The 72,089-nt window shown below is 35.5% G+C and overlaps 1 protein-coding gene, 1 long non-coding RNA gene and 1 pseudogene across 2 annotated transcripts; all 3 read left to right on the top strand.

The window, feature by feature from the left end:
* The first annotated feature begins 23,665 nt into the window (after window positions 1-23,665).
* On the top strand, window positions 23,666-26,886 carry LOC122278199 (annotated as a pseudogene).
* Window positions 26,887-53,460: 26,574 nt separating this feature from the next.
* LOC122278552 (probable cytokinin riboside 5'-monophosphate phosphoribohydrolase LOGL1) lies at window positions 53,461-54,560 on the top strand. The gene is made up of 5 exons (XM_043088732.1): window positions 53,461-53,604; window positions 53,722-53,819; window positions 54,081-54,111; window positions 54,222-54,321; window positions 54,481-54,560. Exons 1-5 carry the CDS (start codon window positions 53,461-53,463, stop codon window positions 54,558-54,560), a joined length of 453 nt encoding a protein of 150 aa, XP_042944666.1.
* A 317-nt stretch (window positions 54,561-54,877) lies between these two features.
* On the top strand, window positions 54,878-55,472 carry LOC122279730. Its single transcript, XR_006229659.1, has 2 exons — window positions 54,878-55,011; window positions 55,115-55,472. It is a non-coding gene; the product is annotated as an uncharacterized LOC122279730 (long non-coding RNA).
* The last annotated feature ends 16,617 nt before the right edge of the window (window positions 55,473-72,089 follow it).

Genomic DNA, 72,089 nt, shown 5'->3' with positions numbered 1-72,089 from the left:
AACACTGGCAACCAAAAATTCGCAATTTTTTGTAATTAGGTAGACGACCAAATAAGCACTCAAATGGACTCTTGTTGTTTAAAATAGTAGTCGGCATATGGTTTATTAAATAAATGGCTGCCTGAAATGCATAAGACCAATAAGAGGGAGGAAGAGTTGCTTGACTCAATAGAGTTAAGCCGGTTTCGACAATGTGACGATGGCGTCGTTCACTTGTACCATTCTGTTGAGGTGTATGAGGAGCGGTGGTTAGCCAACTGATGGAATTAGAGGAAAGATATTGTCGAAGACCATGATATTCCCCTCCATTATCCGAGTATAAGTGCTTGATTTTAAAGTCAAATTGTTTTTCAAGTAACCCTTTTAACTGACTAAAAATGGAAGGGACATCACTTTTTCGACGGATTGGAAACAACCAAGAATATTTGGTAAAATGATCAACAAACAATGCATAAAACCGAAACCCATCAAGCGACGTGGAAGCCGTAGGTCCCCAAAGATCTGTATAGATGTATTCAAGAGGATGAGTACTAATAAGAGAGGTGGAAGAAAAAGTAATTTATGACTTTTATTGCATTGACAAGCGGTACAAAGAGAGGATAAAGAATTACGAGTCTTCACAACGGGAAGAGAAAATTGATGAATAACCAGATCAACCATTTTATTCGACGGATGCCCAAGTCGTTTATGCCAAATATCAGTCGTTGTTCTTTCACCAACCAGTGCTAAAACAGAGGACTTGGTAGCGGGAGAAGCCATTGGCATTGGATAAACACCGTCCTGACATTTACCGCGAAGAAGAGTGGCCCCCGTGCTCCGATCCTTCACAAAGAAATGAAATGGGTAAAACTCTAGAAAAACATTATTAGAGCGAGTGAAATTGTGAACCGAAATCAAATTCTTGTGGATATTAGGAACACAAAGAGTATTAGTTAAGGTAAACGTGTTTGAGGAGGAGGGAAAAGTCATAGAGCCAACATGTGTGACTCTCAAACCTGAACCATCGCCGATGACGACCTCATCCGTGCCATTATACTCCGAGTGAACAGATAAATTTGCAAGATCAGAGGTAATATTATGAGACGCAGCTGAATCCACGAGCCATTTCTTGTCATTGGACCCGCTGGTAGTGGCACAGTTTACAGTTTTCTCACTGGAAATTGAGCGACAGGTCTTTGCCGAGTGTCCCACTTTGTCACATAATTGGCAAACAATGTGAGGCTTACCAGACCGCTCTCTACGACCATAACGACCAGAGTTGTTGCGTTGCTGACCAGAGAAACCAGTGGTGTAGCATTGATTGCGGTTGGTCTTGGAAACAGCAGGGCGACGCTGAGTTGAGTTTGCAATAGCAACGAAAGTTGAGTGGGAGGCTTCAATACGTTTCAAATAGTTTTCATGACCCACTAGCATGTCGTGAAGTTCTTCAAATGTAAGAGAAGTTTCACGTGCCCGAATAGGTGCTACAATATCACGGAATTCAGGACCTAGGCCATTGAGGACATAAAGTGTAATGTCATCTGCTGAGACGGGAGAGTCAATCACAGCAAGCTCATCAACGAGAACCTTAATTGCATAAAGATACTCCGAGACCGAGCGAGACTCTCGTTGAATGAGAGTCAATTCCTCCTTAAGCTGCATGACACGGGTACGTGAACGATTTGCATACAATCGTTGCAATTTAGACCATGCATCACGAGAAGTGGATGAGGCAGCGATGAGTGGCATTACTGGTTCAGAAACAGAGGCAAGAATAGCGTGAAGGAGCAGCTTATCTTGCCTGAACCAACACCAGAAAGCTGGATTAGGAACACCTGGAGAAGATGATCCAGCAGAGGAGGTGCTGGGAAGCATCGATGACGGACAAACAATTGTGCCGTCAAGATAGCCTTGGAGATCGTAACCAATGAGCAAGGACATCAGTTGGGCACGCCATGAAGGAAAGTTGGAAGGGGTGAGCTTTAGAGGAAGCTGGGAGCCGGCATTGATGGCAACAAGGTGAGTGTCACCATTGCCAGCAGACTCAACGTGATTGACAGTTACAGACTCAGGAGCAGACTCAGGCGATGTGGCCATGGAAAAAAAAATCTCGTTAGAGGACTGTGGCTGTGATACCATATAGAAGATGCGGAAAATCTTATATTCATTGATATGAGAACGTCCTGTATATATAAGGACTTTACATGATATTGCAGTTACAAGTTTAAATAATGAAAAGCATTCAAATAGCGTAAGCGGTTCCTAAAATATTGGATAGCATATTTACAGAGGATAAATTGCATTTGATTTAGTCAAAGGAAATCAAGTTGGTTATAGCTACATGATTTCCTTTATAACTAGCACAAAATGTTTATTTTTGAATTTAAACCTCCGTGAGGCTAATTTGGATTTTCCGGGGACAGCCGAGAAATGCAGCACGTTACTAAAATATAAACTTGGAAGAGTCCATTTTTCTACCGGTTGACTAGAATGCTACTAAACGCCACCTGCTGCAACTTGGCGCCATGTCGGCTTCTTATTTTGACAAGGTCACGTTCTAAATAAGGCCAAATCAACATCCTTTTCTCCAATTCATATTCTATTGGAAGATATAAGCTTATGATTTGCCCAAGATCATATCTTCGTTGTCCAAGATAATAATTACATTGAACATTTAATAAGCCAACGTAAATTTCCTTTTACCAATTAGACAACCATCCAACATTCCAACTACCCAAAATAGTAATTGCATGCATATAAATTTAACAGAATTACGATTTCCATTTGACGTTAAGGAATTAATGCTTGTTTGGATATACAGTTTAAATAAGATGAAATGAGATATGTTAAATATTCATGAAATTTTTGAGTTAAGAGAAGATGAAACAATTTGCAAAAAAAAAAAGTGTTTAGATAGTAAAATGAGATTAACTAGTTTTTAATTTTTGTAATTTGTAAAATGTGTGGGTCCTACTATTTAAATTTTTAGTCGAATTGTGTACTGCTTACATACTGTTCACTATCAGATTTCAATATTCATGCACTGTTTATTTAAGTGGATATTTTTAAAATTTAGAGATAAAATATAGTGTACGGTACCGTGTATCCAAACCAAGCCTAAATTCCTTATATTTTAGATAAAGTGGCGACAGCTATCAACATAATTTGCTCTTTCCTTTTTAACCGCTCATTTTCAGCCTTCTTCTCAACTTTAAACTTTGCAAATTGAATCCTTTGCCTTTATAACCTAATTCTCTCGTCCCTCTTGGCATATTATATGCTCTTCACTTGTTTGTTAAAATTTTAGTTTTGTTCCTTAAGAAGAATTCTCTCTCTTGGCGATGTGATTCCTCAATATGAATATATTTCATCTTCGAGATCTTGACAATATCTTCAGCTACTTCGAGTCTTGCTTTCGCTTGGCCTTCTTCGCTTTCCTACACATTGGCCTCTCTAAGTCAAGAGCATTATCTTCCAAGACAATGACCCAATTAGCTTCATTTATTGAATTAGGAGCACAAGATGTTCGAGCTGAAGACACAGACATTGATTTTCTTCTCTATATGTTTTCCTTCGAACAATGATGGTTAACCCGTTTTGTTGGTCCTTTAGAAAGTGCCAATAATGCTCAATTGGAAATTGGGTCTTCTCTAATGAATGATAGTCTTTGCTTTGTCAACTTGCATAATCAAAACAAGCATAAAGAATACTTAGTTTGCATTTAAGTGAGAAAAACATTAAAAAAATTTGTTTTAACAAAATAATATTATAGATGAACTTTATACCTTGTTTTGCTTGGTTAAGGCATTTTGATTGAATCCTTCAACTTGGGCTAGATTGGTACAAGATTTATTGGTCACTTGTTAAATGGTTGACCACCGACACATTAATGTGATGCCCACAACGTTTACTTGAGATGAAACAGAGACTTGGAGCATTGGGACATTCAACATAAGATTACATACCCCTGTTCATGACATTTAGTATATAATGCATCCTAATATGCAACTATTAGTATATAATAATTGTATTGAAAAATAAGGTGACTTATAAAAATTTATGTCAGAAGGAACTAAACATCCCAATAATATTAATAACCATAAGTTTAAACTTACGGTTAACATGTCCTTAATACAAAATACTTAATTCAAGTTCCATGGTTAGATCAACTCTTTCATATGCTCTGAAGTATGAAGAGTCAATGCTTATGATCATCAAAATTATATCTAGTCTTTACTCAAGGTTCGGCTTCTCTTTAACCATTTGTATCCAGTGGTCCATCATGTTCATCCTCTATCGGTCCTGATACAATTTCTATCATTCCAAGGGGAATGATAGTGGGTCCATAAGGGTGAAATTTACTTTAAATCTCAGTAAGTTAAACATTCAACTTGCATAGAGATAATATATGCAAGATTAATGATATGCAGAAAAAAAATCTGTATTTGTCTCCCATCCAGGTTCCTTGACATTTCTCAGAAAAACTTTAATGTACATTTTGTTTCAGAGAATATTTTTCACTTTCTCGTTTAAAAAATATGATATTTTGAAAGAGAACATTTCATACCTCATTACTTTAAAAAATATAACATTTCATCGTTATTAAAGCCATCATTAACATAATATATGGTAGCAACACAGATCCTCATATGCACTGTGAGCACCTGCCGGTAACCATAACACAACTCATGTTGACACTACATCATTGTTTGTAGACATCATTCTCAATGCATTGGTATCATAACATTTTATCATAACCTATGCATCCATTAGCATTATGTGTCATTACGACTTCACTCAAGCATTCTTTAAAAAATGTTATTCGTCAACCCAGAGGTTACTGCTCCATTTTTACTTACTTCACAGTGGACAGAGGAGTTCTACTAGAATAATTTCCCATCCAAGCCTTTCGGGTCATAACAAAATTCATTTTCATGTTATGTTTAAAAAATGTATTTCATGATATGTTCATATGTAGTGGCAAGCTTTATGCGAAAACGACATTTATATGAAAATGACACCCCCAGATTTTCACTTGGGATCCGATGGACATCTGGAGCATCGGGATATACAATACAAGGTTACCTGCCCTCGTTCATGAGATATAAGATGCAATATTCCTAATATGCATATAGTATTATGCAATATTCACAACTTTATCTTCTTTAACAATACTATGCACCAAAATGAAAATATTCTAAATACCTAAAACATACTTCGTACATAATGACATACTACACAACTGAGATCACAACGCTAGTCCAAAACGACTGTGATCAAAAGAGTATTGGAGATTCAATTCCATAATACAAGTACTAATTTAAGTTAACTACTATATTATCATCGACGTCGCACCGTCGCTTAGTCAACTGTGTCCAGTTGGTCAATTCTCGATTCTCTTTCGGGTCCTATAATAAGATCTATCATTTTGGGGTGGGGCAGGGGGGGGGGAGGAACGGTAGTTGAAACTGCCATGGTAAGATTTAATTACAAATCTTAGTAAGTGAATAAAAAACCTCCACACAGGTTAATGATGCATGCATAGCAGTAAAAGTACGAATGCATAATCATAGTCATAAGTAAGCCTAATATAACTTCACATAAAGCATAACATAAATTCACATATGACATGACATAACTTTACATATGACATAGCATAACTGACATAAAACATAACATAACTTGACATAAAGCATAGCAAAACTTCATATATGACATAGCATAACTAACATAACTTAAACTGAAATGTAAATTGAACTTAACTTGCTTAAATTGAACTGGACTTAAACTGAGACTTGACTTGACATGAACTTGATCTGAAACTTGATATAACATGAACTTGATCTGAGACTTGACTTGACATGAACTTGATCTGAAACTTGACATAAAATGAACTTGATCTGAGACTTAACTTAACATGAATTTGATATGAGTTCTGACAATCAAAATAATTTTGCCAGTGGTTTCATCAGGAATAGTGAATAATCAGAATGATTTTGCCCAACATATTCCGTCGGAGATACTCTGACAATCAAAATGATACATCACGAGTATTTTAAATCACATACCTTAGTAATCAAAATGATTACACCAAGAGTACCTAGTAATACTTTGACAATCATAATGATTACATCACGAATATTTTAAATGACATACCCTAACAATTAGAATGATTACGCTAGGAGTATTTGAGTGTAGGCATTCTAGCAATCAAAATGATTATGTCGGAAGTATATCGCGTGATTTATACATGGAAATACTCAAACAATTATAGTGATTATATCATGAGTATCCTAGACATAACTAATCTAAAGGTTGTTCCTGATATACACAAATTGTACTCAAGACAAAACGTAATTGAAATATGAAAGGATAAAAGTCCTGACATAACAAACATGACTTGAATGTAATTTGAAATACATCACTTACTTGAGATAGAAACATATCATAATATGACATAACATGTAATAGACAATATTTCATAACTGGCATAATATGTAACAAACAATATACTTAACATGACATGCTTGCAACAATGAATATTACATGATATGACATATACGTAATAGATGACGTACTTAACATGAAATACTTACAATGTATAGTAATACGTGATAGAATATGTTGCATAACAAATGAATAGCTCATGATAGAATGAATTCTGCGTAACGTATGAATATGTAATGAATTTTAATGGCACATATTATAACATACATACATACAATGTAGTTTTTTTACTAATCACACATACACACTAAACATATAGTAAGTTAAAAGCTAACTTACCTCGATCTTCAGGTTTTCTAAACAAACTCAAGCGCGATCACGAGAAATTGAAAATAGCGATTTCTAAAAATTAGAAATTAATCACTAACAATTAGAAATATGGAGAAATACTAACTTAGAGCAAAATTACCATTTTACCTTCTGCATCTGAAAAAATGACCATTCTACTCCTAACTTAAGGATCTTGTATCCTAACTCTAAAAATACCAAAATTTACATACCTCATGTAAAGTTTGTCCTAAACTCAAATATCTGATCATAAAAACTTAAAACTAAACACAACCATGAAAACTCTATAGGGGAGGAAACATGCATAGGCTTTTTTCCTTGATTTTTTGTTGCAATTCTTCCAATTTTAAAACTCATGATCAAACCAAATTTTGGCAATAAAGATCTTCCTATCCTAAGTTTAAAAGCATACTTAAAACATCCACTAAAATTATGCTAGTCATCAACACCAAACTTTTTAGAAAAATGATCCAAACTATTTAACTAAAAAGGCAAACCCTTGAATCATATGTTTTGATCTATTTCAAAACATCTCCAAGAACTTCAAAAAATCAAAATCTTACTTCTAACATATTCATAACATATTACTAAGAACAACTATGCTTTGAATCATCAAACAAAAGTCATTAGAACCACCAAAACAACACTTGAAGTCTTATGTTTATTTCTAAGTTTAAAAACAGATTTTTGTTTCACTTGTTTTGATCAACTACTTGATCCATGACTTATAAATATGTGATCTTCAAATCAAAATATCAAATGACCTAAAAAATGTTTTCAAATAGATCTAAACTTCAAACTAAAGATCACATGGTTAAAAATCAAGCAAAACATAAATTTAGCTAAGAACATTAACACTTTGGCCTATCCTAACACCTCTTTGCATAAAATTTCATATATTTGAAACTAAAATCAAATATCTTCAAAATAACATTCTAAAATGTATATAAGAGGTTTAGGATCCTCCAATAAAACTATCAAAGTCATTGGATTAGGTTTAAACCACAAAAGATCTAAACTTTCTCAAAACAAAATTGTTTTTCCTCTTTCAGTTTCTAAGTTTCTAGATCTAAGAAAATATTTCATCAAAACTTTTAATTATGCAACAAATTCTCAACTAATAACCATATACACATGTTAACAATACTTCATAAAACTTTCAGACCAAAACTTATTCGTTAGCTTGCTCAAAAACTTCAAAATATAACATACCCTCCAGTTTATCACCTAGAACCACTTTTCTGGAGTTTAAACAACATTTGACCGATCCAAAGATCTTCAAATGGAACAAATAAGTATCCACGTAAGCTAGACTCAAAAAGAAAAACTTTCATATAGGAAACTTTGTGAGAAAATACTTAAAAAAGTTTCGAATCAGGCATGCAAAAGAGTTCAAAAAAGTTGATTGGAAGTGTCTTTTGTGTTCATTCAAAGGAAAGTGTAAAGAAGAATAAGGTTGAAGTGAAACTTGAGGTTGGCCTTTCTTACCCAATACAATACACAAAAATCAACTTGAGACATTTTCTCTTTGTGGAGTGTATAATTAAAAGAGTGAGGTGGCCTTTAGCTTTTTAGTTCAAGTACCCTCTAGGCCGACCCTCTTGAACAAATCTGGTTAGCCATGTGGGGGTGCAAAACTTAGCCAATAAGTAATGCTAAGGTGGGTAAATTTGTGAGCCTTAATGGACCTGAATCAAATGGGCCTAAATTTTGGGTTTTAAGAGGGTTTGGGTTGCTATCAAGCCCAAATCTAATATCTCTTCGCGCAATTAATTTTTCAAAGTTAATAAACTTGGATAATGATGTTCTAACATAGATTTGAAGGATTAATAGCATATGGAAGTAATTTAATCAATCAATTAAACATAATACCAAAAACTAATTCAGTTAGCTTTTGGAAGTCAACTTTATGATTTGGATAAAACCGTTTAAGATTTTGGTTTCAACCATGCTTTTGGGTTCTCAGTTGGATTCCAACCATATAGGGTTTACAAGGGTGAAAATCCTCTTTGATTTGGCATAATTTGATTGGTCGAATAGAATAGGGTTTTGCTTAGGTGACATGATCTCACATATTGATTCATTCAAATCCATCAAATGCTCCTCATGGTGCCAAGTATCTAATACTATTCATCATGTGTGGCTAAGATCTTATCAAGTGTCCGAATAAAACTTTTCTAACCTAATTTGATCATTTCACACTGTGATTTTGAAAACACTGCACTTGGTACGCTTATCAATTTTACTATTCACTCCGAAAAAGAGCATGATAAACTTAGTACTGAAAAATTATAAATATTCATATGAACCTACAGTAAAAAATTTTTTCCGAAATTCAACCCCAAAGTACCTCTAAAAATAATTTTACAATTTTAAATAGGCGTTTCGTCTAAAAATATGAAAATTGGTTATTACGCCATAAAATCATAAATAATCAATTGAGTCTAACAATGTAGATCATAATGCATTTTGATATTTCTAACTATCTCAAATAATTAAAATTACATTTTTAATACCATAGTGAGTGATAACACTAACTATGTTGATAGACTAAAACCCATGCGATTGGTCGATTCTTAAAAACTTATGGTGTTTTCATGAGATTTCTAAAGCGAATAGAAATTCTACCATTGAATTTCTAGCGGGTTGTTACACATGATATTTTCTATGTTCTAAATCCATATATGATCTTAGAATTTCAAAAATTAAATCACAACTATGCCAAAACTCATCAACCCGTGGCATGCATCAATGTGAGTTTATTTGTGATTTCAAGCCTATAGCTTCTATGCATGCATGTGTACTCAAATTCATCAAGTGCCAGTAGTAATTATAACCTTAGGGATAATTAAAACTTAGGCATCAAGTCATACAAGTTCATCCTAATACTTATACATGGCTTCAAGATCTTAATTCTCACTAAACCATCAATTACACATATGCATGATGTTTCTAGCCTTCCTTACCTAAATATTTTTCAAAACTTAGTTAAGTCATGCATTTACATTTACATTTAAGCTTAGGTAAAATAATAAAAAATCCATAAGTATAAACTAATCAAAATTGATGCATGCTAGATGATCAACACAAGATAGATTTAAATCTTATTGTGGCAGGCTTCCAACCTTGAGATTAAACCTTCAAAATTCATTCCAATACATTAGTGAATCATATAAAATCTTATCAAGTAATGCCATGACTAAAAATTTGACTTAAAGTAATTAATTTCATCAAAACATCAAATCTGACATGGTTTCACATTAGTATTCTAAAAATTAATTAAAATCACATAAAACCTCATTCCCATGCCATAAATTAAAACCTAATATGTCATTCTAACACTTACAAAAGATAGGGCAAGATTACTTGCATAAATTGTGGCCCTTAAAGCTCCCAAAACAACTTACTCAAGAACACTTGAGAACTCTCAAGAATTTCACTCGGTTTTACTCTATTGCTCACTAAGGGGGAGCAATGCACTCAATACTATTTACCAAGTGTGGTTAAGATGTTACCAAGTGTCCAAACGAAACATCTTTAACCTAATTTGAACATTCAATATTGTAATTTTGAAAACACTACACTTGGTGCACTTATCGAGGTTACTATTTATTCCTAAAAAGTGAACAATAAATATTGTACTGTAAAATCTTAAATATTCATATAAACCTAATTGTGTAATTTTTTTGTTTATCAAAATTCAACCTTGAAGTGCCCATCAAAATAAAAACACAATTTCGAACAAGAATTTCGTCCGAAATTATGAAAATGAGATTATTGCACCATAAAATTCTAAATAATCAACTGAGTCTAATGGTCAAACTATAATACATTTTGACACTTCTAACTATCTCAAATAAATAAAATCACGCTTCTGACACTATAGTGAGTTATAACACTAACTATGCTTACAGATTAAAACCTACATGATTGGTCGAACTGTAAATTTATCGAATTTACACAAGATTTCTAAAGCCTATAGAAATTTCACAATTGATTTTCTAGTGGGCTATTACATCTGCATTACTTATGAAATCTGTTAAAAGAGAAAAATATTTTCTGTCTTGACTGGTGTAGAAATGAGTAAATTTTGACATTTTGTTCCCGGTGGTATAAAAAGGGTGAATATGAAATTTGAAAATGTGTAAATAGTTATATGAAGGTGCTTTAAGTCTATTTTGAATATGTGAAAATAATCTCAATCTGTTCAGTACTTTGATATGATATGTTGTGGAATATGAAAACTTTTGGCATGACATTCTAATTCTGCTCTGATATGATATAATGATGATACCCAGTTATGTTATGCCAAAAGACTTTGGAATATAAATATTTCAAATCATCGCTCTGATAACTTTGATAACATGTTTTGTTCAATATGCTGGAATTAAAAATGTTTTGTTTTGCATTTTATACTCTGTAAATGTTTATATTTACACACAAGTATATGTTCTGTACTTACTGAATTTTTGATAACTCACCTCTTCATCTTCATAATATTTTCAGATGATTTAGACGGTTCAGCTGGTGATCAAGAATATAAAGCATGGGTAAGATTAGTTGGGGATAGGGAGTTGATTACCTAAGGGTAATTTCGCTATTAGAGAATTTTCATTTGGTTGATTGGATTTTAGTATGTGTAATTGGTTTATGGAGATGGATGAAATTTGTCGTTATTATGTTGAGTTTAATGGGAGTTCATGGAATAGATGATTTACTTTATTAGATTATTGTATTGATGACCTTGTAAAAGAACTTATGTAGTTGGTCTAAATTAATAAACTTATGTTTTGTTTTAAAGCTTTTAGAAATTTTATTTGTATTATGAGAGATGATTTTAGGTGATAGGAACTAATTCTTTGGACTTCAGGGAATGGGGGGTTACACGGAATCTCAAAAAATTTTGATTTAGGCATCAATCTCGATATTTTGTTATGTACGAAAGCGAGAGCAAGAGAGACAGAGAATGACACACACAGAGAGTACCAAAGGTGGAGAAGATTATCGAAGAAGATGAACGGAGGGCTTCTATCAATGGATAAGAAGGCACTAGAGAGTTAGGCGTAGAGCAGGTAGGATGCGAGAAAGAATAAAGAATCTCGAGAAGGTGGTCTAACAAATGAAATGAAAATGTGTTTGTAATGTTTTGGAGATCTATAGTAGAGCCTTATCTATGAGGATCTACTCTAGGAACACCAAAAAGCTTCTCCATTTTCTTTTATGGAAAAAATTTCTCCAATTTGATCCTTCATATGTAGTGCTAAAACTCACAAAATGATAGAAGTATTAGGTTTGGAGGGTGGGGTTTGAAATCTCTGATTTAGGTAGAGTGTTGTCTCTTAGAAAGTTTGTTTGTAGAGAGTTATGAAACTTAAGACCATACCAGTCACAAAAAAATTTGTGTACTAGTAAAGCCTCAACAGTGAGAAGTTGGCTTATAATTTGAAATTTTTCTGTATATATCAGGTCACAGCTATAACTTCGTTTTCATAAATGAATGGAGTCTATTTCTCATATATATATATATATATATAACCTCACAAAATTATACAAATTTCACCATATTTTAGTCTATGAATAACTCTGACTAGTCGGATGCCAATTGCTATAAGGATAAATTGTTTCAGTACTCTTAAGGATACAATACTAATAAACAGTGCATGCCTGTGTGAACTAATCAATGTTTGATCATTCATCATTTAATCAAGTGACATGCCACACCAGCTCGTGCACAATTTCCGTGCATGGACAGTTCACAGAGTATTATTCAACTTACAATAATGCTAAAGCCATGATGAATTCTTTTGAGAGAGTTTATATTTTTTTATTTAGTGATTAAGTGATTTTAAACGATGTTTTGAAAATTATTTTAAAATATTTAAGATGATTAAATAAATATATGAAAAAAAAGTTCGAAAAAGAAGAAAAGAGAAATGGCTTTTATTGGTGGGCAGTGTTGAAACCCACTCTCAGTGGCCCCAACACTGCCCTTGACTCTTTTAATTTAATAATGATTAGTACTTGTCTCAAATATATAATTTTCATTTTTTATAAAAAAAAAAAAAGATTCTACTCATAAAAAGAAAAAAAGTGTAAAAAAATATCTTGTTTTGTTCATTTTTTTTTTTTTAATTGAAAGATAGACCATTCATTCATTATATCAAATGCTGAATACAAGGAGGATAATCTTCAATCAAAATACTTTCATCCAAGCATGATAGAGCATGCTTGGCCAAACAGTGGGCAATACTATTGCCATTCCTAGAAATATGTCTAACAGACCAGCTGCTTGTCTTTGAGAGAAGGAGCTTGATATCCCTGATTATGAGACCAGCTGAGGTCCAACTTTCCTCTGACTGTTTAACTGCCTTGACTATCGCTAGGGAATCACCTTCAAGCATGACTTGGTTTAAACCCAGCTCAGCACAAAGGGATGTAGTTCAGAGGGCTGCAACTGCTTCCCCAAGAATGGGATTTGGGGTCATTACTTTGCTTGTCATTTTGTTTACTTGTCCTGATCTAAGGACAGATAGCTCTGTCTGAATCTTGTTGGAGAGTTGGGTTGGTGAAGTGAAGGAGTTCTCAAATACATAGAAGTTCCTTCTGTGCCATAAGAGCTTTGTAGTTATAGCCACTTCACATATTTCCTCTGGAGATAATTGGGCCCAACATAAGTTCAAGAAGTTCTTTGAACGACCCTTCTATGACACTCAGTTTTTGTAGTCTCCTCGAGTTTAAATATCACACATCTTGAGCTGCCCTGCAGACCATAGAGCATGGGAAACTGATTCAGGAACATTAAAATAATGAGGGCACATGGAGGATTCCACCACTTTCTTTTTTTTCCAAATTGAGGTTCTTAGCGTGGGACTCCTGAGTTGCTCTCCAAAGGAAGGATTTTGTTCCATTAGGGATCTTGAGGCTCCATAGTTTGTCCCAGAATTTCGAGCTAGGGTTCTGCCTAGAGGACTATCCCAACCTTTCCTCCCTCATTGTACCCTCATTGAACTAAATGGCCTTTTGTTTATTCCTTCCAACATAAGATGGTAAGTCAAGATATTTGTCAAAGGCTCCAGATGCTTTGATTCCTGCTAGCTCTAAAATAGACAGTTGTGTGTCTTGCTTGGTATTGCTACTGAAGAAGATGGACGTCTTCTCAAGGTTAAGGCACTACCCAGATGCCAGTTCATAAGAGCTCAGGATATGATGCAATCTACTCCACTCCTCTGGGTTGGATTTGCAAAATACTATATTGTTGTCTGTAAAAAATAGGTGAGTAACTCTCATGGCACCTCTTGCGACTGGAATTCCTATTATTACCCCTTGTTTTTCAACCTAATTTAGATAGAAGGTTAGTATCTCAAAGCAAATAATAAAGAGATAGGGAGAGAGGGATCTCCCTGTCAGATGCCTCTTGTTGGTTAGAAGGATGTTTAAGGGATTCCATTCACTAAGATTGAGTATCTTACTGTTGTGACACGGCTCATCACCAACTCCACCTAGTTTCTATTAAGGCCCATTCTAAGCATTGCCGTTTGTAGAAAGTTCCATTTTACTCTATCGTATGCTTTGCTCATATCAAGCTTGAGGGCCATGTATCCATTATGCCTACCTTTAAGTCTGTGCTTCATCGAGTGCAAAAGTTCATAAGCCACCACCACGTTATCTGAGATTAATCTCTCTGGAACAAATGCACTTTGAGTAGAAGATATTACACTGAGCAGGATGAGTTTGGGTCTGTTCGTTAGCACCTTAGCAATGATCTTATAAATGAGATTGCATAGACTTATAGGTCTATAGTCTGTAACAGACTTGGGGACTTTATTCTTTGGTATAAGGGAGATAAAGGTGTGGTTAATGTCTTTGAAGCCCTTCCTTGTGTTCAGGTATTTAGTAACTGCCTCAGTAAGTCCTTTTCCAACTATTGGCCAATGTTGGTGGTAGAATGTAGCTGGGAACCCATTAGGTCCCAGGGAATCTAATGGGTTCATATCAAAGATAGCACTTTCAATTTCCTCTTTGGAATAAGGTCTAGTTAATGACCTATTCATTTCAGTTGTAACTTGAGGTTGGAAAGACTGTAGTAAGGCAGAAGTAACTCTAGGGGTAGAATTAGAGAAAATGTTCATATAAAAGTCTTGAAATGCCTGAGTTATTCCCTCCTGGTTATTGACTATAATACCATCCTCGTTGGCTATACTCCTAATAGAGTTCACCTGTTTCCTGTGTGAGGCACATTGGTGAAAATACTTAGTGTTCTTGTCTCCTTCTTTGAGCCACATTTGCTTGGCCCTTTGACACCACTTTAGCTCTTCATCCTCTAATAGTTTATCCACCTCTGTCTGTACTTGTTTGATCTGTTCATTGAATTGTCCCTGCAACATCCTTAAGCTCTCTCTTTTTTCTGTGAGCTTCTTTTTTTGTTCTTTGAATGTTTCCCTACTCCAAGTTTTCAACTTATCTATACACTCTTTAAGGCCTTCTCGAGAAGCAGAAGCCTTAGAACTGTAGGATTGACTTTGAAGCCAAGCTTTTTGGACAATGAGGCTACATTCCTCTCTCTTACCCCATGTAGCTTCATATCTAAAAACCCGGGGTCTATGGATTTTTTCTTAACCAAGGCTTGAAGAGGTAACAAGAATGGGGTTATGATCAGAACACTAGACTGGGAAGACATGAACTGAGTTGAGGTTCTTGAGGTCCATCCATTCCTTATTAACAAAAGCTATGTAACGGGCTTTAGTAAAATCTGCACCCTCCCTTCTATTGCACCATGTATATCTGTCACCAATAAAGCCAATATCCACCAGGCCACATTCCTCAGTGACTATCCTGAAGGTGTCCATTTGTTGAAAGGGTCTAGCATGGGATCCAAGTTGTTCCTCTTGTAGGAGGATTTCATTAAAATCCCCCAGGCATAACCAAGGCCTGTGGATGTGAGAGTGCATAAGTTGAAGCAAATTCCATCTTTCTTTCCTTTTAGCAGCAATTAGTTGTCCATTAAAACATGTAAGAATCCAACTTCTATGTATTGATGAAGAGCATATGGTCAATGAGATGTGGTAATTAGAGTATGAGTTCAACTCAGCTTCCACCTCTTTCTTCCAGAGGAAGGTAAGGCCCCCACTTCTTCCCATGTAGTCAACAATAAAGCTGTGGTCAAATTTCAATTTATTTCTAATACTTTCCAATCTTTCTCTTTTACATTTAGTCTCACTTAGGAAAAAAAACTCCGGGCTCTTATCCTTCACCATAAGATGAAGCTCACGAACTAACTGAGGGTTCCCAAGCATTTGGTAGTTCCATGCTAGGTGTTTCATGGGGACTAGTAGGGTTGCTGAGCAGCCGTTGCCATGCTTGCTTGCTTAGTCCTCTTCATGGTCATGATGGGTCTTGGAGGGGTCTCTCTAGGCCTCTTTTTTTTGTTTGGGCTTGCTAGACTCCCTCATTGGTGTATCAAAAGGGCCATGATGGGCTGGGATACGAGGCCTCTGGCCCTCCTCTTCCAAGTGGGCCCTCTTTTAGTTGGGTTGACATTTAGGGGCTTAAGAGGAGAGGTTTGAGAGGGAGAGCTAACTTGAGTTTCTTCCCTACTTGGGCTACCAGACCTGAATGGATTGAAAACTAGGTGGGGGGAAATGGTTGAAGAGTCTATCCTTGACACGATAGGTTCTTCTAGGTGCATGTCAGGGTGAGTATTTTGGGGGGAGGGGTCGAGAGTAGTTGGAGTTACCTGGTTTGAGAGCCCATACTTTCCTGTATCACTAGGTGTGTTACCCCCTTCTCATATAAGGACTCTGAGAGAGGTAAGTGTCAGAGCTTTCTCAGTCAACGTGATTGGAAGTATCAGGACTATTACCTTTTGCACCACTCCCCAGTTCTTCATCCTCGTACTTGCTAGGTTCCTTGTTGTTTTGGCGCCAATCTCCTGAACCTGCAGATTCATCTTTCTTCTTTGTGTAAGTCTGGTTGCTTCTCACCAGGGGATTGGCACGCAGCCAAGGACCATATTGAGCTCCTACTCTTTCCCGAAATTTACCTTCTTGCGAAGGGTTTGGACATGTAGGCCCTGGATGCTTGATTACCCAACAATGAAAGCAAAATAATGGTAGACGTTCATATTTGAATGGAATCTAGAAATGTTGTGCCCCCATGTTGATAAAACTACCTCTTAACAAAGCTTTGGTAATGTTAACTTAAACTTTCACCCTAAGGAACTACCCCATGCTAGTCCTCCTGCATCAACATCCACTACTAGTACATCTCCCATTGCCGCACCCAATTTCTCCCCCATTGTTTTGTTCATCCCTGCAAATGAGAGGTCATGGAGCTCTTAGAAATTTTCCTTTAAGAAGGAGAAATCTTTAGGCATCAAGCATCCTTCACAAACTTGTAGGCAGACTAGGAATGTGTCAAATGACCAAGGACGCCCTGTCAAGACCCTCGTTTTCTCCATGATGCTTGGAAATTCTACTAAAAACTTATTAGGCCCAAGGTCCTTAAAGGATACCTATCTTGCTGCTTGCCAAACCTTACTCGTCGTAGTTCGAAAAGCGCCTTTGTTCACCTCCTTTTCAGCTACAACCATCACTGCTATACATCTTTTGCTTTTTTCTCTGGATAGCAATATCTCCTCTTGAGGGATGAGAACTTCTTGTTTTTCTACTTTTGTAAGACAGAGGCCCTCGTACAGACTCGACAGCTCCTCTGCCATGAAACTCATAACTGATCTTAGTACTACACCGGTAAAAAGATGCCTGTGAACAATGAAAAACTATGAAGTAACCTTCTTAATCTCTTTGGACTGAATCCAAAAGGGAACCTCTAAGTTTCAAGAAACTTAGAGAGAAAACCACCTCATCTTTCCACAGAGAGAGGGGACCTTTTGTTTTGTTCTTAACATTACTCTTCAAATCCTATGCTATGTTAGACATATCGCTGTAGTAAACATTTCACGATCTATCGTAAACCATTGACTTGACATTATCCAAGATTCCAACCATCAATAAGCCAATTATTATTGTTTGCTAACTTAGCTGAAGACTCGTTGAGATCATGTACTTCCCAATCCGTCTCGGTAGTATTTTGCATATATATATATATATATATTAAATTCTTGCCAGTTCACGAACGACTGATCCTCACGAATATCATTGACCAACTTTTGTTTTGGGGAAACAATAAAAAATAAATAAAAACAGAGCCCATAAAAGTTGAATAATTTTGGGGTTCTCTATTCCCTTGCAGCTGGATCGTAAAGTTATATGAAGAGAAAATCTTAAGATCAGTCCCCGTTTGCTGCATCTGACTTGCACACCTTACGTGTCGTTTCCCTCTCTCAGACAGAGCGCATTCACATTTTCAATTTGAATTTTCATTCTCTCCTCTTCCATTTCTTTCAATCCTGTCCCCCCAACCCCTCGCATCGCCCCTCACCCTCTCTATCTTCCTCTCCCCACCCTCTCTTTCTTCCTTTACTTCTTTCTTTCCCCTCCCCCCATCCCATGCATTGCTCCCCACCCCCAACACCCGCGTCGGCATCCTTTCCCCCTCCCCTAACTAGTGTAGGCATCCTCTCCCCCACCCCTAACCTGCATCGGCATCCTCTCCCCCACACCTACCCCTATCTCGTCCAAACAATGCCCTAATTGCCCCACACTGCCAACCCTCCCTCTGCCCAGAAACCCCGTTGGTTGCTGTCGACCCATCCTCTAATTGGGATGTAGGTGTTATTTCTGCTGAAGAGTTGGATTAACGTCCACGTTTTGTAAGAGAAAATCTTGTACAACTGTGTTTTGTCTTTTGTAAGGGTTTTTTCGCCTAAGTCAAATTTTTTAGTGAATTTGTTCACTCACTTAGAAATTTTTTTCCACATTTAAACTGTATTATACTTCCTGAACAAAAGCATTTGGCATTCACAATGAGAAAACCTTCCAGATCATTGATGTTGATTCTAAAGCAGGGAAGAGAGAGAATTAGCTACCGTGCGACAAGTCCCAAAATCAACCTCAAATGCCCAAAACAGAAATGATGCAAAGAAAATTTAGGAAGAGAGAAACGCACACATGCACTTGGGATAATGACCAAAATACTGGAAGAGGACGGACGATGCAGGTGGTGGGGGTGGGGAAGGGGATGGGCAATGCAGCGCCCTGGGTAGGGGGGAGAGGAACAAAAGGGAATGGGCGGGCGACGAGAAGGGAGAGCTGGGAGACACGAGGAGTTGAGCTGTGCAGATGGACTCAATGTCTCTTGTAAGAGACAGTGTTGTTGGTGGCGGTGGGCTTGAATTCAACTCCAGGGGGGGCTGAATTCAAATTGGGAAATATGAAAGAAAATGGTGTGTTTAACAGTATTAAAAAAAATGATTTCCACATAGGGTGTGCAAAATTGCACACCGCTACAGTGGTTGATCCCTATCAAAACTCTTATATGAATTACGCGCTATAGCCTGTGGAACTATCCAATGGTTGCAAAGGAAATAGCGCATTCAAAGACCACTCCTTGTTGCTTTAGAAAACGTTATCTTTCTACAAATAATAGGGTTTTGAGTATTTGGAAAATAATATTTCTACTGATATGGATTAGTATTTTTTTGTTAAAGTATTTGTGTGTTTATTTTTTAGTATTTTTGTTTATAAAATATACACAAAATAAAAGATAATGGAAAGGAAAGATGGTTTTGGTAAGATGCCAAACCGTGTGTATCATTATAATTATATAGATGTTACAGTTGTAAGGATAAACACAACATTACAATCACAGCAACCATAACAGTCAGGATAAACACAACAGAGTACAAGTTTGAAAATCAGGTGCATTGACATCCAAAGTTACGTATAAAAGAATGATCAGGTGCATCTTTGTAAAGTTTGAAGAAAGGAGTATCATTATTTAAAACTGGCATAGGTAACCTCTTGATTAAATATACAACAGTTAAAAATGATTCAACCCAAAATTTCTTAGGGAGGCCAGATTATGTAAGTAAAGTGAGTCCCATATCAACAATATGACGATGTTTACGTTTTGCAGTGCCATTTTGTTGAGAAGTATGCGGACATGTTCGCCTATGTAAAATATCATTTTCCATGAGATATCGACTAAAAAGTGAGGAGATGTATTCTCCACCATTATCGGTTTGTAAACATTTAATAGGAGATGAAAATTGTTTTTCCACAAGTAGCTGAAACTGAATGAAAGAATTGAAAACATCATATTTATTTGCAATAAGATACAACCATGTAAATTGATTGAAATCATCAATAAACATTACATAAAATTTAAAACCATTAGACGAAGCAAGAGGTGTAACCCAAACATCCAAATGGACCGGATCTAAAGGACTTGAAGTCTTATGATGAGAGGAGAGAAAAGGTTGTTGAATGGACTTGTCAAGTTGACAAGATTCACACACAAAACTCTTCTGCACCGAACCAACAAGAGGTAAATTAGAATTATATAAGACATGACGCAAGACAAACTCAGATGGATGACCTAAATGTTGATGCCAAAGGGAGCTAGGTGCATTGATTCCCATAAAAGCAATTAGCCCTTTGCGCTTACTGTGTGATAAGTTAGTGAGATTGATAGGATAGAGCCCATTTTCACTCGGACCCTGAAGGAGCGTGAGTCCCGTCTGATTGTCCTGAACCGAATAAGCATTATGTGTGAGATGGAAAGTAACATCATTATCGACACAAAATTTGTTAATAGTCGCAGCTTGAGGACAATGAAGAATATTTTTAAGAAAAAAATGATTGCTATGATAGTGGAGAATGGATGAACTAGTATGTTTAATAGACAAACATGCACCATTACGTACACTAACAATCTCATTACCATCAAATGAGCATTTGGAATCAAGACTCTCAGCATTTTAGTTACGTGAGCATTAGCACCGCTGTCCGCAAGCCATTGACCACTCAAAAATTCTGCATTAATATCAACAACCATGGCTTCTAGTTCTGTAGGAGGATGAAGTCCTTGAAATGAAAAATCCATTTCCTGTTACCCTTGCAAATCTGGCAAGGAGAACAGCCACCAAAGTTGGAAGTGGAAATAGAGCAAATGTCCTTGGTAGATATGGGGAGAGAAGGTTTGATGGAGAAGTTTGGCTTTGTAGCATTGGTGCTCGAAGACCCAGAAAATTGTAGTTTACTTTTCACAGGCTGAAACTTTGGCTGATTGGTGAATAAAGCAAATAAGGATATCTCTAGCGCAGGATTGAGTGGAGCATAACGGTTCAGAATAGTTTCATGATTCATCAATTTAGACTTGAAATCAAAAAAGGACATAGAAGTCTCCCGAGTGTGGAAGGAGTAAGAGGTGATGAATTGTGTAAAAGTAGGATTAAGACCCCCAATAATAAAGGATATAAGATCATCATCATCAACTAGTTTTCCAATAGCAGATAATTGATCAGCCAAGAACTTGGCTTTAGATAGATATGAAGCACAAGTCAAAGAACCTTGTTGAAGATTTTGTAGCTGACATTCCAAATGGCAAATGCAGGATTTTGACTGGGAAGCAAAACGAGCTACAAGAGACTGCCACGCCAAAAATGAAGAGTCCAAACCATAGAGGGAAGCCACCAGTGTAGGAGTAATAGAAGAGATGATCCAACTTAGTAGACGTTGGTCACGACTTTACCAACTGGTGTAGGCTGGATTTACAGACTCACTTTTGGTGGCATCGTCGTCAACAAACATAGCAAGACAAGGGTTAGAGTCATCAATAAAACCAAGGAGATTGTGACTCTTGAAAATAGATTTAAACTAAGCAGTCCATGCAAGGTATTTTGTCTCATCAAGTTTGATAGAGACAAGTTGCATTGGATTGGGGAAAACAATATTGGATGAGGAGGAAGAACTAGACACAAGCATGTTTTAGAAAAGCGGGAGCATGATCTTTAAAGCGTAAGTTAGATTGGCTCATGATACCATGAAAGATAATGGAAAGGAAAGATGGTTTTGGCAAGATGCCAAATCGTGTATATCATTATAATTATATAGATGTTACTGTTGTAGGGATAAACACAACATTACAATAACAACAACCATAATAGCCAGGATAAACACAACAAAGTACAAGTTTGAAAATCAAATAACCTAATTTGTAGGGAGCACGAGATTGAGATCCTTGATATCCTTAACACAAAAATGTTTAAAAAAGAAACAATAAAGAAATATAACACTTATCGGTACCAATCCGAGGTGGATGTAGTATCATTCTTGAGTCTTTTGACTCTTGGTAATATATATACCGAAAATATTACTATGTTTCTTAATTTATACAATTCATTTTGCTCATTTGATGTGGCTAGTGTCATGTGATTTTTTAAAAAAATTAAAAAATATATTCAAAATAAAATAGCATCTGAAAACAAAATCCTAGATTTCCTTTACCATTTTATGCTTGTGTTTTTCACTTTTTTAACAAGTCACATATCACTACATTGTAGTACTACTATATCAAGGGAACAAAATGAGTGATATAAGTTAGGGATATAATATGATTGTCCTACACACACGAGAATATTAAAGTGTAACTAAAAACTCGAACAAATATTGAATAGCACACCAAAAAAATAAATAAAAGTTCCACATGAAAAAAGAAAGAAAAAGAAAAAAAGAAAGAAAGACACCTAGGCCTTGTTTGTTTTTAGAAATGAGATGAGATGAGTTGTGATTAAAGTTGAAAGTTGAATAAAATGTCATTAGAATATATTGTTTTAATATTATTTTTGTATTGGAATTTGAAAATGTTGAATGATTTATTTTAGTTTGAGTGAAAATTTGAGAAAGTTATGATGATGAGATGAGATGAGATAGAAAGTTTTGTGAAAGAATCTTTTAAGAACTATTTTACAATTCATTTTCAATAAACTAATACAATCATACCATTGTGTTATGATTTTGAGGGTTAAAAGTTTAACCAAATTAGTATATGATAATCTTAGAGCTTTTAGATCAATAGTTGGGTTTTAACCATTGGTATGAGAACAGGGACCACGTCATTAGTTCAAGTTACGAAGATGGTGACCTATATGCTAGATTAAAATGTCTTGTTACTATGTATGGATATGGTATTAAGTCAATTAATACTAATAAATGAGTGAAGCCGCTAAAAGGGAAATGACTACCACCAAGTTAGTGTTGATAGAGTGGGCCGCTGTGGACCTCGAATCTAGAAACGTTGTGAAATGTTATAATCGTGAGTGTTTAAGGCTTAACTAAATTAGTATCCAATAGTCATAGGGCTTTTAGATTAATGTTTGAATTAAAGATTGGGTCTTGAACACACTGTATTAAAAATAAATTTCAATATTATAAATTTAACAATTATTTTATGTAAAGCAATAAAATAGTTGCAAAATAGTTATAAGTAGATTATTTTCTAAAAGAAATAGTAATTTGAAAGAGAAATGCTACAAAAAAAACCTTTACACCACACACATCCATTAACAAACATGTGATTTATCATTTTTGTCATTTTATTTATATATATAAATATTTAAGTACTAAGATAAAAGGCAAAATTGAGAAACCAGACCATGATTAGGTGAAAATGTGGTGTAAAAGCTTGTACATAGAATTTCTCATCTCAAAAAAGTTTTACTATTCATAAGTCTCATACACCACATATCACATAATTTTTTATTTTTTTATTTTTTTTAATTTTATTATTCTTAAAATAATTGAATTATTCTATTCATAATCTATATATCACGTATTTAGTAAGAGAAAAAAATTTAAAAAAATAACAAAAGAAATTATGTGAGGTGTACGAGACTTGTGAATAGATTTTTTTTCTTTTTTATTTTTGGGAAAAAGCCATGATCCTGTCGCCATATATACTTTAACGAGCAGCAGTAATCTAAAAATCTTCTTCCGCTTGGCCCATATGCCTCCATTCGTCATTACTATCGACAGAGTTTTTGGTTCCTTCTTTGTTTTGAACTTCTTTCTCGCCGTACACTTGAGCATTATTCTCCTTGCAGCTTTGACCAGCCAAAATGCCTGCTGTCGGAGGAGTTCCTGCGGATGGTGTGCCAGGCAAGGTGTACACGGGGAAACTTACTCCATTTGTAACCGTAGCGTGTATTGTCGCAGCCACGGGGGCCTTGATTGTCGGTTATGATATTGGAATTTCTGGTAAAGAATACGCACTTCGAATGGAAATCCTAATCAAACATCGAAATCGTTTTGCTTTTAATCTAAATTATGATTATGAGTTGACAGGTGGAGTGACGTCAATGGACCCGTTTTTGAAGAAGTTCTTCCCGTCGGTGTACCGGAAGAAGCATGAGGAATCATCCACCAACCAGTACTGCCAATATGACAGTGAGACGCTGACAATGTTCACGTCGTCCCTGTATTTGGCTGCTCTGCTTTCATCCATCGTGGCGTCCACTGTGACACGTAAATTCGGTCGCAGGTTGTCCATGCTCTTGGGCGGCCTGCTCTTTTGCGTGGGTGCCATCCTCAATGGCTTTGCCCAAGCCGTCTGGATGCTTATCGTCGGCCGAATGTTACTCGGTTTCGGTATTGGGTTTGCTGGACAGGTATTTTTTTGTTTTTTTCTCTGTTCCGTGATCTGGGATATCTTTTTTTTTTTTTTTTTTTTGGAGTAGTTTCTTATATATTTTTTGCTGCCTTGGATCTTGAATCTTCCTAAGGTTGGAAATTCTTGGTGCTTTTATTTTGGTTCAGTGAACGTTGTGTGGAGGAAAAGAACCAAAAATAAATTAATAAAATGCTGTCCGAAAACAAAACTAAACACAATAGTTTATTCCGTTGGGTCTTCAGATTGGCCGAAACTGTACTTTTTTACATTCAGATCTTCTTATATTGTTTTGAAGTGATTTCAGGTATTCTAAGGGAATAGTAGCATAAAAATTAGCGAATAGTTTTAGTATTTGTGCCTTCATGTATATATATGTATACTGTTCGATGCGGATATGGGGTTTTTAGGTTCCATTTCTGTGATTGCTTAATGGTTGTGGAGATGTGGGCTTCTTCTACTTGTCACTGTTTCCAGTCTTTCGGAATCTTTTTCTAAATAAATAGAAGGAAACACTTCGGGAAGGAAAAGATGGACACGATTCGTCCCTCCCCAGAAACCAAAGAGGACTTTGGACTAACTGGAACTGCAGATCACTGTTTTCATTACAATTCATTGAGAAAAGTCTCCATGATATAAATGACCTCACTGCTCTCACTGCTGTGTTCTTTGACTTCCCCTCAATAATTTACTTGAAGAATCCACAACGTATGGATAATGATTTTTGTCTTTTCCAAGGAGCATGGCAACTTGACAACTAGGCGTTGGATAGAGTATTGAAGCTAAACATCAATATTGATTTTATAAAAATTTATATGGATGACAATAAGTTACAGTGCACTCTCTCTCTTCTTTGTGATCTTCAAGTTCGGACAACGTGGGATATTTTCTTAAATTAGGTTGGTGTCGTTCATACATGCACAGAGGAGATCTGTTTTCGCAAGTATTGATTTGGAAGTGAATCTGGTCACTTCTTCTGTACGTGCAGTCAATTCCTCTCTACATCTCTGAGATGGCCCCTCACAAGTATAGAGGAGCCCTAAACATTGGTTTGCAGTTATCAATCACAATTGGTATCCTTATTGCCAATGTGTTGAACTACTTCTTTGCAAAGATCAAGGGTGGGTGGGGATGGCGCTTGAGCTTGGGTGGGGCCATGGTTCCTGCCCTCATAGTCACCGTTGGATCACTTGTCCTTCATGATACCCCCAACTCTATGACTGAGCGGGGCCTACACGTTGAGGCCAAAGAGAAACTCAAAAGAATTAGGGGCGTAGATGATGTCGAGGAAGAATTCAGTGACTTTGTTGCTGATTGTGAAGCATCAAAACTAGTGGAGCACCCTTGGAGAAACTTGTTGCAAAGAAAATATAGGCCTCACCTCTCTATGGCAATCCTAATTCCCTTCTTTCAGCAACTCACTGGGATCAATGTTATCATGTTCTATGCACCTGTTTTGTTTAACACGATTGGGTTTGGAAGCGATACTTCCCTTATGTCGGCGGTGTTTACCGGAGGTGTTAATGTTGCTGCAACCATTGTTTCTATTTATGGTGTTGATAAATGGGGAAGGAGATTTCTTTTCCTCGAAGGTGGAATTCAAATGCTCATATGCCAGGTAACTATTCATAATAAAAATTTTAGTCCCAAGATCAAGACTTGTTGCCTGAACTTAAAAGGTTTTAAGTGGGAGAAAGATAGACATGAAATAGGTCCTACAATATTTATTGTTGCCTATACAAATACTCCAAACAATATTAAACGAACAATAAATATTTCAAGTTTACTTCATGTATCTCTCTATCACTTGAGACCCTAAAGTTCGGAATCTCGGATAATAACTTAAAGGAGATTTTTTTTGTACTGACGTTAATTAGTTGACCTATGATTATACGGTTTTTATCTGTCTGTGCAGGCTATTGTTACAGCTGCAATTGGTGCTAAATTTGGAGTGGATGGAGATCCTGGTGAGTTGCCCAAGTGGTATGCAATTGTTGTGGTGCTTTTCATTTGCATCTATGTTGCCAGATTTGCATGGTCTTGGGACTTGGCATCTTGGTGCCTAGTGAAATCTTCCCTCTTGAAATCCGATCTGCTGCTCAGAGTGTCAACGTGTCTGTCAACATGATTCTCACGTTTGTTATTGCTCAAAGCTTCTTATCAATGCTGTGCCACAAGAAGTTCAGGTTATTCCTCTTCTTTGCCTTCTATGTGTTGGTGATGACCATTTTTGTCTACTTTTTCCTGCCTGAGACAAGGGGTATCCCAATTGAAGAGATGGGCAGGATTTGGAAGACCCACTGGTACTGGTCCAGATTCGTGGGCGATGATAATCGCCCGAACGTGGAGATGGGCATGGGAGCAGCCCAGGCTATAAAAAACGTGGGTTAGCATTTTTGTTTTCCATATAAAGGGCTTTCTCAATCTGTCAACAGATCGTGGTCCAGCCTATTATGGACCCACACATATATACCAATCCATTCAGAAGGAAATACAGATTCAATATGGATTTATTGCTTTGATACATTATATTGATAGCAATTACTTCAATCCCAACCTGATCCCGGTAAACTTATCAAAAAAAAAAACCTGATCCCGGTAAATAGGAAAATGCTACTCTTTTTTCTAGTGACTTTTGATGAGAGTTATTGATGAGATTTTTTTATTTTATTTTTTTACTTAATAATTAAGTAAGGGTGTTTTAATAAAGTTGTGTATTTTTTTTAAAAAAAAAAAAAAATCTAAAAGTGTTTAAAAAAATACATGTAAAAAAAAGCAAAAAAAAAAAAAAAATCAAATTATAAGTTTAAAAAAAAATACATATAAAAAAACAAAAAACATAAAATCAACTAGCGGGAACTACCATCCGTGACTGTAAAGCCACCCATAGGCAAAAGTGCCGCAATATTTTAATCACAGAGTGGAGTAATGGGATTCTTTTATGTTTTGGTTTAGGAAGGCAGATGTTCTCACATGCTGAGAACGAATAAATATGGAATTTATTTTAAACGATCACTGAAACAAAAGCACATCTTATTATATTTTATATATGTAGATTCAATGTGAATTCCAAATGTACAAAGCTTTGGACTCACTTCATGTGTCTTTATCGACTGCATTGAGTGCTTAATTATCTAATTGGCTCTTAATGAGACTTTTAATCGGCGTGTCGCTTTATTCCAATCTTATCTCATTAGATGCTAATGTTATGTCCCTTTGTATTAGACGCTTCTCACTATTCTATCCTGTTAGAATTTATTATATACTGCCTGGTACATCGAATGCGTCATTTCCTACCTTCCAACGTTATAAATGCTCCAGAATTTCAAGTCTCGAAGATGCAGGCATCATATCGCATCTTGACACCATTACTCGCGGGCACCATGGCATTTCACGCATTGCTATATTGCCTCCGTTGGGCAGTGGCTCCTTAAGAGCACTCTTGTCAGATTATTTAAATGTAAAAAAATTCTACTTTTTACAACAAAATTGTCTACATTAGATTAGGTAAAATGTAGCTACAGCAGATTTTAGTCACAGTAATTCTAAAACTAAAACTAAATTTGATGTATATTGTAGCACATCAAATCTTTATTTTATTTTTTATTTTTATAACTCTTCTCTTCTAGATATCTCCATTAAACTATGCACCAAATCTTCTGGGTTGATTTGTACACACTATCTTGCATCAAGTGCTCATATTTTGATGAACTATACCGTACATGTCCATTAACCAATTAAATAAATTAGAATATGATTACTAATTAACATATAATAGATAAAATAATAAAATATAATAAAATTAAATAAATTAATAAGTAAAAAATTTAAATAATTATTAATTATTCATTACTATATTATAATAAATAAATAGATAATCTAATGTGAGAATTTATTATGAATAATCAAAAATAAATTTATTTTATATTATTTTATTATATATATATATATAAGCTATTATATATATATATATATATAAAAGCTATTCTAATATGTGAGGATTTATATGAATAGAATAATTAAAAATAAAATTTATCTCATATTTATTAAAAATATCTTTTAACTTTTGCTAATTATTGAGGATGCTCTTAGAGTTGAAAATGCCTAACTTGTGGTCAAGACCTGGGATCAATCAGCTTTAGTTGCCCGTTCACTCAACATATACATACATACATACATGCATACATAATCTTTGTATGTATGCATAGGAAGCAATCTCGAAATATTGTCGGCCCTTCGCATATAGTTGCATCATCTTAATTGCATTTTGTACAGGAATACAAGGATGAAATAGTTCTTAGGAAAAGTTTGGAGAGTGAGATGAGATTCATTATAAAAAAATAATTTTTTACATCACTTAAATTCGTCGTAAAAAATATAAAACACATCGCTAATATTCTATAGAAAAAAAAACATATTAATATGAACCCCAATCGACTTGCTTTGAAACCCAACAATAATATTGAAAAAACAAGAAAGCCAAAATCAAGTCTATGAATAGAGAATCTAGACCCGTTGAGATCCCTTTTCAAGAACCTAGATTATATTAAAATCTAGACCCATTGAAAAACCTGTCTCAAGAACCCAGATTATAAGGAGGAACGCTACAAAGGTTGTGATTTATCTTTGATAAGTTCAAACGGTCAATCAAGAACAAGAAGAGATAAACTCAACTCACAATGAATAAATTCATCAATTTCAATAATGTCTTACCCCCTCAAATGAGGCTACAAGTGGTTTAAATAACAATATCCAAAACCCTAAGTAAGCCGCGGGTACTGTAGCGTGAACAGTGCCGGGCTACAATACTTCTAAAACTCTAGTTTACTTTAAATAATAACTTTTCAAATATGCCCTTGGCCAAAATATAAGGCCTTCCCAAAAACCCTAATTCATTAGAAATAAGATATATGTGTGGGCTGACATCCTCAAGCCCACTTATTCTAAACTATGTAAATAAGCTCTTTTAATAAAATAAATAAGTCCAAGGCCTTCAATAACAATAAACCCAAGTCGGGTCTTTTGTAGTATATCATGTGGATGAAAACTAGATCTCTTATTTTCAAGTCCATTTTTAATGTTGGACTCTTGCTAAACACGTCTCAAGTGGATTTCACCCATCCTTACATAGCTTTCTTCATCTTTCTAGCTCTTGATATTGTAATTGTCCATTCTGAAACTTGCAAAGGATCTTTACGACTTGGCCCCACTTTGGGGCCATCATTCCCCCTCTCCTCAAAATGATTCAACCTCGAATCTCCACCTGGATCAAAGGAAAAAAGATCAGTAATATTGAAAATAGCAAACATATGATACATACCTAGAAGATCCACTAGATATGAAGTATCATTAATTTTATTAAGTATTTGGAAATGTCTATCCAAGCTTCTTCTTTCATCAACAGGTAAATGTATTAAATCAAAATGAATAAGTGGGTTAAAACCAAAAACAACTTCAAAAGATGGATGAGGAATAGTAGTATGCATGGTCTTATTATATGAAAACTCTAATAATGACAAATGATACTCTCGCAAATGTTCATGCAACAATTCAATGAATGGAAAATGATACTCCTATAAACATTTATGAAATATATCTAAAGTCTTCCTTACATCAAAATGATCACTCCAATTATATGCGAACTCAATGAATGGTAAACCATACTCCTAAAAATATTCATGCAATACGCCTAAACTCTTCTTTACACCAAAGGGACCATTCCAATTATATGCAAAGTCAATAAATGACAAGTAATACTCCCACCAATGGCCATGCAACATGTCTAAAGTTCTCTTTACACCAAAATTTCCCAACAAAGCACCTTCATGTGCTCCAAGAACAAGCAACTCATGCATAGAACTATTAGGTACAAAAAATCTATTATCTCTAAACAAGTACAAATCTAGTCTATAGAGATGAGCAAACGATACTATCTCACATACTCCATGCACACCAGCCAAGCCATCATCATTAACATACAATTTCTTATTATATTCAAATCTCAATAATTTTGTATCTAAAATGATGACAAGGACACACCTTTTTGCTAAAGTATCAAATACAAAATTTTCTTTACCTTATGTGTACTTGATTACATAAGGAAATTTCTCAATGAATTGCACCCATTTGGCATATATTTTATTCAACTTACAGTGTCCTTTCAAGTGCGTCATGAACTCATGTTCTTCAAAGAAAGGTCGAGTAGGGATTGTCACACCTGACATAAAATCAATGTAATGCTCTATCTCTCTAATAGGTGGCAATCCACTAAACACTCCGTTAGGAATTACGACCTTAGATCCCTGCAACAAAGATGTTGAACCCAAGATTTCAAGATTTGTGTAATTAAATATCTACACATGAATTTTGATGATAACAAATGAATTCAAAGAATAAAGAAGTCTCAAGCTCAAGTTGTCTACACAATGGAGTCAAGTACATCAAGGAAAAAAACATGAGCAAGAAGGGAATAAGTTCACATTAAAATTATAGAGTAATGTTGTAAATCTCTTAAAAATTTGAAATTAGGATTAAGGCTCAAAATTAATATTTTATCATAAAGCATTAAAATACATTTTCTACATGTGCATGAATATTTTGAAAATTAAATTTAAAAATTTTGAAAGATGATTGATTGTCATCCTTCACATGTGCATACCTTGATTAAAGGGTTGAACTTTGAAAATATTAAAGACGATTGATTATCATCTTTCACATGTGCATGTTTTATTTGAATTTTTTTTCAAAAGTGATTGATACTTTTTTTGACTTATGCAAAAAGTAGATATTTTTGTTTGAAATATTTGAAAAGTAAAGTATGTTCCTTTTGTCATATGCAAAAAGTAAAAAGATTAAGTTTGAAAAATTTGAAAAGTAAAGTGTGCTCCTTTTGTCATATGCAAAAAGTAAAAGATTAGGTTTGAAATATTTGAAAAGTAAAGTGTGCTCCTTTTGTCATATGCCAAAATTAAAAGATTAGGTTTAAAGTTTTTGAAAAATGAATGATGTTATCTTTGACAATTAAAAAAGAAGAACCTTTTATTTGAATTTTTTGAAAAAGTGAATGATGTTGTTGTCTTTGACATGTGAATCTTTTTAAATTTGAATATGAAATCTCATATGCCTATAAATAGATCATTTGAGAGCTTCACATTCACAACACCAAGAGCATACAACATTCATTCAAAGATTTTATTATCTCTTCTCTAAGCATTGAGCCTTAATTCTTGTTCATTTTGAGAGATATAATTTGTGCTGTATTGTTCTCATTGAGGAGTGTTTTCTGATAACCTACCCACTATCAGCTCTTGTATCAGTAAAAGGGTGTGTATAACCCTTGTGCGTGTAGAAAGTGTTCTACACAGGGAATAGTTGAATCACCACGTGTAAGGTGATTGCAAGTGTAGAGGGTGTTCTCCACGGATCATTTGTAGCGGTGTTGTTCAAAGGTGTAATAGGTTTCTATCTCCACCTGAAGGAGGTTGAATAGTGAATTTGAGGATCCTCAAGGGGTAGCTTGAGGCCAGGACGTAGGCAGTGGAGCCGAATCTCGTTAACATACTGAGTTTACTTCTCTCTTACCCTTACTATTTATATTTATTACTGTTTCGTATTTTGTTTATATTTTATATTGTATATTTGATTTATAATTGTTATTTTTTTTAAATACAACTAAATTCATCTCCCCTCTTGTATTAGTCATCTGGAAAGAGATAACAATACTAGGCAAAGATTCATTAAATCTATTAGTAGTAAAATTCGTCTTAATATAAAAACTCACTTCTCGCTTTGTTTTTCTCTTACTTTCCTCACTCCTACTTTCTTTTCATTCTCATTTTTCTTTTCACTCTCTTTTTTTCTCTCACTCTCTTTTTCCTTTTCACTCTCTTTTTTCTTTTCACTCTCTCTCTCTTTTCTTCAATCTCTTTATTCTTTTCACTCTCTGTTTTCTTTTCACTCTCTATTTTTTCTTCACTCTCTTTGTTCTTTTCACTCTCTCCTTCTCTTGAGGTTTTGGCCTCACTATTTCTTTTTTTCTTAATCTCACTTTCACTCTTTCTTTTTTGATCAATCTCACTTTCTCCCTCTCTTTTTTGATCAATCTCACTTTCTCTCTTTCTTTTTTGATCAACCTCACTTTTCAACTTCAGTTAGTCCTCATGGACCTGTGTTGGAGTTAAAGGAGTAAGTTTAATTGTTTTTCCATCCTTTTCAAAATCGTACATGTTCCTAAACCTATCATAGATCAGTCTCCTATCACATTGCCACGGCCTCCCCAACAAAATATGGCCAGCATGCATAGGCACTACATCACAAAATACCTCATCCTTGTACCTCCCAACTGAAAAAGATACTAACACTTGCTTATTTACCCTAATCTTCCCACAATCATTTAACCACTGTAACTTGTATGGTCTAGGGTGTTTCAAAGTAGGTAAATTCAATTTCTCAACTAAGGTAGTGCTAGCAACATTAGTACAACTTCCCCCATCAATGATCATACTACATACCTTGTTGTTGATGTAACATCTAGTATGAAAAATGTTCTTCTCTCTCTGCTTCTCTGTATCATCTATCTTACTATGTGTATTGACAGTACGCCTGACAACAAGAGACTCACCATATTCCTCATTCTTATACTCATGTTCAATATTAGGTTTACGTCTCCTTCTATCTCCCCCACTTTGTAGATTTCTAATCAATGCACCTTATTAATCCATCCTATTCCTCACTTTTTCCAACCTCAAATTTAACCGCTCAAGTTGTTGTTGCATAACTTGCAACACAAATGAATTATTTGACATCTCCTTTGGTTATGAGTCACTTTAATAAGACATTGTATGTGCTGCACAAAAAGAATGTTAGTGAAAAAATACCTCACACGCTCTCCCTTACATGTTTACACTCAAATAATGGCACTTTACTCGTGTATCACTCTAAATTGACTTTTTCCGATAATGATCTCACACTCTCTTTGATTTTATGTCAAGAGTTTTCCCACTCAAGTTCTTTCAGAACTAATTGAACTAAATCAAGACAATATAACTTTGTTTTTATCCCAACTAGTAATTAGGTCCTAGAAACAAGAACAAAAGAAACACGGAATGAATAAAATGACAAGAAAATCAAGGAAATTATTGGAATGAAAGGGTAACTATAAGACAGGGTACCAACTAGAAACAGATAACAAGAGGTAATTCAGCCCCTTTAAGGACAAGATCCAATCAACAAATTTCTTTCTTTCTCTTTTATTGTAACTATAGCAACCACTAAATATGCTACCTCTACTTTCCTTCTGTCTCTTTTTTTTTTAATTTTTTTTTCAAATTTTTTTTCTTTTCCTTTCTTTTTTTTTTTCTTTTTTTTCTTTTCCTTTCTTTTCTTTTCTTTTCCTTTCTTTTCGTTTTCTTTTCTTTTCTCAACAATTCAACCACAAACATGAATATTCAATTGTGATAATCAAACAATTGAATTCAAACACATACAAATTGACAAAAAATAGAAGAAAATCAATGAAACCCTAGAAATTTCAAACCCTAGATGGTGCAAATTTTGGCAGCCCTAGGAAAAATGAATTTTTGTGCTTTTTTTTTTTTGGGCAATCCTAAAACATTGAAGCCCTAGAATTAACGATACAATAAATAAAAAGATAGAATTAGACCTGATTGGAAACCTTACTCTAAATATCAAATGATGTGAACCCCAATCGACTCGCTTTAAGACCCAACAACAATATTGGAAAACCAACCCAAGAAAGCCAAAATCAAGTCTATGGATGGAGAATCTAGACCCGTTGAGATCCCGTTTCAAGAATCTAGATTATATTAAAATCTAAACCCATTGAATACCCCGTCTCAAGAACCCGGATTACAAGGAGGAACGCCACAAAGGTTGTGATTTACCTTTGATAGGTTCAAACGTTCAATCAAGAACAAGAGGAGATAAACTTAACTCACAATGAATAAATTCATCAATTTCAATAATGTCTTACCCACTCAAATGAGGCTACAAGTGGTTTAAATAACAATCCCCAAAACCCTAAGTGAGCCGCGAGCACTATAGCCTGAATAGTGTCAGGCTACAGTACTTCTAAAACCCTAGTTTACTTTAAATAATAACTTACCAAATATGCGCTTGGCCAAAATACAAGGCCTTCCCAAAAATCCTAGTTCATTAGAAATAAGACATGTGTGGGCTGACATCCTCAAGCCTACTTATTCTAAACTAGGTAAATAAGCTCTTTTAATAAAATAAATAAGTCCAAGGCCTTCAATAAAAATAGGTCCAAGTCGGGTCTTTTGTAGTGTATCATGTGGATGAAAACTAGATCTCCTCTTTTCAAATCCATTTTGAATGTTGGGCTCTTGCTAAACACGTTTCAAGTGGATTTCACCCATCCTTACATAACTTTATTCATCTTTCTAGCTCTTGATCTTGTAATTGTCCATTCTGAAACTTGCAAAGGATCTTTATGACTTGGCCCCACCTTGGGGCCCATCATATTGCCTAATATTCTACAAAGATTATGGTGATCATACTCTTGAAATATTTTCAGACATAATATTTTCTATTTATATATTGATTATATTTTCTTTATTGAAGAGGCTTTATTACACTATAGATATATCAACCTTGTACTTATTTTTTGGCTGAGTACGTCATCGTATAATATGTGATACCCTATTTTTACGTGTATTTTCACTGAAAGAGTATTTTAATTTAATTAAAAGATTGGCTATTTTATTTTAAATTATTGTATTTTAATTGAACTTATTTAGTTGTGAAAATTATTTTGTAGAACTTTCTTAATATTAATTATTGTTTTCAGTTTAAATTGCTGTTTAATTTATTTTAGTTGCTTTTTAGATTTAAAATTTTGTTGTTAGTATTTACTAGTTATTTATTATATTTTAGTTAGATGTGATGTTTAAATTATTTTATTTATTTTATAGCTTTTAAAGTTATTTTCATCGGATCAGTTTCTGAACTCCAGAAGTGAGGACTGGACTTCATTTCTTTTTTCCATCTTTTCTTTTTCTCATTTCTTATTTTTTGGCTGAGTACATCACCATATGATAATGGACTAAGAATACTCTCTATTATAAATAGCCCAAATCACAAGGTAACAGCTCTCATATTCATTTTAGCCTATTACTAAGTTGATCATTTTCTTTTAACTAACTTGAGCATATTAATATAATTCTACCCCGCTATATACTTTTTTTCAAAAATATTTCACGTCCCATAATGATATAGGAAGATCAGAGTTAGATAATATTGAGTTGTTAGATTACACGTTGATGGTATTGAAATACCTTATGATGGCAAATCAATGTAGAGATAATAGGAAAGCGTGATCTTTCCTTAATTGGGGCATTCAGTTTTGAGTGTGTTTCATTATTTTTGCCATAACTTTAGCTACAAATATCATAACAGTACATATGGACGCAATTCAAAAAACTCTTTTCGGCATGCATGCCGTGATATAGCTCGATGTGCATCTTTTTCAATAAAAAAATTCCACTATTTCCCCTTCGAATCCCTATTTTTAATTATTTTTTTTTTACGATAATATTTCGTTTATCGCTTAGAAAGTAATTTTGAATCAGTGAAAAAACCAAGAAATTGGCCAGGAAAGATAAGTACATGCAGTTGGCATCGGATTTGAATACAAAGAGGAACATTGGACAGTAATATTGCTTTCTTGCTAGGAATGGATTAATTGATTATGATAAATGATATGTTTTCTAGGATGATCTTCCTTTGCACTTTAGAAAAGTATTAGCGCGGTCTGTATATATAGAGCTGCGATACAGGTGGAGTTTTGTATAGATTCTTAGCTATTTTACATACAGAAAAATCATGATCGGTTTACAGGCACAAAGAGTTTGTGACTATGATTTGCAGGCAGAAGTAAAAATATAAGTAGTCATGCATGCTAATGTGGAACATTAAAATAGTAGCTCCTTTTGTGTCATCATCCTATCGACGAGTGTCAAGTGTGTGTAAAAGCAACAAATGTGCAAAAAAAAATACGCAACAGATAACGAAAGTCATGACTAAGTACCAGAATTTTTTTCTTGTTTAAAACAACACTGTTCAAAACATTCATAAATAAATATTACAAATCACAAATATAGTTTTAAACCAAATACAAAACATAACTTCAGCACCCCGGTGGAGCCGCATCCTCGGTCTCAGCATCCTCCTCCTCATCCTCGATCTCTGCACCAAAATCTACGGTACCAAAAATGGTGCCGCAGGTAAGTAAAATCCAAACACCACAAGATAAAAATATATAGAACTCAAACAATATGCATGAAATGATGCCAATGTACAAAACCCATAAAATCATATTTTTTCCACGCACGCCAAAAATCTCATTTGGCCCAAAAACATAACCTTTCCAAAGATCACGCCAAAAGTCCCATTTGGCCCATATCAAACTTAATCCATTAACCAAATAATCCGTATGCACCATGACCTCCCCTAGGGGTCATCCGCACACTCTGGCTCCAGTGTCACACCACAGGTAACGACCACGCATGTGACACCTAAAAGAGCGATGCCCAGTTCCGCGCCCCGCGCGTTCGTAGCCAAGCATCCTCTAGCCCTCACCAGCGAAGGGCCACGGAGTCGGTGCGTAGAGCGATGCCCGGTTTTGCGCCCAGCGCGTTCGTAGCCAAGCATCCCCTAGCCCCCGCTCCCGTTGTCATCCAGCGACAACTCAGGGGACGTCACTTAGTTTATTATGCTCCTGAATGACCAGAGGAGCTCCACCGGGATAATACCCCATCCCAACTTGGGGTCATGATAAACATGCACCCGAAAATCCACTACACCAATAAAACAGAATTTTCTCAATTTAATTAAAATGCACATGCATGCACCATGTAAATACGATATCAATGCACAAAACAATCAACCATCCATAAATCCATAAAACAAGCAACTCCCTCCTCCATCCATCCGACCCCCGAACTCCTCGGACTCAGTCCGGAATCAGCCAACCAACAACAAATAATTATTGAATGAGCAAAATATATTTAAATCTAAAAGTACGATTTAAAAAATACTTACAGCGCTATATGGTATTTTTAGAAAGCTCGCGGCGTTGCAAACGGCGGAAGGAAAGCAACGTAATAGTGAAATTTCACTGTGGCCGTGGGTGGCGGCGAAAATGGCGGAGGAATGGCCGAAATGCCCAAAATGGAAATTAGCTCGTGGGAGCTGTTCCGGTGACTGTTAGAGGCCGGAAATGGGTGGGTTAGGACGGCAAGGAGTCGATGATGAAGTGGTGAAGAGGTGGTGGCCGGAGGTGGAGCGACGGCGGCAGATTGGAGCAAAAACCGCTCGGCTTGAAGGTGGATTTTTGGCTAAACGGCGGCTCCGTTGGTGGTGGAATTTTGTGGGGTGGTTCACCGGAGGTAGGGGAAGATTTTGGTGGGGGTGGTGTGGGCCATGTCGGCCGGCAGCGGTGGTGCTGGGAGGTTGAACGTGGACGGCGTGAGGGAGAGGAGAGAGAGAGAGAGAGACGGACAGGGGGGGATCGCGCGGGAGGGGAGGGAAAAAGGAAGAGAAAAAGAAAAAGAAAAAAGAAAGAAAAGAGAAAAAAGGGAAAAAGGGAAAAGGGAAAAGGGAAAAGGGAAAAGAACAGATGGAGGGAAGAAATGAGGTCCAATCCTCAATCCGGAAAACCAAAACAAATCCGCCGAAAACAAGATTAAAAACCGTAAAACGACTAAATAAGTTAAACACCGCATCAAATAAATAAAAAAATAATTTAAAAAGCAATAATTTAAAATAAATAAATAAATATATTAATTAAATTAAAAATAACCCTTCAGTAAAAATATACGTAAAAGTGGGTCGTCACAATAGAAGAAAATATATAGGAGATAACAATGATCAAGTCTTCCAACACCACAGCTGTGATTTTTTCCTTGGTCTTGATGCTCTCTCTTCTCCTCATTTCCTTCTCCCCTGTGGCTGAAAGTAGATTTCCTGGTGGTAAGTTCTATTTATCACTACAACAAAAAATATTTTTTGGGACGAAAATTTTCGTCCCAAAATATATAGATTTCATTTCGAAAGATTTTTTTAGACGAAAAAATTCCGTCCCAAGGTCGTCCCAACATCACTGTCCCAGAAGATATATTGGGAAGAAAAGCACAATTTCGTCCCAAAATATATCTTTTAGAACAATTTTGAAATTGACCGTTTGATACCGTTCGAACGATGCATTTTTTGTCAAGGTTAAAATTCGTTCCAGAATGGCGTTCGAATGCTTCTCAGTTACCGTTCGAATGTTAATGTATCTTTTGAACGGTTATCAAGATACATTCAAACGTTCAATAGAATTACATTCGAACGTTAAAGGAACAGATCGAACGTTGCTGATCAATGTTCGAACGCTATGGTAATGACCTACGTTTGAACGTTTTTTTGAGCATCTGGTATCGCTTGAACGGTTTGGTCATTAATTTTTGAACGGTACATTATCGTTTGAACGACCTACCCATTAATGTTCGAACGTGACACGATCGTTCGAACGGATATTATTTTTATTAAAACCAATAATTATAAAAAAACTAAATAGACATCCATAATATTTGAAAAACATAAATTAGGAACTGTTTAATTACTCACAAAAGTTTTATAATAAGTGCGAAGAAATAAATAACCATGAGACTAGCATTGTTCATACATAATTAGATAATGTCATAAGCTAGACGTAAAAAACCATCAGTTGGTTGGAGGCCTGTACTGTTGCATTTGGAGTTGCATATCTCTCCTGAACTCTACTTGTTCTTCTTCATGTTGTTTGAGGCGCATCTCCATGTCTCCTTGTCTCGCCAATTAAGCCTCTAACTCTTGTTGTTTTGCAACCAATTCTTCAATTCTGCGATTCGCATTCACTTGCGCTATAGAGGCAGACCCGGAAGAAGAGGAAGAGGGAGAAGGTTTTACACAGCGATCCAAACTCCTCAAATATCCTGAACGTTCACCTAGAACTTGTGTAAAAATCTCAACATCATTATTTGAGAAATTTTGATCTGACGCAAATTCAGCACGCAAGGCAATCATTTTATCCTACACATAAGATAAAGAGTTAATATCATCATAAATTTTCAAATATATTTATTTAAAACAAATTATAATACTTACATAATTTTCACGGGCATCAGGATGATTCCACTCTCTATTACGATTAGTATGTGATGCAGCATATAATTTTGTCAGATCATAATTGGCATCTGAATCTTGCTATAATAAAGATTTGTTAAGATATAAAGTCATTATGATTCATATATTCAGTTAACTATATACAAATAAAAGAATAGCAATACCAATTTCTTAGAGAGGCAGTGGAAAGGTCTTGAGCCTGCATGATGAGTAATCTTCAATTTTGATCTATTTGTTTTGTTTATAGAACTTCGCTCCCACATAAGAATTGAAAATATTAGAAAGCAAAATTAAAAATAGGACGACTAAAATAATTAAATTAATTATACCTTATATGATGGATCCTCAAACATGTCACAAAGTTTTTCCCAATCAAAAGGTTGCACATCTTGAAAAGGATGTTGGCGTGATTTTTCACTATTCTCAAACTTATTATAATGCTCATGACACCTCGCCTTATACTTATGGAATGCATTACTCATAAGCTCTTCCACAGTTTTACGCTTCTCTCTCCGACCAAAATTTAATTCGAAATCATCCTTACAGAAAAACATTTAGACAAAGATATTATCATTTATAATATTCTAATTTTAAAGTAAAATAAAATCATTTACCAATTAAATTTCGTTTATTAAACATTACCAAATAACGCTTCTTAATAAGGTCCTTAACATCTTGGGGGACTTTCTTCCATGAACTTGTTGCCAAAGGTGCATAAGTTCGTGTAAGAGGACCCACATGCGATGCAAGCCAAGCTGCTGGTTGTCCTTCGCCTCTGGTATGTTCATCAAGAATGTTAACTTTGATCTTACCCACCTTACAATATTTTTCCAACGTCACGCCTCTCGTAGTGTCTCGACCTTGACGAGATTGTACTGTGAAGTCATCATGATATATAACATTATAATCAATTTTCTATTATAATCTTAATTAATAACTTTTATGACTATTAGAATTTTACCTTGTTCTGTAGAGTCAATCTCTAATGGTGAGTTTGAAGGAGAGCTAGGAACAGGTGGAGATGGGTTGCGAACTTCCTTTCTCTTCGGAGGCATAATTTCAAAAAACAGATACAATATTCATTAAGTAAAATAGTGCTCATCATCACGTGATGTGAAAACATAATTCGTCAATCACTATCTGTATCAGTATCATTTGACAATTTAGTCTCATCATCTGTAGATACTTCAGATGAATCAACATTTTACTCAAGTGTTGCATCAACAATTTCAGCCTCAATATCTTCTCTATTCAATGGAATCATCTCATATGGCTCAAATCCACAAACAAATTAAAGACGGGCTGACTCTCTTGGTATGCTTCTTGAGTAGAGGCATCATCTTCTTCTTCATTTCGCCCTTCTGCCTGAGGGATAACATCATATATATTTCTTCGAGAATATTTTTGTACTACTTGCCATTGATTTCCTAACTTCGGGTCATCTAAGTAGAATACTTGAGATGCTTGAGAAGCTAAAATAAATGGATCATCCTCGTACCATTTTCTTGATATATTAATACTAAAAAAATATTCATCATCACGGACTCCAGTTTGAGGATTGCTTAAATCCCACCAATCACACTTAAACAGATATACTGCAAGCTCCCCCAAATATTTCATTCAAATTATATCAACAATCACTCCATAGAAATCAATATTTTCTCCATCATGACTTCCCTCAACTAGGACACCACTATTTTGTGTTTTCCTATAATGGTCTCGATCTATTGTGTGATACCTACTTCCCCGAGAAATACATGCAGAATATCTTGTAGCCCGTCTCGATGGGCCACGCGCTAATGCGTATAGTTCATCTGATATATCGTTTGGATTATTGGCATGCATTTGTACAACCTACATATTAAGTAAAACTTCTATTATATCAATAAAAAAACAATCAATATTTTCTATTTGTATTGAATGAGTGTCGCATATGTAATGTCATTACCCGTTGTTCAAACCATCTCAGAAACTCCTCTTCATGTTTCTGGTCTATATCATTTACTCATAGTTCCTTGAGCATGTTAATATGATCACTGAAATTGATGATTACCACATGTATTTTATATTCTTAGAATTTTGCGAAAGTAAATGAACGAATACTAAATTAAGAAAAGATTAATACTTACTTCAAGTAATTCTCTATCTCAGGGCAATTGTTCAGCACGTACCACTGAGCTTTCTCAAACTCTCTTCCACATAAGTCATAACCACACACTGCACCAAGTGGACGTAATTGTTGGGAAAACACGGAAAACACATTTCGTTGTCTTGCTCTGTCAATGTCAAAGTTTCTTTCTGGTAGATCAAACCTAATGTCAACTCCGTGGAAATATTTGGAACAGAAGGTATGTCACTCATCATCAATATATGCTTTTGCAATTGATCTTCCTGGGCGAGCCTTGTTACCAATTGTTCGTTTCAACTTCCCAAGAAATCGTTCAATGGGATACATCCATCTATACTGAACTGGTCCTGCAAGTCGAGCCTCACGTGGCAAATGGACTGCTAGGTGAACCATGACATCGAAAAATGACGGTGGGTAAATACTTTCTAGCTTACACAATATTATGGAAATTTCTCGTTCCATTCGATCCAAAGCTTCTACATTTAATGTCTGTGCACATAAGTCTTTGAAAAATAAACCCAACTCAGTCAAAGCCACGCGCACGTCTCTAGTCAAGTACCCACGGATACCAATAGGCAAGATACGCTGCAACAAGACATGACAATCATGACTTTTTAACCCAGTTATTTTCCAGTCATTTGTTCGCACACACCTTGTCAAATTCGAGGCATAACCATCCGGTAATTTAATTTTCATTATCCAGTCACAAAAGTAGCCCTTTCATTCCTTGACAATGTATAGCACCCAATCGGCATGTAAACGGACGAACCATTTTCTTACAACTGCATTTCCGGTCTTATTCCCAACCTTTTCAAATTCTTCCTTGAGTTTAATGTATCCTTCATTTTTCCTTCAATTGACATCAATGTTCCCAATACAGATTCGCATATATTTTTTTCAATATGCATAACATCAAGATTGTGCCATAATTTTAACTTTGACCAGTATGGAAGATCGAAAATTAATATACTCTTCTTAGTCCAATTCAACTCAGATTAGCTCGTTTTCTCTTTCGATATTTTTTACCAAATTCATTACAACCAACATCTACAAATTGTGCAAGTAAATCTTCACCAGACAAATATGGTGGAGGTTGGCCCCATTCAACAGTACCATCAAACATTTGTGAATTTCCCCGCCATCTATGATCACCAGGTACAAATCGACGATGACCCATGAAACATAATTTCCTCCCATAAGTGAGCCATTCAGATTTAGTATGTTTGTTACAAGTTGGACATGCCATTTTCCCCTTAGTATTCCAACCTGACAAGTTTCCATAAGCTGAAAAATCATTTATTGTCCATAAAACGGCAGCATGCATCTTGAACGATGTGCCTGTTGATGAATCAAATGTGACAACCCCATTCTCCCACAAATCTTTCAATTCTGCAATCAATGGCTGTAAGTGTATGTCTATATCATTTCCCGGTGATCTCGGACCTGGAATGAGCAAACTCATCATGAAATATGGATTTTTCATACACTTCCACGGTGGTAGATCATACGGCATAAGTACAACTGGCCAAGTACTGTGACTAGTACTCATGTTCCCAAGCGGATTAAATCCATCTGTTGCCAACCCAAGTCTCACATTACGTGGTTCTTCTGCAAACCATGCGTGTTCCTTATCAAATTCCTTCCACACCTGGGAGTCAGCAGGATGTGATAAAATATCGTCGTTTCTAACTCTGGCTGATGAGTGCCATATCATGTCTGCAGCGGTTGCATGTGACATATATAATCGTTGTAATCTAGGTGTCAATGCAAAGTGGCGTACTACCTTTTGCGACACATTTTGTTTGTCAGATGTCCATCTTGATTCGTGGCATATGGGACATTCGTTCAACTGCTCATTCTCTTGCCAAAATAATATGCAGTCATTCTTACATGCATGTATTACGTTGTAATCAAATCCAAGTCCTCGTTTCAATTTTTTTGCTCCATAGAAGTTACGAGGAAGTGTATTATCTGATGGCAGTGCCTCCTTAAACAACTCGAGTAACATATTGACAGCCTTAATTGATAATCGGCACATTAATTTTATGTGAAGCGGTCATACGGTAAATGACAACTTACTGTGTCTTCTGCATCCTGGATATAGCTCACGTTGTGACTCATTTCACAATCGTGCAAAAGTATTATGACCCCCATCATTTGAACTTGATGTGTCCGTGCCACCTTCATTCATAAACATTCCCGCACCGATGTCACCTAACATTTCTTCCATATCCTCATCATACTCATCTCCAACAACATCTGGTTGTACATCTTCATCGATCTCTTCTTCTTCATGTGGAGTATCGAATGAAGTTAGATATGGTTCGCCGTGTAAGACCCAATCAGTATAACCCTTGTCAATACCTTTCAAAAACAGATGCTCTCTCACCAAGTCTATCTTATGAGAGCGCAAATTCCTGCATTCTTTACATGGGCATTTAATACGTCCATCACTATCACATGTACCCAATGCAAACTCTAAGAATTTCTTAACACCTTCAGCATATACGTTGTAATTCTGACCCAAACGATCACCAACTCGCATCCAACTCTTATCCATGCTGACTATCTTCATTATAAACAATCACATGTGCATCAACAAACAAGCATGTATCATGTATCAATCAAGGAGTATGCCACCTTACACCGGGTAGTTGGTCTTATCCCATTCAGAATTGTAAGATCATAGTCGCAAACCTATCCTCTATAATCTGTCACGCCCAACAAAATTTCGGCAGCATCTCCCCATAGTTCTCCAAATATGCTCGTCTGGTTGTGTACACCAACTTGTTAATCGTCGATACAACATCATCGAAACTGCATATCCGGAGAACAAGGGATAAATCTGCCAAATTCTTAATGCTGGACGTATAACAGATATAGATCGATAATTTGCGAGAATGATCTTACAATTCCAAACTGTCCACTCTGGACAATTCAAGAGTTATCAATCTTTCAATTAAGGCGGATTGATAACTCTTGAACGGGTCTAAGGCTAATTTTGACGAACAAGCAATATAAGATATTCCAATATTTAACATATATCAAACAAACAATGCAACATATGTTAATTAAATATTTATATTATTAAATAATTAGATAGTTGTTTTATATCTTAGTCCAAAATATTTTATTAATTATAACTATTTGTATTTTAATTAACATTCTAGTTAATAATTATAACTATTTGTATTTTAATTAACATTCTAGTTAATAATTATAACTATTTATATTGTAATTAACATTCTAGTTAATAATTATAACTATTTGTATTGTAATTAACATTCATTTTATTAATTATAATTCGGAATTTATATTTTAATTCAAATTTATTTGATTACTTTTAACTTTTAAGTATTTAAGTATTATTAAATCTAGATTATTTGTATTTTATTTAAAATTCATTTTATTAATTCAAAGATTAAGTATTTTTGTGTTATTAAAACAAAACTATTTGTATTAACCTATAGTTGAATAATTCAACTATTAAATATTTAAGTATTATTAAATCTTAGATGATTTGTAATTCAATTCATTCTCATTTGATTACTTTAATCTTTTAAGTATTTAAGTATTATTAAATGTAGATTATAAATAATTAATTTTTAATTCAATTCCTACATTTAAAGTGTTAATTATTTTAACACTGACCAACATAACTGACTCGGTTTCGAATGTGCTTCCAAGTGTAGAAGTGTCAAGTTGTATCAAGGATAAGTCCAGGATCGTATTCCACAAAGACAAAGGGTTATCAAAGCGTATAAGAGATTTGTGAGTAACAAATGAATCAAGTATGAGAGATGAAAATAAAATTAAAATGCAATGCGAAAAGATAATCGAAGTTGAAATTAGAGATTCTAATAAAAAAAAAAACAAATTAACGAACACTTGGATTGGGTATGAGACTCTTTTTATTTCGGATTCTAGATAATTTTCTCGATTAACAATCCAATCAAGGCATTGATAAACGGAAGATAAAAACTTATGCTCAAGTTTTTGCAATATTTTTTTCTAAGGGATTCTCTACTTTACTAGCCAAATACACATTAACAATCAATCGAGAGAAGCCTTGATAATTTCAAGCTTTTGTTGTGCCTTACGTCAACAATAAAACAAGAGCAAGAGTTACAATCTATTTTTAATTCAAATCCGACTAGTAATATAGAGAAATCATCATTTATCGACAAAATATTGCACCTATCTAGAATCCAAAACAAATCAAGCTTCATTCCACAACCCAAGTTTCAGAAATTAGTTACGCATGATATTTTTAGCAACAAAAATTAATCTAAACAAAGCTATTAAAAAAAATCTGTGAGAAGAATTATAAAAAAAAAAAAACAAGAGGGAGCCCAACGCCTACTCAAATGTCTGAACCACTAAAAATTAATCAAGTAAAAAAAACAAGAAAGAGGTTGAAAACAGCGCCGAAGGTCTACATCTCTACCTAAACGAAAAAAAAAAAAAACAATACCTCAAATAATAAAATGCCGTCCGTCCGCACCACCATAAAATCAAGGATTGAAAACAAGTAATAGAAAGAAGAGAACCCACCGACCTGCATTTGAACTAACAAGAACGAAAAAAATAATAATTATAATCAAGCCGCCCAAACAACGTTCAACATAAAACATGAAACGTAAAAAAAAAGTAATGAAAACTAGCCGCCAAGGTCTCAACTAACAGGAAAGAAAAATCAAATGTTGTCGAATTCCTTAACGAGGTATGGAACTGTAAAAAAAAGCAGAATACAATAAAAAAAACCAGCCGAGTGAAAACAAAAGGAATGAATAAAAGCTAAAACAAGCCGCCTGCTACTAAACGGAAGAGAAAGAAAATAAACTCAAAGCTCACTCTACTGCTGCCTCCAGCTACACGAAAAAGAAAAGAGATAATAATCTACTCTACTGTGCTGCCGAATGTAAACCAAAAGAAAGCTATGAAAATCTACTGCTAGCGTCTAAAACAAAAAGCAAGAATGAAATTAATGCCTGAAAAACAAAACCAGCTACCTGCTGTGTCCAAACGAAGACAACGTCTGGAACCGAAAGACAAAATAGCATGCCAAAAGGCTACTGAAAATAAACTAGAAACCGAGAGCTTCAGAGAGCCCCTGCCTGAAACAAAAACTGGAAAGAAAAAAAAAAGTAAAACTCCCTTCTGCAACGTAAAGAAAAGAAAAAATATGAGTGTCCCAATAAGCTTCAAGCCCCCAGTTTTATGAGGTCTGTAAGCTTACAGCCAGCTCAAAAGAATAACAAAAAAATAATAATAAAAAAAAAAAGGAGAGCTGGAGCCCTATAGACCATGTGCATGGTTCTGTTTTTGGTCCAGCACATGATTCTGTTGCTTTCTTGCGTGCTGTCTGCTGTGTTTGTTGGTTTGTTTCCCTTCCATCCGTGAGTTCCAGCATCCTACCATGTTCAGGCCATGTTCAGCAAAGTAAAGAGAGAATTTGTCGCCCAGCCATGTGCTTGGTTCTGCTGCTTTCCAATGAAATCCGAGTGTGTGCTATCCGTCCGTGTGAGTTTCCTTGCTGCAGGTTTATTGCATGTGTGAGCTAGTCCCACGTTTTCTGCATGTGTGAGCTGGTCCCACGTTTTCTGCATGTGTGAGCTGGTCCCACGTTTTCTGCATGTGTGAGCTGCTATGGTCCATGTGATGCTATTGATCTCTTGCTGCACGTAGGTCTCCAATGAAAAGAGAGTGAAAAATAAAATAAACCAGCCCAACTCTACTGCAACGTGCTGCGTCCAGCATGATATGTTCGGCGTGCTCCTGCTGTTGGCTGTCCGAGTGAAGTGCAATTGATCTCTATTAGATGAGATTCCATAAAACCATAATCAATTCTTCTATTTCCTCATAGATCCTATTCTTTCTTTCCTTCCATAAATGCCCTACAATATATAAATGAAATGATATTATAGTTTAAATATTTCAAGCGCAAATATGAGACTTTGATGTGCAAAAAATATTGGCATCAATTAATTTGACATTCAATATTAGAATTTGATGCATAATTAAGTGTTCAATCCTTATTTGATAAAATAAATCACTCATTTAAACAACTTAATTATGTAATTCTAACCCTTTATCAATAATGTTCAAACAGTGCTAGTCACCGTTCGATCTAAGGACATACGTTCGAACGGCACACGAATACAGTTCGAACAGAATAATTCCAGATTACAATCGTCTTCAACCTCCGAAAACCTCAACATTTACAGTTTAAATTACATCAAAAGACAGCAAACTATATGACGAACTCATTATAGCAAACGAAAACACTTATATAAAAACTAAAATGAGAATATATTTAAGGAAAATACCTGATTTGGAGAGATAAACCGAAAAATCCACCCGTACCCAATGCCCAAAACTTAAATACTCTTCACCAAATGGTAAAAACAACCTCTTAATCCGAAAATATAGGAGATTGATAGAAATTAGTAATATTTGAGGGCTGGATTGAAGAATAATGGCGTTGCTTGGAAGAAAATGAGCGTGGGAACGACTGGAAGTCGACTGGAACGAGTGCGAGATTGTGAGGTTCTGTCGTGTAAATGTAGAACATTGATGTTCGAACGGTTATTTAATGAACGTTCGAACGTCAAATAGATTAGCGCAAAAATTTTCCCCCGCTAATTAAACGTTCGAACGTGAAAATGGACGTTCGAACGTTTTCTTATACGTTTGAACGGTTATTTTAAACCGTTCAAACGTCAAATTAAAATGTTGCTTATTGTATTTTTTTTGCACTATACCTTTAAATATAATAACTTGTAAATATACTATAGTTTAGAGACATAGTAATATAACTATATAATATATAATCAAACATATATTATATAGTTTAGTAACATATATAGTGTAAAATATCATATTACATCTAGTATTATAGTCAAGTATATATATATTAACCTATTATATATAACATATATATGGTATCATAGCATAGGGTTATATGTATCACATGCATATATATATATATATAATGTTTATTATATTATATTATTATTATAATATTATTTAATAATAGGATATCTACTATTATATATAGTGTTATCTATACTACTAGCAATTAGAGTGTATTATAATGAAGCTAAAATTGAGCATATATAGTGTCATTTATAGTGCTAAAATAGAGAGTGTCATCTAATTAGCCTATAACTACAATATAATATGAAAAATATACTAAACAAGTCATGTAATACATATACTATTAAATATATATATATATATTAGTTAATATCACATATAATATATATGTTATATAAATACATGAGCATAGTTTCATGTATATAGTAGTCTATATTATATTAATTATACTATATAATATAACTTATACCATATACTATATAATATTCAATAGTATAATATATTTTAATTAAATATAATATAATATATACTATATATATAATATATAGTGTTTAATAATATATAAGTGCATTAAATATATTGCATTTAATATATTTAACAGTTAAAATATATTATAATTGAATTAATTATTATATTTAATATAATTAATACCGAATATTGCATTTAAATAATATTTATTATCATGAAATTTGGATTAATTAGAGAACGGTATTAATTGTCAGTTAATACGTTCGAACGGTATTAACTTACCGTTCGAACGGTACTGCATATATAAGCCCATCTCGACGTCATTTTCACGGAAGTTTACGTCTGCATTTCCTCCGTTCTAAGCCTCCAAACTGTCAATCTCCGCCGTTGAACGCCCTCTTCGCCGCCGTCAATAGTGCCCACTCAAAGCCTCTACCTCTAACTACCGGTATCTTTCATTTTTAAAGCATTTTACCGTTGAGATTTAGGTTTTTGATAGATTAATTGTTTAAGTTAGGATAAACCTATTTATACATCAAAATAATCGGTAGATTTGCATAAATTCATGTTAGGAACGTTTATTTAGGTTTCTATTGCATTTATTTTGGTGTAAAATCCAGGGAATCGAAGGATTCCATGGATTTCAATGGCCGAGTCGACTCGACCTGGAATCCCGATTGACACCAATATCGTTCGAACGCTATGAGTAGCGTTCGAATGCTATTCATTAACGGTCAAACGATATAACGTAACGGTCGAACGGTCGGTCTGTTACTGTTCAACCGTTACACGAACCGTTCGAACGGTTATTCAGACAGTCAAACGGTTAGCCTATTTTCCAATACATTAATATTAGAAATCTAATATTTTCTAGTCTTTTTTTAATATTATATTTTTATTAATATTTATCTAATTAATATTGATATTGAGAGATATATTTATTAAAAATAATGTTGTTCATAATATCAAATATTATTAAATTGCTATTTGTTTCAAACTATTGTAAATAGTTCTTTATTGTATTTTTCTTGTTAATGTTATATATCTAATTCATAATTATAAATTTCAGATTGATTATAATGTCTACTTCTAGACCGGCACGTAAGTGACGCAATCTTGGTGAGAGTAGTAGTGGTCCAGTTCGGGAGAGGACAGTTTCACTGGAGCGACCAGTGAAGATTTCTGGTTTCCAGAGTCTTCTCTGGGAGGGTCATTCATTACCCTCAGTATTCAGTGATCGTGGTTGGGGACCTATCTTGGATGAGTGGGAGGAAGCATGGGAGCCAGTCTCCTACATTGACATTGTTGCTGAGTTCTATAGAAAACTTGGCAGTGCCAACGCAGATGATTCTGGGGCCTACAGGATCACTGTCCGAGGAGTACCCGTTGTATTTTCACGGGATGGACTTGCTGAGCATCTCGGTATTCCTAGGCTGCCAGATGCATATCCGAATGTGGTGCCTAAAGAGTCTGATCCTTCAGTTGAGGCGGAGACAGATGAGGAGGAGGCATCAGTTTATACTGATGAGGTCGATACCCTTGCTGATCATGAGGTGAGGGATTTGGTTGTCGGTCCAGATGCTCCACCGTATGACGGGACGAAGAGCATTAAACAGGCAGATTTATCTTCTTTCTTTAAGATATTAAATTTGATAATTGCCAATAACATTGACTCTCGGCAGCACAAGACAGAAGTTGGCATTGATCGGACTAAATTTATGATATGGGTCGCTCGTGGCATTCCTATCGACTTGGTGGGGTATATATTTGATAGGATTCGATCAGAGTCTCGGTACATTTCGATGGATATACTACCATTCGAAGTCCTGATCACCCGATATCTACTATGTGCTGGTGTTGTGCCAGATGTTGCTGAGCACGGGACACTTGAGACTGCGTTTTCGTGCACATGTTCCAGAACCAGTTGATCCTCACAGAGATGCACAGCCGGGAGATCATGGAGTCTCAGCTGCAACTGCTGAGACATCTACACGGGCCGAGGCATCAGTCCACAGTGTTACTTGTGAGGAGATGGCTGAGATAGTGCATGCAGCGATCAGCGAGCAGACATCAGCAGTGATCGATGCAGTGCGTATGGAGATCCATTCTGCTGTGTCTGAGCTTCGTACAAAGTTTGCTGCCATGTCTACGACTTAGGTCACCATCAGTACTCGACTGACACAAATAGAGGAACGTATAGCTACAGTCGAGGAAGTGTGCAAAGACTTGGGGTCTTAATTACTTTATGATATATTTTATTTATTTATTTACTATTTTTTGTATAGACAACATTTTATGTTTTGTAAATTCAGTATTTAAGTATGAAATAGTATTGTTTTATATTTTCTAAACTAATTCTTAATTTAGATTATTCATATTATTTAATTAACCAATTTTTTATAATTACTAGTTAATCTAAATATAATTTGGCAAAAAACTTAAAAAATTAAAACCCTGGTCACCGTTCGACCGCTTCAAATAACGTTTGAACGGTGAATATGCATCATTCGAACGTTTATAATTTACCGTTCGAACGGTTTGTCAATTTCCCTCCAGAATAATTTTGCCTATCGCGCCAATATTATGTTCAAATGGTAACAATTAAACGTTCGAATGGTTAATCATTAACAGTCAAACGGTTAACTTATTTGGGACAAAAAATTTCATCCCTAAGAATAGCGTTCAAATGGTCTGGCATTCCGTCGTTATTTTGGAACGAAATTCAAATTTTGTTCCAAAATCTCACTTTTTGGGACGATTTCCAATTCGTCCCAAAGCAATTTCATCCCAAAAAATGATTTTTGTTGTAGTGTATATGCATGATTAACTACCACTCCATAACCATCCATATATACACACACACACAAGTAAAATTACAAATTAATTTGACTTGTTGCGATACAATATATTACAAAACTCTCTGTAGAGTGAAGTAGATCTAATGTATCACATCTAACGATATTATAAATTTGTGAACTTTACCTCTGTGAGTTCTTTTTCTGAACCTAATAATTCTTATATATATAGATAGATAGATAATCCACCAGTACTTTAGACAGTTTGTATGATTGATTTATAAAGTTAATACAATATAAAACTAGTATTCGATTGGCATGATATATTTTTAAAGTAATATTTATATAAAAACTTGACATTCATTTAATTTTTATATTTTGATGGAATTGAATAAATTATGAGTGCATGCAGTTCATGCATGCGATGGTGAAAGAGGAGGCAGCGGGCATTCTTTTTGATGTTGTGCATAGTGTAGAAAGTGGAGAGACATGCCCTGGCGTTGTTGAGAAGTTCAAGTTGAATGCTGAGACCTTTACTTTGATCAACCCTAGCCTCAACTGCGATGCACTCTTCGTTCGTCAATGGGTTTGTATTGATGGTGCTCCAATTAACTAAACATACAATGTATTAACTATGCATTTGGAAATAATTCCCTGTATGAACGATGCATGGGGAGGAAAGAACTAATATTCTTTCTGCATTTATTTTGAATTATGTGTCAACAGCCGTATTGTTGATGTTGAAATCATGAAATAAAACTCTCCCTCACGTTTTTGCAACAAAATATTATAATTTGTGGCAATTTATGAAATGAGAGCACATCTTTTTGTAAGTGGTGAGGAATCACCATCTCAAGTAAAAACACATCATGTATTCGTAAATATCCACAAGAAAACTACTTATTTGCGACCAGTTAGTTCCAACGAAATGACTATTTTCAGTTAAAATTGGTTGTAAATAGTCTTTTGGTTGTAATAAATTATTCACAAAAATCCAATTTTCTTGTAATATATGCTGAGGAATTACCCTGGCCACTACAGAAAACTCAATATTTATAGAATTGTACATTAGGACTGTTCATACGGGCCGGATTTTATCCGGCTCGGCCCAGAACCCGGATAACCGGATTTCCGGTTTCAGTTATCAGACCGGGTCAAATCCGATCCGAAATCCAGATTTTAGAAAACCGGATTAATCCAGACCGGGTATCGAATTTAAAATCCGGAACCCGGATTTAAAACCCGGTACCTGGGTTATAAAAAGGATGTTTACCAATTGATGCCCGGGTAGGGTTTGTGTTGCTTTCTGCTTCTCGAGTAGCCGCTCCCCACCCCCCCTCGAGAGATTTCTCCCAAGACTTCCCTCCACTCTCTCGATCTTTCTCTCTGCTCTACAAAGTTTTATTTTAAGATGACGGAAGACTGTCACTCGTCCTCTGCCGATCGAAGATCTGTTACTCGCCGCCATCGTCTTCTACTCTTTGCTCCGTCGTCGACTTCTACAACCCAAGGTTAGATTTTTATTGGTTCGTTTCCTATTTTTTCGTTTGGGTTCTTTTCCTATTTTTTCCTTTGGGTTCGCTTTTACCTTGTTTTTCCTCATGGAGCGAAATGCTAGCCACAAATTCATTTCTTCAATCAGAGTTATGGCCTTAATCTTGGGAGTGTATGCTATTGATCTATCACTCTTTTTTTTTTCTTAAAGTAAAGATCTTCATTTCTTCATTTCAAAGGGTCTGTGTCTTTTGTGGAAGTAATTCAGGGAACAGAAACATCTTCAGTGATGCAGCTCTTGATCTTGGAAGAGAACTGGTCGGTACTCTCTCTCTCTCTCTCTCTCTCTCTCTCATACACATACACTAGTCAACACCTATATCTAGGTTTCAAACATTCGTTTAAGGGTTTTAAAAAGGTGATCATTTATTGCAGGCGGAGAGGAAGATGGATTTGGTGTATGGAGGAGGAAGTGTTGGGCTGATGGGATTGGTTTCTCAAACAGCTTTTGATGGTGGATGTCATGTGCTAGGGTAAGAGATTTAATGGGGAGCATATAAACATAGGACTTGGCTTTTTCAGTGTTTTAACAACGTATAATACATATAATATATATGTTCTGATTGGGTGTAGTTTTTCCTTTTTGATGATTTATTTGGTTTGGTTTAATGTATGTTCCAAGTCTCTTTCTAGTGCATATATTTCCATATATATACCAAAAAAATCTGGACTAATTCATGTTGTCATTTCTCTTTATTCTAACTGATCATCATCTTTTTCCATTTCTTGGTTAGAGTTATCCCAACTACACTTATTCCTGTTGAGGTATGAAGATCTCTCTCTCTCTCTCTCTCTCTCTCTCTCTCTCTCTCTCTCTCTCTCTCTCTCTCTCTCTTTCTCGGATGTGACTAGTACTACTTATGAATTGTTCTCAGATATCTAGCCATGCAGTGGGAGAAGTGTTGATTGTATCAGATATGCACAAAAGGAAGGCTGAAATGGCTCGTCGAGTTGATGCTTTTGTCGCTCTTCTTGGTATATATATACAAATATATGCGAATTTTGAGATCAAAAAAGAAAGAACATGTACATATATAGCATAAATAGGAGTACTTTCATTAATTAATTTGTTAGATATTGATCGATGAAAGTTTTTCCCCCATAACCCTTTCTCTCTGTTATATAAATATGAAGGAGGATATGGAACCATGGAAGAGTTGCTTGAGATGATAACATGGTCTCAGCTTGGGATACATGACAAACCAGTAAGTTAAATTGCCGTTTGCTCCTCATGATATATATGAACGTTTATATATTTATGGAAAATAAACACTAATTCAATTTAATTTGGGGAATTTACAGTAGTAGTTCCCAAAGTTTCCTCAATATATATATCATGATATATATATATATATATATATATATATAGAGAGAGAGAGAGAGAGAGAGAGAGAGAGAGAGAGAGAGAGAATTACTAAACGTAGTACTACTTAGCTAGCTAACACCTGCATGGATCATCATGCATCACTCTCTTTTTTTTTCTTTAAAGTAAAGATCTTCATTTCTTAAAGTAAAGATCTGCATCACCGAAGATTTGGTGGCTATTATAGGTATTGCTGATATCATAGGCAAAAGATTTGGGTCGATGAAGCTTCCTTTTAATCAACAGAAGAGTTGGGCGGGTAGCATATCCATGTTTGGTTGTGGATTCCTGATTTCCATCGGGTTCGTTTGAAACTACCATTGTGGCCAACCAACTGAGTTATTGAAATTGAACTTGCTATATATGGATTTAGTTACTGACATGAAAATTATCTTTGCAATGTAGGATGCTGTATTACTATTCAGTTCTGGGATATTTCCAATTGGATTGGGGAACAACAGTGCAAAAAGTGGCTCTAGTATCCTTGGTTGCAACAGTGGTGGAGTCCCTTTCAACCACAGATGTAGTAGATGACAACATATCAGTTCCTTTAGCAAGCATGGCAATGGCATTTTTCAGTTTTGGTTATTAGCTCGCAATCGCAGCACCCTTTTTTTTCCCTTCTATAAATTGCCATACTAATAATAGTAGTGGCTCAATAATAAATAGTGATGTTATTGAAATCCTGAAAAGTGAGGGAGTGATGTATCCTTTCAATATCCTTGAAATCCCAGCAAATTAAAAACATTTTGAGTTATTAATATTGAAAATATTGGATACATTTAGGCTTTTATAAGGGGTTTAATTTTAAAAAAAAAAAAAAAAAAAGAGAGAGAGAGAGAGACCCGGGTTCAATCCGGGACCAAAACCCGGATTCATACGGGTTATGGCCCGTTTTTTACCCGGGCTAACCCGGTCTGGTTCCAGCCCGGATTTGAAATCCGGGTTCCTGTTTGGGTCCACCCGGATTCCCAGGTCGGAACTCGGATGAATAGGCCTACTAATAGTATTAAGGGCTATGGACTTCTGCTTCTTATCCACAAGAAGAGTATGTTCATACGTTTGTAGGGAGCCCACCAACTCTTCAATTCTCATAGCATCCAAATCTTTACTTTCTTCAATAGCCGTAACTTTAGGGCGAAACCTCTCGAGAAGAGATATGAGAACTTTTCTCACAACTCTGTTCTCAGGAATTATGTCCCCCAAATTAAAGCGAGAGTTGACAACATCATTTAGCTTGGCATAGAAAGCATCAAATGTTTCATCATCCTTCATTCTCAATTCTTCAAAACTAGTGGTCAGCATTTGAAGCTTGGAATTCTTTACAGCCTTGGTACCTTCATGGGTAATCTCAAGAATATCCCAAGCCTCTTTGCAATTTTGACACATGGAGATCCACTTGAACACTTCTTGGGACACAGCTATGAAAATCGCATTCAAGTCTTTGCTATTCCAACCACACTCATTTATTTCATCCCTAAAGTAATTTTCCACACTTTTGGGGGTTTGAACTCCCTTAACAATAGCAACTGGTTCTTTCCAACCATTTGTTATGGAAACCCATACTCATTCATCCATAGACTTTAGGAAGGCTCTTATTCAAACTTTCCAATAAGCGTAGTTGTTTCCATCAAAATATGGTGGAGATGTGAGAGATTGAGACTTATCCATTGAAACCACTATAGTAGGATCACACTCAGGAATTGAATCCTAGTGGAGTAAACCCTCTCTGATACCAACTGAAAAAATAATGGTTCTACCAATCACTACACCTACAAGGGGTGACTAGGTGAAATCCAATTTTTATGATCTTTTCAAAATTAGTCAAACAAACAATTAATAAAGGAATCAAATAACACAAATAATCAACACATGATGTTGATCACAGAGTGCAAACTCATTTGAAGAACATCTTCAAAATCTAAAACCATTCCGGGAGTAAGACACCACCTCAAATCCACTATGGAAAACAAGTTTTTTACAACCAATTTAGAGACACTCACAAAATCTTTGTAGTAGCTAAACTTGGCTTGCAACACCACAAGCAACCCCTTCAATCTCTACACAGATGTAGTGTCGAAACTCCGACCTTTCTATAGCTTCTCACGAGAACCTCTCGATCTCTGCATCAACAGCAGCTCCGGAGGCTTCCAGCCAATGAACATGTCCACTTTAATGGACTCAAGTAAAATTTAATTTTGAGTGTGGTGTGGTGGAGATGTGTTTATCCAAGAGAGAATCAACTAAGTGGGGTAGAGGTTGCTCTAAAAAGTTCTTGGAAGCCCTAAGGGTTTTTGCTCTGATTCTCCACTCCAAAGAACATAAGAGAGTTGTTCTATTTATAGTCCCAAGTGAAAGAGGTGCTCAAAACTCTAAATTTTAAGTGATCTAAAACATTGGCTCGAGCAAAGTGTAGAGCGAGAGTCGAGTTCACACCATCTTTCAGAAGTCGCTCGAGCACCATGTCGAGTGCATATTGAGTGACCCACTCTGGATAGCCTCGCTCGAGTGCCACATCGAGCACACATCGAGTGACCGATGGGTCTCGCTCGAGTGCCACGTCAAGGACATATCGAGTGACCAATGGGTCTCCCTCAAGTGCCACATCGAGTGACCCCATCTGGATGGGCTCGCTCGAGCTCCACTTAGAGCTCCAGTCGAGAGACCCAAACTGGATGGGCTCACTCGAGCGCCAGTCGAGTGACCCACTCTGAATGGGTCTCACTTGAGCACTAGTCAAGCAAACTCTCTATTTTGAGCTTTGCTTGACCCATGATGAGCACACTTCAATCCTTTTTATAGTATATCGCTGTTACAACACTACTTTACACAAGTTTTCACAAGAATATGCCAATCGACTCATTTTTCCCTCAACACTGGTGATAAAGTTTCTTCTGAAACTGTCATATATTTTTCTACTTTAACATGTCTAATGGAAAGTTGACATCTTTTTGCTTTCGATGTTGAAATCTACTATAGGGTTCCTGAAGCAAAATCCCACCTTGGTTTGTAGTTCCATCTACAGTGTTCAAACCAGAGACATTTGCTTTAACATCAAGTAGAAATTCAACTTAACTGATCAGTTCTTTAATTCAGTCAACCACAACCTCAACTGTACCACACTCTTCACTGGTCAATGGCTTTGTACTAACGGGGCTCTATAGTAAATGGATGGCTGAATTACATATTCTTTGAATTGTTTGCTTGGGAATAAATCACATAAGGTGATAAAATTCAATTACGTTTTCAGCCAATTTTTCTTCCAATTGCTGGCTATTTGGATTGTCTGTCAAATATTGCCATTTGAATTTTTTCTTCAAGTGTTGAAGATATGAATAAAACTCTTTGTGGATTGGTGCAAGAGACATTTGATACCATAGTTAATTCATTATCTACCAAAGAACCCACGCTATGCATGTGATCAATTGTACGTGTACAAACAAAGAAAAACCAACTCAGATCAAGTTGCAACTCAAACAACCTTCAGGTTTCAAAATATGCATCTAAATGTAAACCATATGAAATACAAGTGCAAGAGACATATGTTAGAAAATAAAGAGCGGACGAGTTGGTGTTTTTCCAAAATGGTGACAATCTTGTTACGGTGTTTGTACCATGTGTTGGTGTTTAATGGAGGAATCGCAAGCACATGAGTTCTACACAAATGGTCTTTATTTATAGACCATAAGGAATTGGTTGGCAGACATAACTATTGATAAGGGACACAACCGTTTAACTAGATCAAACGATTGTCTCTTGACACTTCCTCAACCAATACTCCGATGGGAACCATCACTATGAAAAGGATGTGCATCCAAGGGGCACACCATTTGGTGTGTGATCATCACCTCTCAGATTTACATCTCTCACTTGAACACATAACAACGGTGATGAATCTAGTTGAGTATATACCCTGGTACTAGTATAGGCTTTCTACAAATCCACTCTCATCAGCAACTCTTGTAGATTGGCGCAAGAGCATGGCAAGCCTCTACGTGTGCACATATTTGTCATTACCTTATCTGACTGAATTAATATTCCTATCACAATTGATGACTTCGGTCGAATACATAACACATGTATTGACCTGCGTTAAATTTTTTTAAGTACTTCCTCTTAAGGCTATTCCATAGAATTTTCCTAATCACCTTATCAGCAACTTTACAAACGATTAACTTTCTACGAGGGTAACCAATTTCATTTTACTAAAACTTTAGTGAACGACATAAATTCTTCATGCCTGAATTAATCTTCCCGTAACAATAATTGACGACTTCAGCCAAATACATAACACGTGTATCAACCTATGCTGACGTTATGTAATTCCTCTCTTGAGGTTTTCATTAATCACCTTATCACCAAATTTACAAATGACCAAATTTTTTATTTTGGGTAAATCACCATAACTCCATTTATATATGTGTCCCCATAATTTTCTGAGTTATGCATGTTGACCATGATGTTACTTTACCTAGGTTTCTTTCAACCCCATTCTAGTCACATGTTCTCTAAATTTCTCCAAAGACAATTCCTTGGTCATTGGATCTGCTACTATCTCAGTCAAGGAAATGAAATTGACCTTCACCTCACCTCTTTTTACTATATCAAAAATATAGTGATAACGTACATAGATATGTTTTCCTTTGGAACTCTGGGTTCCACTTTTTATAAATGAGATGGCAGGCTAATTATCCCAAAACACATTGATTGGTTATGTGGATGTATTCAAACTTAAGCCTTCAATAAAACGTTTCATCCACATCGCATTACTCACTATAGTACATAAAGCAATATAATATGTTTCCATCGTGGACTTAGCAACACAATCATGTTTCTTACACAACTAAGAAACTATTGTTCCACCAAATAAAAATATATATCCACTTGTAGATTTTCTATCATCTACATGAGTATAGCCAATTACTTCCAGATCACTGATTTCAAAGCATAATTTCATATTTTTGGTACCTCATAAATACCTTAATATACGCTTCACTGTTTACCAGTTCCTTACCTAGATTAGAATAATATATGCTTACCAATCTTAATGCATGACAAATATATGGTCGTGTACTTGTCATTGCATACAAAAGCCTTCCCATAGCTTGACCATAGGGAATTTTAAGCATTTAACTTGTTTCCTCTTTATCTTTTGGGCACATATTTTTACTAAAAGTATGATCTTTGCAAACAGATGTACTTAAGGGTTTACAATTTTCTATACCAAATATTTTAAGTAATTTCTCTAGATATTTGAATGCCTATCTCTTGAAATTCTTATACTAAGAGCATAGGCGTATTCACCCATGTCTTTCATTTTAAATTTAGATCTCAACAATTCTTTTTTTTTTTTTTTTTTTTATCCATTATATCTAGACAATTACTCACAAATAATATATCATCCACATATAATGATAATAATGTTAATTATTATCATTTTTTCATATGTATACACAGTGATCTGGTAGGCCCACAAGTAATATATCATCCAAATCGGCTTGGTGAAACTTTAAGTACAACTACCTTGAAGATTACTTAGTCCATACAGTCACTTCTTCAACATGTAAAACATCTGCTTCATGTCCTTCAATTTGAAATCCTTATGATTGAATCATAAAAATTTCCTCTTTTAATTCACTACTAAGAAAATGAGTCTTTACATCTAACTGATGTAATTCCAAATTCATCTTAGCAACAATGGACATGATAATCCTTACAAATGTGAACTTTGCCACCGGTGAATAAGTATCCACAAAGTCTATATCTAATTGTTAAGTGTATCCCTTGGCCACTAATCTTGCTTTATACCTTTCTAAACTTCCATCTACTTTAAATTTTCTTCTGAGAGCTCGTTACAACCAATAAGTTCTATTTTTTGGAAAATCTGTTAACTGCCAAACATTACTTTTATTTATCGATTCTCGCTACAAGTAAAGAGGTCTTTTGCAGCAATTTTGAGTTTACCACAAAAGCAATCGCTGCAAATGAGCCTTAATTATGATGATTTTCATTTCCCATTAAATTCCATAGCCAAGTTGGGAAATTTTGATGGAAAATTCATTGTGTAATCTTTTGCGGCGACCTTATACCTGTTGTGACAGTTGTTATCGTCACAATAAATATCACCACACAATACTACGGGAAAATATTTTACAGTGACTCATATTTAGCTGCAAAATGTATTTTGTGGCAAAAATAGATTTCTTGTACAGCAGCCCATTGATTGCTACAAAAATACTTGAGTTTCTTGCTTTTTTTATTAGTTTGTGGCAAAATTAAATTGCCGTAAAAATGTTTCTGGCATTTTTTAGTCCTTTACTACAAAAGTAAAACGCTACAATATCTTCAAAATAAATTTACACATCTTTGAGATTGGTGTGTTTTTCATTCTCCATTCTTTTCCCTCCCTGTTTCTTTCTCTTCCCAAACGATACCTATTTATCTTATTTTGAGTTTTCTCCCCCCCTCCCCACGTCTCTCTCTCTCTCTCTCTCTCTCTCTCTCTCTCTCTCTCTCTCTCTCTCTCTCTCTCTCTCTCTCTCTCAACTAATCTAACCCATGGCATGAAGGTCCAAGGCTCGAAGGCCATGCTAATGGGTCTCATCTATCTCCTACAAAGTGGCCAGTTGTAGACCCAGCCAAGGCTCTTGAGTTTGTATTGGTTTACAATTTTTTTGTAAATAAATGTAATTCTTTTGGTTTTCCTTTTTGTAGGACTAATGGAGTTTAGGGCAAGAACGACCTTTCTAGCACTATGGAGAACCTGAAGGTAAAACAAAAATTTAAAATTTCTCTTGAATTTCCTTTATAGATAGTTAATGCAATCTTGTCTTTGAAAATTTTGTCTAAATTGAATTTAGATTTGATCTGTGCATGCTTAAATTTCTATGGGAATTGATTGATTTTTCAAATGATTCCTTGTGTGTGTGAGAAATAGGGATTCCTCTTTTCCTTTTCCTAGAGTGGGAGATGGCATATGAATTGGATTGTGATGCTAAGATTACTTTTTATCTATGTTTGATTCAAATAGGTTTGCTTATTTTTAGGCATTCATGCTTCCTTTTATGCTGAAAATGGGTTTGCTTATCACCTCACCTCCTTTAAGTCCTCCTCTAGGTTATTTTAGTTTTTCTTTGTAATGTAATTGCTGGTTCTAAGTGCTTGGTTTTGCTCAAGTAGGTAGAACTTGAAGTGGGTTTCTTGATATATTTACCCCTTCTTGATATGTATATTAATCTTTTACTCCATGTTTTATGTTAAAATGGTTGGACTTATGATTGGCCATCATGAAGATATTTGCTTTACTGGTTGAAACATGTAGAATCATCTATTATGGGTGCAACATGTATTACGAGGGTGCACAAATGATTTCAACTATGTTATTTATTTTTTCTTTCATTGAGTCACTAACTTGTTTTCTTCAATTTAGCAACTTAAGTGAAAAATGTTTGGGCAATGTTTACTTTTCTCAAGTCTTGAACCTGCTAGTAATGGATGTTGTGTACATGGTGTTGTAATAAGGAAACCAATGAATGTTATTGGAGATTCTATAATGATGGAAAATATTGCAGAGAAGTTGTTTGGTAAAATTAGTCAAAGTGTCATACGTAAATTCAGTGTTTCCAATGACAAATACTTGGTTGAATTATTACAGAGAATCAAAATCTTGGTTCCCTTTCTACAAGTCCCCTGTGTGGTAGACTTCTAAATCAAGGTTGATGAATTTGCTATCTATCGTTGCTACAATTTCTACTCCATTATTCAGTTGTTTGTTTACATCATCATATCTTATGTCATGTCCTTTATAAAGCATTTTGATATCATAAACTATTGGAGATGTTTAAGAATGGTGGTATATAGAGGAGTTTTATTTATTGTGGGCCTTGGGCTTAGGCAAGCACCTTTAATTGCTTACTTATTGTGCTTGTCCTACCTGAATTGGCTTTTTCCATAAATTTGGCATTTATTTTTTTTTTCTTTAGACCATAAATAGATTGTTATTGATAGTTGCCAACTTGCCATTTGTAGACAATCTTTACTAGAAGATTGTTCATTAACATGATACGCCCCATTCACGAAGCAACAAATAGGTGGTATGCTAAATGAGATGGACGAGTTATCTCCTTGTACTCAACTAAAAAATAGGTAGTCATATAAGAACCTTTGACTTGGCCCATTATGTTCTAAGTCTTGCAAAAATGTTCCTCAAATGACAACTTTGGCTACCTTTATGTTATTGAGTTGCTCTTTCTTTTTTTCTTTTTTTTATATGGAAACACAAACCGAAGTTATAAGTGTGACTTATTAATACAAGAAAATCTAGACTACAAGTCTCATCTGCTCTAGAGCATCCCCGCACACATAGTGGCGAACATTGTCTTAACTTCTAAATCTCTCCTAAGCAAGAGAGAGAGAGAGAGAGAGAGAGAGAGAGAGAGAGAGAGAGAGAGAGAGAGAGAGAGAGAGGGCACTTTGTATAAACAGAGCAAAAAGGCCCCCTCCATGCTCACAGGGAAGCGGAGTATGAGAAGCTACTGCCATGGACACCAAGTCCAATAGCCTATTTCTACATTATTAATCACTAAGCAAAATTACAATACAAAACACACAAAACAATAGAAACACAAGCACTAGCATGAGCCCCGATGGCACACCTACCATAGGCATCAGCAGCATGAGCCCAGAATGGCATGAGTACCCAGCTCGCTCACAACCACCAACTGTAACATCACCTGCCACTCTTGACCAGCTCTTGCCCCAGATTGCATCCGATCTAGCCACTCATCACCTCACTCAGGTCAAAACATGAAGAGAATATTACAAAAAAAAACTCTGAAAGTGAAGGGACAGAACAAAAAATATACGCTAATGGCCTGCAAGTAGTTGTCAGTCATGATGGACATTTCCTAATACTATTGACTATTTTTCCAACCCACACTGCAACTGTCACTATCTGCCCATCTGTCCATAGGTGCTCGACAAATACCCATGTTATCTGTCTCATTTCCTGCACATAATCCGCTAGCGTGTTTGCCTACCTCCTCCATGCCCCACTATTTGCCTGTCTGCCACTAGGATACATCAGCTGCGCTCCAACTTTCTTCCAAGGCAAACCATGGCCATGAAAGCACCTTTGTTGCAGCAGCTCCTCCAAGAAAATAGAGCCTGTTTGAGCTCAAAAACACCACGTGAAGTTCCACCATGGACTATAACTTGTTGAACCATCGTTGTCTGCCTGTCTGAGCTCTCACTCAGCCTCTATTTTTTATGATGAAACCAAAGCTTGGCCATGAAGCATGACCCCATTCTTGTTAGTCAACAAATTTTCTAAGAGAACGACCATGACAATAGACACCAATAGCTCGTTATGTCCCCATAACCGCAACCCCTAAGCCTTATTGTCAAACCGTAAGACCAAACACACCAACAGAAAACTAGAACAAACCAATAGAGAAACTGGAAAAAAAACAAAACAAACTAAATAAAAACCAACTTACACAAACAACCTAAAAACACTAAAAACCAATAAAATGCATTGAAAAGAAAGTGGGTCTTGATCCGTTGTCATCATGTTGTCCAGCCCACGCCTCAATATAAGTATGCATACCCCATGACAGAGCCCCATCCATGCATATTAGTATGCATACCTCTATTTTCTTGGCCAACAGACAGAGCATTCCCAAAATCACTCCTTCTTGGCCAGCATAGAGCCGTCGTTCGCCAAAAGCGTTTCCGCAGGAACACTACCATGCGTTCGGTCCAGATTGGACCCACCATAGTTTGAGCATTTCAAGCATGCATCTGAGAGTGCCACCACCACATCACAACCCACTCCGAGACCCTCCACCTCCATCGTGCAAGAACACCATGCCCAACTGTGTGTTTTTGTTTGGTGCAAGACTTGGAATTAGCCAACTAAGCCATGACCCTCCACCTCCATCGTGCAAGACTACCACGCCCAGCTGCGTGTTTATGTTTGGTGAAAGACTCGAAATCCCATGAATCAAAGACTCCCCACCTCCATCATGCAAGACCACCACGTCTAGTTGAGTGGTTTTATATGGTGAAAGGCTCGGATCAGTACATGGTGATCGGGCTGTCAAGCCTCTATAACCACAGCCAACGAACCCTTATTTACACACACAGTACAAAAGCAACCCAAGTAGGAAGCTTGGGAAAATAGGAAAAGCAAAAGAGGAGGAAGGAGCTAAGGCTCCCACCTCCCTCAATAGAGAGAAGTAGGAGCTTCTCTCTCTAGAGGCAAAAAAATACTCATTGATGAGTTTAACTTTTAAGTTTGAGATCTGTTTTACTTTTTGTTAGTTGTAGTTACTTTGTGTTCATAGTCATTTTTTAAAGTTTTTTATTGTCTCTAATATGTAGGCCTAGAGATCCCCAAGTATGTACACTAAAATGCACTTGTAAGTTTTAGTCATATTGGAACTTAATAAAGATATTTAATCATTGTGTTTGTTTTACTAAATTTAAGGAATTGGTCGATAACCTTGTTCATGATATTAAACTTGTAGTTTCATTCCAAGTTCATGAATAATATGGTTATTAGAATTGACTTATTTTTATTTCTTATTTCAAAAGGTTTGAGAGGAATCTTCTCTACAGGGTCCACAACAACATGGTTGTGGCCAACATTTTCACACCATAGCTAATCAAGTTCTAGAACCAGATTCATGGGGGAGGCAATATGCAACACAATTGGTGGGGATAATGAACAACAAGCCCACAATTTCATACCAAGTCAAAATCTTGAATGAGTAAGTTTTGAACTATTTCAAATATTAGATCTAATTCATCTCTCATTGCCTCAAGCTATTTGTCTAAATCAATACTATTGATTGCCTTAGAAAAATTTTCAAGATCATTTTCTAAATTTTCCAAACTAGTATTTACAGCATAATTGATTGGTACAAAACTGCTAGTGCATAGTATCGTAGTTTTATAGTAAAGTGATGAGAAGAGTATCGTCCTCAGGGATTGGTAACTTACTTTGGACAAATACCGAAATTACACTAATCTTGATTTTATCTAGAGAAGTCACTAAGATTTTTGCAATTGCAATTTAAAATAAAATCAATTCAAATAAAAATACGCAAAGGAAAAGAAAAATGATGTTCGAAAATTAAATTAATGGGAAAGAAAACTTCTAGAAAATCGATTTCACCTAATCCCTTACTATGCCTTACTCATCTAACTAATTGAATTTTATTCTCTCTGTTTGTTAGCAAATATCTAATTCATCCAAAAGCCTCTTTCGATAGTCAATTGGAAATTATTCTTGCTCGTCATTTTACACAAGAGTATGCAAATTAATAAAGCAAGAAAGCAATAAGACTAATGATTTTAATACTAAATAGGCTCATACAATTCTTTCGATCTCTATATTTACATATGCTGAAATATCCAAGATCTATCATACAATTCCCTCTTTCGATTTGATGCAAATCACAAAATTAAAATCATCTAATTAATGGCAAATTAATTAGAAGCAATAAACTCATAATAAATCAGACAAATAAAGAAAGAATTACTTTAAATAAGCATAGAAAATCAAGTATAGTTCGGAACTAGATTACATCATTTTCCTAGAATAAAAAAATTTAGTTCATACTAAAAACTAAATTCAACATAAACGAATTCACCATAATTTTTCTGAGAATAATGGAAAGAAAATGAACATTAAAAAATGCTCCTCGCATTCCCAGCCTCTCAGTCGCAGCGTCCTCCAAACGAAAGGAAAAAAATTCTCTATCTCTCTTTCGTGCGTGTGTCTATGATCCCAACATAATCAATTAATTTATCTACGTGTCTGTTCATGTGTGCAATGCGTGGAACTCACTCAAACGGATGGCTTGAAATCTGCTACGTCTTCCATAAATAAAAAATGAAAGGTTAAAGCTGCTCCGTTCCTTCCATAAAGACCAAGTCAAACCCGCCTGCTGCCTTTCCACGTCCAAGAGCATATCAAAGCTGTTTTGCATCTATTTCATGCAAACTAAGAGCCCAGCATACATCTCGCATATTATCATTAGCTTCTAAGCTTTTTACCAAGTCAAACTTCCATAAATAAAAAGGGCCCCACATACATGCAAATCATCTCCTTTCCACGTCCAAGACCAAGTCAAATAATCTCCTTTTCTTTTGCTTTATCGTCCAATCACTTTTTTGGCTTTTAATTTCAACTTGATCTTTATCTTCAAAACAGTTATGATAACCAGCTCTCATATTCAGATAAAGCTTAATTTAAATGAGAGAGAGAGTCCTTAGATGATAGGCTTCTAAAAATTTGATCTTCATTTTCTTCAAATCTGAAATAAAATTTAAATAATAACAATGAAGCCTAAAATCAACAAAAATAAATAAAATTGAACTAATATACTAAATTATGCAAGTCATCAATAATGATCTTGACAAAATACTGATAGTTGTCTTATTCTTTTAATCCCACTGTCTCCAACACCAACACTCGAAGATTGATTTTATCTAATTTTCTTTTATTTTCATTACTCTGTGTCTGAGTAATGTCAAGATTTTCATTGTCAAATTCTATTGGGATTTGTTCATTTTCAAGATTATTCAATAAATCTATTTGATCATCTAAAGTAATCGAGTATGTATTTTTCAAAAAGACGACATCTCTACTTTCTATCAATTCTCTATCAGAATGATAAAATCTATAGTTACTTTTATTTGCACATAGCCGATAAACTTGCATTTTTTAATTTATCCCTTAGTAGCCTTGTGATGAGCACTTATGCCCTACAACCCTTTACTTTGAGCTTACTTAAGTCTAGTTTATATCCCATCCATATCTCGTAAGGTGTTAGAGGTTTTGCTTTGGTTTCAATTATATTTAATATGTATGCTATAATCAATAGTGGTTCATCCCTAAAATGTGTTGGTAGATTAGCATATGTCATCATTGATTTCATCATATCCAATAGAGTTGTATTTCTTCTTTTTGCAATGTCATTTTGTTCAAACTTATACCGTTCAAATTGCAAAAATTATCCAAAACGTCAAATTTGCCCCTCTATCACTATTCAAACCTTTAATGGACTTATCCAACTAGATTTCTACTTTTGCTTTATATTCTTTGAATTTCTCAATTGTCTCATATTTATGTTTGAGTAAGCGATATTTTGAATAGTCATCAGTGAAAGTAATAAAATACACCATCCCTATGTGGGTTTTTGTTTTAAAAACATCAGAATGTACAATTTCAATTAAATCTGTAGATTTCCAAACTTTTGAAAAAGGTTTATTAATCATTTTTGCTTTGATATATAGTTCACACATCAAATAATTTTTTTATTTGTTATATTAATCCACTTTTATACATTTGGATCATCATATTTTGTTTTTATGGCCTAATCTCAAACACCATAAGTATGCACAATCAGTAGTCACATTCAAATAATCAGAAATAGATACTTTAATAATATCAATATTCAATACATACATATTGTGAATTTTCATGCTTTTCACTTATACATACCCTTACTAATAACAATGGTTCCAAAATTAAACTCAACTGTGTAGCCTTTCTTCTTCAGTGTTCGAACTGATACTCAATTCCTACAAATGTTAGGTACGTATAATACATCACTAACTAAAATAACAGAACCATTCCTTCAAATTTACATGTACCTTACTCCTAAACGTTGCAGTATGTGTTATTGGCCATCTACTCTCTGTGCTCACCTATTTGCATCTCTTTAAGATTGACAAACAGCTCTCTATTCCTACATATGTGTCTTGTTGTTGCAAAGTCAACCCAACATGAATTTGAAATTGGTTCCGCAAGCATTACTTTTGAAACTGTCATAATAACTTTCTTTATTTCTTTTGCTTTTCCCCTTTTAGAACATTGTGATTTTTAATGCTTATTCTTCCCACATTTGAAACAGTTTTCAGTAAATAGTTTACTTTGCCTCTTTTTCAACAATTTCTATTTTTCAAACTTTTTGGCTTCATTTTGTTCTGTGTAGAACATTTGTCCTAAGCCATCAACAAATTTGATGATGCACTCTCTCCATTCCTAGTCTTTATCCTTTCTCCTTCAAGTACTAAAAGTTCAAGAAGTGATGTCATTGTTATTTCATTTCCACTATGTATTAAAGAAGTGAAAATATGATCCCAAGATGAAAGAAGACTTTCAATATGATCGTAACATGCATTTTATCAATGAGAGGATAACCCATCGTATAATTCTTTTGCAAGCAATTCCATTTGGAGCACATGATTGCCTATCATGTCATGATTCTCTTTCTTGCATATTTGGATATATTTATCCATTAATAACTATATATAAGTATCCACCTTAAACCATATTTCGCCTCAACTGCATCCATAATCTCTTTGGCAGTTTCATTGTGATGCCCCCAAATCCCCATCCACGGACACGGGGAAATCGAGACGTCCGGATGATGACCTCACAGATCATCACCCTATCGACGTGTGCCAAGTGTGTGTATAAACGAAGAATGTGCACGAGAAATACGCAGTGAAAAGCAAGTCAATAACTAAGTACCAGAATTTTTCTTGTTTAATACAAAACTATTCCAAAACATACATAAATAAAATATTACAAAACACGCATATAATATAATATCAAATACAAAGCATAACATCAGCAACCCGGCGGAGCCGCATCCTCGGGCTCAGCCTCCTCCTCCTCATCCTCGAACTCTGCACCAAAAGCTACGGAATCAAAAATCGTACCGCAGGTAAGTAAAACTCAAACACTACTAGATAAAAACACATAGAACTCAAGCAACATGGATGCAAGAAAAGCCAAAGCACAAGTCCCGCAAAACCACATTTTTACCACGCACGCCAAAAAAAAAAAACCCATTTGGCCCATAAAAACATATCCTCATAACCAAGCCTCGCCATTATCCCAGATAATGGTCCAAACCACCATTTTCCCAGAAAATGGATCAAAAGCCTCGAAACCAACCTCGCCATTTTCCCAGAAAATGGCCCACACCGAAAACCATAAAAACGATCCAATTATGCATGCACCATGATCTCCCCTAGGGATCATCCGCACACCCTGGCTCTGTGCCACACCGCAGGTAACGACCACGCATGTGACACCTACACGAGTGATGCCCAGACTCGCGCTCAGCGCGTACCTGACCAGGCTATCCTCTAGTCCCCGCCACTCTAAGGACCACGAAGTCGACACGACAGCGTTACCGTATCGTGCGATCCGGTCGTTGCCCTGCGACAACCCAGGGGATGTCACTCAGTTTTATCTACTCCCGAGTGACCAAAGGAGCTCCACCGGGATAATAACCCATCCCAGCTTGGGCTCGTGAGACACACGCACCCAAAAACCATTCACGCCAGCAAAACAGGATTTCTCAAATAAAATAAAATACACGTGCATGCACCATTCAAATGCAATTATCAATGCACAAAACAAACAACCAACCATAACACAATAAATCAAGCAACTCCGTCCTCCATCCATCCGACCCCCGAACTCCTCGGACTCAGTCCGGAATCAACCAACCAGCAGCAATAAATAAATTGAATGAGCGATATATATTTAAATCTGAATATAGGGTTTGAAAAATACTTACAGTGCTATATGGCAATTTTAGAAAACACCCAGCGTCGCAAACGACGGAGAAAAAGCAACGTTACAGTGAAAAATCACTGTGGCCATGGGTTGTGAAATACCCACTTTTGAACGGGGACAAACCAGGGCTTGGGATTGATAGGGAATGGTCTAGGGATGATTGTGAAGCTATTGGAAGTGGTGGTTGGCCGTGGGTGGCGGCGAAAACGCCGGAAAGAGGCCGGATTTTCCAAAAAGGAAAGCTAGCTCATGGGAGCTGTTCCGGTGGTCGTTGGAGGCCGGAAATAGGTGGGTTAGGACGGCAAGGGACCGGTGATGAAGTGGTGAAGAAATGGTGGCCGGAGGTCGAGCGACGGCTGCGGATCGGAGCAAAAACCGTGCAGGCTTTGAAGGGCTTTTCCGGCCAAACGGTCGGCTGGATGGGGGTGGGTTTTGGTGGGGAGGTGCGCCGGAGGGAGGGGAGTCGAACGGTGGTGGCAGTGAGCCGCACGGTGGCCGGACGGCGGCAGGTCAAGGGGTTGAAGGCTCCGGCGTGAGAGAGGAGGAGAGAGAGAGAGAGACGGGGGGGTCGACGCGGGAAGGGGAAGGAAAAAAAAAAGAAAAAAAAGAAAAAAAAAAAGAGAAAAAGAAAGGAAAAGAAAGAAGAAAAAAAAGAGAAAAAGGAAAAAGAAAAAGGAAAAAAAAGAAAAGAGGTGTAGGGAAGGAAGATGAGGTCTATCCTCAGTCTGGGAAAACAAAACTAGACCGCCGCAACGAGATTTAAAAACCGTAAAAAGGAAACAAACTAAAAGAAATAAAACACAACATCAATTAAATAAAAAACCAATTTTAAAGCGCAATAAATTAAAATAAATAAACTAATATATTAATTAAAATAAAAACAACCATATCAGCGAAAATACAAGCGAAAGCGGGTCATCACATTCATAGTCTTCAAAAAGAGGAACAATATCATTATTCATGCAATACAAAATCAAAACTTTTGCCCCTGCATTGTGTTCTTACCATTTGTCTAGAGTTCTTACGCTGTTTCCATTTTCATTCTGGCTATTTTCTACATTTTCATATGACTCTTGTGCTTTTATATATATATATATATATATGTATATAAGGTCTTTTCATGAGTTAGAAAAAAAAGTTATATATTTTTTCAGCCCAAAAGTCTTTTTATTTAATTTTTTAATCCCTGAAGGATCAATACTTTTCTTTGGTGCCATAAATAACAAAACTTAAGATTAAAAACAAAATATATATATATATATATATATATAGAAATTATATGTATACTTAATTGAGTGTTCCCACAAACTTTCCTTGAAGGATTTCTTCTTTCAAGAAATTTCTAATGATTTCCTTGGATAATAAAGGTTTTATAAAGATTTGGCACAAAATCAATAAATTCCGCGTAATCAATTTTGAGCAGACAAAATTGGGCTTAAAATGACTCAAAATGGCCAAAAATCTCAAAATTGGTCTGAACCGATTTAGAAAATAGAGTCAACCAATTCATGCACAGCGAACTGAGTCTACCAGTTCTAGCATAGTGGACTGGTTTTTGCTTAGGCCAATGGCTCAATCAACAACTCAATGTGCAGCTTATATTTTATTTACATTCGAATGTACATATCAAAAATACTAATTTCATAAAATTAAAAAGCATACCACTTGTATCATATTACATACCATCATTTAACAACTAACAATGTCTTATAAAGTTTCAAAATTAGATATTAAAGTTATATACGCTGATAAAATTGATAAAATTCATTTCTT

The sequence above is a fragment of the Carya illinoinensis genome, chromosome 10, assembly GCF_018687715.1.
Source record: "Carya illinoinensis cultivar Pawnee chromosome 10, C.illinoinensisPawnee_v1, whole genome shotgun sequence".
NCBI classification, from domain to species: domain Eukaryota; kingdom Viridiplantae; phylum Streptophyta; class Magnoliopsida; order Fagales; family Juglandaceae; genus Carya; species Carya illinoinensis.
This window is presented reverse-complemented; position numbering and strand designations above follow the sequence as displayed.

Excerpts from the sequence above, each read along its gene's own strand:
- LOC122278552 (XM_043088732.1), top strand. The coding sequence starts at position 53,461 with ATGCTATTGATCTATCACTCTTTTTTTTTTCTTAAAGTAAAGATCTTC. Across the intron at positions 54,112-54,221 it reads CTACACTTATTCCTGTTGAG|ATATCTAGCCATGCAGTGGG; the intron begins GTATGAAGATCT and ends AATTGTTCTCAG. Across the intron at positions 54,322-54,480 it reads TGCTTTTGTCGCTCTTCTTG|GAGGATATGGAACCATGGAA; the intron begins GTATATATATAC and ends ATAAATATGAAG.